The 60,948-nt window shown below is 34.2% G+C and overlaps 1 protein-coding gene across 1 annotated transcript; it reads right to left on the reverse strand.

Moving 5' to 3' along the window:
- Window positions 1-24,408: 24,408 nt before the first annotated feature.
- SULT1B1 (sulfotransferase family 1B member 1) lies at window positions 24,409-49,326 on the reverse strand. Its single transcript, XM_081058886.1, has 7 exons — window positions 49,033-49,326; window positions 48,627-48,755; window positions 43,568-43,665; window positions 41,644-41,770; window positions 40,354-40,448; window positions 34,851-35,031; window positions 24,409-28,947 (listed from the first exon to the last, which is right to left on the reverse strand). Exons 1-7 carry the CDS (start codon window positions 49,178-49,180, stop codon window positions 28,835-28,837), a joined length of 891 nt encoding a protein of 296 aa, XP_080915012.1. The 5' UTR covers window positions 49,181-49,326; the 3' UTR covers window positions 24,409-28,834.
- Between the last annotated feature and the right edge of the window lie 11,622 nt (window positions 49,327-60,948).

Below are 60,948 nucleotides of genomic sequence, written 5' to 3' on the forward strand. Positions count from 1 at the left end.
TTAACTTTTAATATACTTACATTATTATTTTAATTTATACTCAGCAGTGGCTATAACCAGAAAAGCCATTTCTTGCTAGATATCAAGGTGACTAGCTATTGGAAAATAGCCATGAAATTCCCTATTAAGTATGTTGTGTGTGTTCATGTTGGTTTCATGTATCTATGTGTACATGTAAAAAGGCATAATTTGCTTTATATTAGATATACCCACATATTTACATTACATATTTATACAAATACAACAAAATATTTAATGTACACAGTACATCTAGGTGAAACTTTACTTTTACTCCATCAACTAATTTATGAAAATCCTAACAATTTGGACTCATGATAGTACCTGGTTTGCATTATCTGCTACTATCCACGTGGGGGCAGCACAGCCTAAAGCCACATAAACTATTACACTTGAAGGAAAAGACTCATCAGTGAGATCTATCGTGTTTCCCCAAAAATAAGACCGGGATTTATGTTAATTTTTACTCCAAAAGACGCAGCAGGGCCTATGTTCAGGGGATGTCATCCTGAAAAATCATGCTAGGGCTTATTTTCCGGTTAGGTCTTATTTTCGGGGAAACACGGTATATTTAACCTAAGGCCTAATATGCAACAGCTGTCAAATGATACAAATTTGAATGTTATAGTTTTGAAAGTGCATTTATAAACAATTTCTTATTGAATACTCACCAATTTCTTATAGCTTTATTTTGATGAAAAAATCAAGGTCGGAGAAATTGAGAATGACAGTTGGAAGCTTTGGAATTATATCTCAGTAGCATGAATTATGTATTTCTCATTCCACTATATTTTGGCTGCAAAATGATAGTGACAAAATCATGGGCAGAAAATTCTTTAGATTTTTTTTCTCCTTCATTGTCATTAATGAGAGATGCCACCTATATAGAAAGCAGTTTCCAGGGAAAAATTAAATTTAGAAACTACTATTTAAAAAAAAAAATCCTTGTCACAGAAATCCCAAGGTGTCATTAACTTTTGATTTCTGTTTTTGGTTTTTTCCCCCAAGTCTGCCTTTCAGAAAGCAGTTTGTTTGTTTGTTTGTTTTAAATTTATTTATTGGAGTGACAATGGTTAGTATAATTACATAGGTTTCAAGTGTATATTTCTATAATGCATCATATGTGTGCTCACCACGCAGAGTCAGTTCTCCTTCTGTCATTAGATGTTTGACCCCCTTTACTCTTTTCTACCATCCTCCCGCCCCTGTTGCCCTCTGGTAACCACTAAACTGTTGTTTGTGTCTATGAGTTCTTGTTTCTTTGTTTGTCTTGTTCCGTTGTTGCTTTCAGTTTTATATTTCATACGAGTGAAGTTTATACGCTTCTCAACTTTTTCTGATTTTTTTTGCTTGGCGTATGAGATCTGACAATTAAGTTCGCGAACTTGTTACAACGATGTTGCTAACTTTTTTTTGCTATCAGAGGGATTATTCATTATGAATTTGTACCAACTGGACAAACAGTTATCCAAGTTTACTATTTGGAAGTGCTGAAAAGGCTACATGAAAAGGTTAGATGACCTGAACTTTTCACCAGCAATTCATGGCTCTTGCATCACAACAATGCACCAGCTCACACGGCACTGTCTGTGAGGGAGTTTTTAGCCAGTAAACAAATAACTGTTTTGGAACACCCTCCCTACTCACCTGATCTGGCCCCCTGTGACTTCTTTCTTTTCCCGAAGATAAAGGAAATATTGAAAGGAAGACATTTTGTTGACATTCAGGACATCAAGGATAATACGACCACAGCTCCGATGGCCATTCCAGAAAAAGAGTTCCAAAAATGCTTTGAAGGCGCTGGCATCAGTGCGCAGCTTCCCAAGGGGAGTCCTTCGAAGGTGACCCTAGTGATATTCAGCAATGAGGTATGTAGCACTTTTTCTAGGATGAGTTCGTGAACTTAATTGTCCAACTTCATAATAATCTCAGATCCACCCAGGTTGTCTCAAATGGAAGCATTTCATCTTTTTTTTACTGCAGAGTAACATTCCGTTGTGTATATATACCACATCTTTTTTATCCAATCATCTATCGAAGGACACTTTTGTTGTTTCCATGTTTTGGCCACCGTAAATAATGCTGCAATAAACATCAGAGTACATATAGCTTTACGGGTGTTTTCAGATTTGGGGGGTATATACCCAGGAGAGGGATTGCCAGATCATATGGTTATTCTATTCTTAATTTTTTAAGGAACCTCAATACGGTTGATTTCTGTTTTAACTGGCATCCACAATTTCAGCTTAATGGAGGAACTTGTAGTTTGCATTTTCCATTCCTTATATAAACTGTTTCATGTCCCAGTTAGAAAATAAAAAGATACGTTTCCTGACTTCATTTCTGTCCTAAATTTATTCACATGGAAGCACCAATGGTTTTTCAAGAAATGTTAAACTGGAAGTACCAAACTCTCAAATCCCTTCTGCTCCTGAGATTTTTTTACCATCTTTTGGCTAAAATATCACAGGTAAAATAGTCTAACTATCCAGACCTTAATTTGTAGATGCATTACGTATGTTGAGGTCAGAACGAAGATGATTATTGCCATCACTTCTAATTAAAAGAAGCCTTAAATGTTCTAATTAATTGTTCTATGTAGGAGTCATCTGTATAGGAATAGTTTCCTTAGGGAACTCAGGGTTTGGAAAGCAATCTATAGATCATTTAAGAGAAAATAAGAAACTTCTTTTCAGTATTAATATACATACTAGATGTTATTTCCTATGAAATAATCTTATTTTATTTTTCCTATGCATATCATCATAGCTATAATACTTACCAACTCATGAACCCATTTCCTTATGTGATCCAGAAAATACTCCATCTGAGCATGAAATTGGGCAATATTTGTGAAAAAAAATAACATTCTAAAGTTAGCACTTTGAGATTGGCATATCTTAATAATAGATTTTGAGAGAATAATTTCTTTGCTAAATTTCAAGGTGAGAGTGATTTTTGTTTTCACTTTTAATAATAAATTTCTAGTATTGCACTTGACCAGAAAAAATATAGTCCACACCCATTCTTAATTTGGAATATGTTTACTTTTTATTGTATTTTGGGGTTATTGGATGATCAATTTGGTAAATGCTTTATGAATGAAAGAACTGTGCATTCTCTGTAAGAAAGTTTTATGTCAATCATGTCATGCATATTAATGATAATATTAAGATCCTCAATATGTTTCATTTAAATCTTTGTTTATTTCACACTACAATTTTTAGATTCAAAGTTTCCAGTTCATTATTTCTTCTATATGATGTCAGACATGTCATTCTGTCTTCTGTCATTAAAAATGCTAATTTTGTCTGTTTTTCATAGTCTTTTCCTTCCTTTTTCTCTTTCTCTTCTCTGCTGTTTTCATTCTTTCTGCCTGGTATATATATATATATATATACATATATATATATATATAGAGAGAGAGAGAGAGAGACGCATAGATGCAAATCTATATGTATATTTTTTAAGATTGCTCAAGATTTTTAACATTTTATCTTATTTTATTTTAATTACTACGTATTGATTTAATTCATTTTATTTCCTCATGTCATTTGCAAATTCTAATAATTTTTCTATTTCTACTTATATATTTCTATAAAGCAAATGTTTTTCAAATTTATCAAAGATATATAATTCTACACATCAAATAAAATATTATGTTCTACAAGTGGAAATCTTTAGTGGAATTTTGCCTCTTCATTAATAGCTTTCTCTTTCACATAGCGTGTACAGTGAAAATATTAATATTTTTTTTCCTTTCCATTCTCTCCCTCTCACAATTTCTGGGTTTTATTGGAAAACTTGGGAATTCCCAGTACTAAATTATAATTAAATTGTTCCTGAGGCCTTAAAATTGTTCTGTTTTGGTCTTCAAATTTTATTAGCTTTCCCAATTCCGATTTACAGCTATTATACATGCACAATCATGGCAACCAGCAAAGGCGTTCTAAGTTGTTTAATAAAAATTTTGATAATTTTTCTTTCTCCTGTCAAGCATTTCTTACTTCCCCTGTCTCCCTGGCTAATGTTAACATTCGTTGTGTGTTATTCCCACCTAGTTCCACACTCCTACACATATATACCCACATACACTCTAATATGTATGGTCTTTTGGGGAACTTGGCAAAAACAGTCTGATGAGATGGTGGAGATAAAAACCTCACAGGAGTTGATTCAAGGAGGAGAGAATCTGGAGATTGTGAATATAGTCAATACTTTCTAAGAGTTTGTTGAAAAGAAGCAGAGTAATGAAGTGATTGCTTGAACCCTATAAAGGGCAAAGAGATTTTTGTATTTTGTTTTTAACATGGAAGAAAACATTCATGAGATGAGAGAATGATTGTGCAAGAAAGAAGCAAATATTGGTGGAGTCAAGAGAGAAGTGGGAATGGGAGATAGTACATCTACAGAAAAAAAGTGGGAAGAGCATAAAGGATCAGATGTGAATAGGCTGGTGGAGAGGAGTTTGTGGTAATTCTCTACTTATTGCCTTTGCCATGAAATGAGAGGAGGTTTTGGAAGATTGAGAACAGCAGAGAAAGTAGGAAATAGCTTTCTAGAAGAGTGGAAAAGTGAATGAAACCGGAATGCTGTGGGGGTGTTGAACTATATAATCATGATTATGAATATAATGGTACTATTCAGCACGATTATGTGGATTTTTCCAGCCACCTTTAACTGCCACAATTGGGGTTTTGCCAGACTGATATGAGGATGGGGTAGAGGAGATAATGATGTATGATTGATACAATGATTAATATGCCATAAATTCTCTGCTGTGTGAAGAAGTGAATAAGAATGTGAGAGGAAATTAGGGACAGTGACAAGTGGAAAAATCAATGGATTGTTTGTTCCAGTATATTGAAAGATTGCTAGAACTGTAATACTAGAAAGAGTGAGTTTCATGAATATTTGGATATCTCCTTGTAAAACATTGTCTACTCATCATTTTCACACATTTTTAAAAAGATCATTGTTTTGTCAACTTTTACTTTTTGAGTAATAGTATCTTATCACTTATAAGTGTTACAAATATTTTTATTAATGCATTATATTTACCTGTGCTATTTAAACATTCCTTTTCAAGCAGTTTCCAAGCACATTAGTATTGTGTATTTTTAACTACTCATTTTATTAGTTTCTGCTTATTACTGTTTGAGATTTATTTCATCTTATTTTGAGATCTTTATACTGGTTATTTTTGGCATAAATATTTCCAATAATTTTCTCAAAATGTAAATGGAGGGAATACTGTTTGAACCATTAAATGCTCTCAAAATATTTTACTTTGGTCTTACTACATGAGTAATATTTTGACAGGTGATTCTTAGGGCACATTTATTTTTCTAAAAAGCTGTAGACATTATATTTTACAGTATTGCAGATGAGGAATCCAATAGTGGTCTGATTTTTCTCCCTTTGAAATAAAACACACCAATTTATCCTCACAGAACATAAGCTTTTTTCTCTTTAAATTCTGAGATCTTTCTAGTGTGAGCCTTTTATTCTTAAATCCTGCCTTGAATCTGTTGGGTACATTTTATCTGAAAATTTAATTAATTCTTCATAAAATTAAAACAATTTTTAAAATCGTTTTTTGATTATTGATTTTGTTTTCCAATTTTTCTGTCTTTCTGAATCCCCTATTGTTTTTTACAGAATGCTGTTGGTTGTTCCACCATTTCTCTAATACCTAATCTTGTCACTTATACTTTTTTTATTTTGGATTTTTATTTATAGGATAGTTTTTTTTTATTTAACTTTTAAGAAAACTGTTCTCATGAATATCTATTTCTGTTCCACTATTGAACTTTTTAATTTGGAAAGCATGATTTTTTAAAATGTTCTTTGTCACATTTCTAAATCTGTTTTTTTCATTAAGTCTTGTTTAAATAGGATCTTCCTGTTTTGTGGGTCCTTTCAGTATTACTTAAATAAGGTCTTCCTTTTGGTGTATTTTTATGTAGCCTTCCTGCTTGAAGAGATTCAAATCTCCAAAAATGTTCTTTCATGGCAATTTACTTATGTTGGTCAGGCTGTCTATTTTCTTCTACCTCTCTCAATAATCACTGGTTAACCGGTTCAAAAAATATTTTGCTCTGTTTTAGTTTTGTGCTCTAAGTACTGCCGTATTTCCTATTTTCTATAGAAAGATCTATCTTTCCAACCCCAAACTATTGTACTTATTTATTTAAAAATTTTACACAGTCTTGATTTCATCCTAGTTTTAATTTTTATAGGTTTTTATGAACATGTTATACTTAATAGCTAAGTAAGTGAGCTATCTGATTTAGAATAGTTAATTGCTCTGGATCTCCATTTATAAAATGGAATGAATAAGGGAATTTTTAAGATTAAATCAAATGATAATGAAATGAGCTATCTAAAAGGGAATCTTTAAGATTAAATGAAATGATACAAGGTCAGCCCAGTGCTTGACTCATAGAAAGTAACACATGCTCGCTATTATTGTTACATTTATGGTTTTTAATAATGATATCTTAGAGACTTTATTCAATAAACATTTCATGGTAACTCATTCTAATCATCCCTTTCTACTCATTGGACTTTGTTGCCTCTGTCAGTCCTCATCTTACCTGTTTTGAAAAATCCCAACCTTGAAAAGCAAGCATTCCACTTATTTTGTGCCCAAACAAAGCTAGAGATAAACACTACTATAGTAACTGGTCTCACTTTAAATTCAATAACATGACCATGCCCCCAGTTGTCTTTTTATATTTCCCTGTCACTTTCCTACTCTTCTAGAAAACCCTCTCATCTCTTCTTTGTGGTTTTCCTTTGCTCTATTTTCCATTTTATATTTTTGGCCCCCACTCCTCATCTTTGTTTTTGTTAAAAATGTTTTAACCGATGCTATTCTGAGTATGTGGGGGAGGTGTACTAAATGATATATTTAATCAGCTCAGACAGTGGCAAATATATATATATATATGGCTTTTATGGCAAGCCTACCCGGGTTCAATTTTTGAAGGCTTCATGGTAAAGTAAAATGACTGTACACATTGAAGCTGTTTGTCAGAAACTTGAGTAAGACTTCTCATCCATCAAGAGACAAAGGAAAAACAACAACCTTTTAACACACCAGACATGTACGTTATGACTAAGGTACTCACTCCTCATGGTAGCAACTAAAGATGTCCAATTTTATCCAGCATTCTCAGTGGACTATTGAAGGTAACTTCTTATTGCAGCCCTCAGATATTAACACCCATTTCCTTGAATAATCTCCAGCAGAGGTAATTAGTTAAAAAATCATTATAAGAGTGTTGTTATGCTTTATAACAACAGAGGAGGTGTATACTTCTCATTGTTTTTAACATGTATAAAAAGAAAGGACTTTCTTTTTCAAGTGAACATTGTCCTAAAAAGTAAATATCTCAACAGGTCAACAAACTTCCAAAATAAAAATATGCCATCCTTCTTTCTTCATCTTTTTATTGAGGGGGTACTGTATTTTATCAATAAATTTTATTTCTCAAACTTAGCTCTAGCATTTTCCAGCAAGTATATGATTTAGAATGACACAAAGATAAGACTTGCAACAATTTCAGAAAAACAAGAAATAAGCAGTGACAAGCCTCACAAGCTCCTCTTTCATCTCCATGCAAATCATCTGCTTAAACATCTGCGGTATCTCCTTCGTCTGGAGACATTTTGGCTTTTTCTCCTATAAGTACACTTACTTATAGGAGAATCATATCTGGTAATTTTTAATACTCATGTCACTGAGAGAGGTGATTTGGTGATCGTGAAAAGTTACACTCACACAAGTGATTATTCCTATTGGAAGGAAGAAGAAACCAGGCACAGGAAAGTACAGTGAGTTTTCAATGATCACATAACTCTTTAGGCAGAATTAGAAATTAGCTTCCAGTTGTGAATGCCTCTGCTCAATTCATGCTGCTCATTCTTGTCATTAGATTTTCTAACTTGACTGTGCTCTCAGGAATATTGTTTTTCAATTCTACAAAACAGAAATCAATAGTAATGTTTTATCTCAAGCTATTACATTCTTGTTCAATTCCAAAAGTTAGTTCAAGAAAAGGCATTTAAAAAAAATTGAATGAACATTTTTTAAGGATGGAAACTGATTATCCAACTTATTGCTTGTAAGATTTTCATGCACTTATTCTAAATTCAAAATGATCTGGAAATGTGGTCAAGTTATTGGGATTATTTTTAACATGTGTAGTGAAATTGAAGGGATAAGCGTACATTAATGTGGTGGGAAAAAGGAAATTTGAGAGGGAAAGAAGAAGAAACTTTTTTTTCATTTTAGAATTTTTACAAAAATCCCTTATTGAGCTGTATGATGGACAAATTATTTTGCATGGTCTGAATATCAAGACAAAATGCGAAAATATGTATGAATTCACTTTGAAAATCATTCATACCTCTTTAGTGACATTGTATTTAGCAAGGTTATTTTACTTTAGAAAAAGAATAACCGACTTCTCTTATTTGACCTTCAGGATCCAAGAGGTCTCTAATAAACAAGCCATGAAACATAAAATTAGACTTTTGTTTATTTCTTTGGGTTGTACTTAAAGCTTTACAGGATCCACATAGGAGTGTTAAAACTGGCTTGTGTAGCATTGTTTTTGGGCAAGTGCATTATGTAGTATGTAATTATTACTCTTGTCAGAATGTTCTCACTATCTGGGAAATTTCACTGGATAAATGCTTTGGACTAAACATACCTGTGATAGCTGAATGGGGCAAGATCAACATAGCTACAAAACAAGGTTTTGCCTAGGGCAGCTCATAATTGCCTCCCAGTTCTAGGCATGCCTGTGTTTTCTTTCTTTCTTTCTTTCCTTCTTCCTTCCTTTCTTTCTTCCTTCCTCCCTCCCTCCCTCCCTCCCTCCCTCCCTCCCTCCCTCCCTCCCTCCCTTCCTTCCTTTCTTTCTTAATTTCTTAATTTCTTTCTTAATTTCTTTCTTTTCTCTCTCTCTCTCTCTCTCTCTCTCTCTCTCTCTCTCTCTCTCTCTCTCTCTCCTTCTTTCTTTTTTTTGAGTGTGTTTTTAAGTGTACCTTTATATAAGATTAACCTTATTAAATTTCACATTCCATGGTATACAATGACAGATGGATTTGATAGAAAAATTTTGAGGCAATATTTCTCTGTATGTTTTTCCCATTAATATTCATTTTTTCTTAACTTCCTTTTTCAAAATGAACATAGTTTTCCATTAATGATTTTGGAATTCTCACTTATATGTTTAATGAAAAACTTGGAAATATAATTCTGTCCATTAAAATTCAGTAAGAACTTGTTGATGCAAGATACTATACTAAGACTTCAATAATATATCAGTTTCAAATGTGCTTCCTCCTTCACAGTACAGAGGAGTAGTTTGGAGATTGATATTCCTAGTCTTTTCTCTCCATGAGAGTTTATTTGCTGTGTGTGTGTGTGTGTATGGGTGTGTGTATGTTTCCCCCATTCTACCATGCTTAGTTTTTTTAGACGTGCTTTCTCATGTTTGCTTTTAGACAAAATTATGTTGTTTCCAGTTAAATGTGTTTTCACAAGGCCAATGTCTAGAGGTAACAGCATATTCATTCTCTGGAATGAAATTTCTTCTGAGAATGAATTTAATAAGAAGAGAATCTAACATTTATTGAGACTTACTATGTGTGAATAACAGTTCTAAGAGCTTGATATATGCTTAAATATTACCCTCATTGCAATCTTATGGTCAAGAACTATAGTACAGTTATGCTCAATTTTACAGAGGAGGAAATTGAGGCAGAGAGATTAAGTTACCTGACCAATATCACCTGGACAGTAAGTAGCATAGCCATGATTTGAACACAAGCACTCTAACTCCAAATATTACAATCTTATCTCTAATACACTACTTCATTGACTAATTTTAATACTACTGATATTAGCAATTACTGTTTCTTACATTCTTTTACTGTAAAAAAATGTACGTGAGATTTTATGTACCATTTATGAGATTTGGCATGTGTTATATTTTTTAACATTTTATTTTATTCTCATAATAATGCTATGAAATACTTGTTAGTAATGGCTAAACAGAATCAGATATGCTAGCTAACTGGCCAAAGCCATAGAGCTAGTAACTGGGAGCATCTAGATACTAAAGGGAGTTTTTTTGTATCTAACGACTAAACTCATTTTACTTTTGTAAACTCATTTTATCTTGCTGTTTTGAAATTTGTTATTCATTTTGTTTTATGTATATGTGCGCACACACATGCTCACGTGTGTGTGTGATGATAATAGGGAAGACTCTCTAGACAATTTAATCAAATAATAGATTTCAACTTCAAATAACACATTACATCTAATACCAAAAAGGGCAAACAGAAAATATTGTTGTGAGTGAAACTATGTATCTTAGGGAAGAACTAGATGAGATCTTCCCAGACAAGCAAAAAAAAACAAAATGTTTTTTGGAGTCAGGCAAGTCACATAAATTCGTACATCAACAAGAGGCAATAGTGGGGCTTATGTTCAGCTGCAGACTATATGTGCTATCTAAAGATTATTCAAATTCTTAAAAAAGTAAAGATAAAACAAACAAAAAGCACAACACCAATAACAGCACTAAAAATTCTGCTGGCCAAACAAAATAGTTCAAAGGTCAAATCCATCCATGAAATTCATTTGCCACTTTATTGCAGACAAATATCAACATCTCGTTTTCAACAGTGAATTATTGTATCAGGGATTACAAAACAAGTAGATATATGACTTTATACATTTTCTGCATAAAGTCCTCAGTGGAGGGAGAGGAACATCAATTTATTTAAAATAACTTTGTATTTCCTATGAACTAGGGAAGGTCTGTCTCTTTTCATGGCATTCAAAACTGGTAGCCTTTTTTATTCAAATGAAAAGCAACACAATGAAATTTATAGATTATGTCCAGTAAACCACAATAACAGAGTCACACGCACATCATGAAAACGCTATTTTTCCTGTTTTCACTTCACCTGCTCTGCAGGAACATCAGTTGCCATTAAATTCCTCCAGATTTTTTTCTGAAAATCATCAGGGGATGTCATGTCCCAGGACGTGTCTAGTCCCAGGATGTTTCAGGTCTAGTCTCTGATTTTCTGTCTGCAACCCCAGCTCACAGATGCATATTCTGTCTGCAACCCCACCTCACGGACAGAGTTCCTTTCAAGGAAAAGAAACACAAGGCAGGTGGAAGAAACATTTCCCACTAAAACTCTTTCAGTATGTGTTCTCTTTATTCTTTGGGCTTAAACTAGTCCTCTGCTGCCAGTGTCCACATAGTAATCATATGATATATCCATCTAGAAGTTATGACTCCTTAAATTATCATTACTTGCCAGTCTCCGTGTTCAATATGCTGATGGGTGAAAACAAGGAGTTTTCTCAGTTTTATCTGCCCTTATGTGTGAAACTCTGAGTGATATGGATAGAGAGAAATCTGAATGACAGTTCCTACGGAGCACTTAAGACTGCTACTTTTCTTTATATTTCCTTCTATCAATCCATAAATGTGTGTGTATGTGCAAAATATGTTTCATAAAAAAGATAGGTTGTTAAATCAGTGGGGTAAAGATGATCTGATTAATAATAAGACGGTATTGAGAGAACCAGTTACCTAGCTTCATTGCTCTGATACAAATTTTGTACGTTAGAAATGTGGTCATAAATTCTATGCAGGGAAAGAAGGCAATAGAGGATGGGGGGTTGTAGTTTAATAGTACCTTGCGCAATTTGGAAATAAAATATACTTATGGAAACCATCATATACTTATTAAGTTCTTTGAATAGCCCTCAATAAAGATATCCCACTTTTCTACCCCTATTCTGAAAAAGGACATAAAAGGTAAAAATATAATAAAAGTTAAAATAACTTTATTATTAATTGAAACCAAGTCAGCGGGTTTAATTTTATGTTTGTTAGCCAGATAGGCTTGTTAATACTGACCTCAAAATTAGTCGGACTTAGATGCAATCAATTCTGAACATGTGCCCATGTAGACCACATGGGTGAACCACCCTTGGAAGAGCACAGCAAAATATTTTAGTGGCCAGAATAGCTATCAAGGGGTAGAAAAGTTATAGCTGAACAGAGTTTACTCTGTTATTTTCCCAAAATTTACCAATCAGAGACATGACTTAACCTCACCCGAATTAGAGTACGAAAAGTAGAGGAAAGAGGCCTGGAGTAACTGACAGAGTTCCATTCAAGGAAAAGAAACACAAAGCAGGTAGAAGAAACATTCCCCACTTAAACTCTTTCAGTATGTGTTCTCTTTATTCTTTGGGCTTAACCATTAAACTAAGTTTAACCAGGGTTATTCCCCTTAATGAGGAATGAGATTAGCAGTTTAAATCAGAACTCTCATGGTACCACTTTGCAAGTTCTCTCCTCTCATACCAACCTATCCTTCTGGGACTGCTGCCAGGTAGTTACATTCTGCCCAGAGAAACCTAAGAAATTACTCAAAATAGCACATTAATTAAGTCAACTTAAGGTCATTCTATAATTTACTCCCTATTCATTTCTCAATCAAATTATGTCCAGCCCTGCTGATCAAAACAGATTACCAGAGATTCTGCAATGAAATTAAATGATATAGTTGAGATGAAATTTTAAAAAATCCAATCATTAAATACTAACAGAATAAAGATATCCCAAATTTAACTTCCTTTATCGAATTCCTAAGGGAAGTTAAAAATTAAACATGAAATCTTATTGCAACTCCAAGTCCAAAGAAACCAAAAAACAAAATAAATTTTTCATGCCTTTGTGAAATACAAGTTCATAAACCAGAGTATCTTTCTCAATTTCTAATTCTCACTAGTCACAGCCAAATGGCTTTTTAGTAATTTAGTAGTCAGGGGTTCTTTTAGCAGTTCCAGCATAAATTTTTAGTCATTAGAAAAGACCTAGTTCCTTCAGGGTCTCAGAAAATCTAAGGAAAGTTACTGACGTGGATTACATTAAAAATTTCAAAGATTAGTAAAACATACAAAAAATTGACAACCCTGCTACCACCTCCACTACATTTAGAAAATAAAAATCTATTCCCTAAAGCAATTGTTTCAGGCAAGCCTGCTGCTTCTGAAACCGAGTACTCCCAGCAATCCTTCTCCTGGAATATCCACCCAAAAAATCTGAAAACATTTATGCATAAAGACATATGTGTTCCAATGTTCATTGCAGATTTATTTATGGTGGCCAAGACATGGAAACAATCGAAATGTTCTTCGATAGATGAATGGATAAAGAAGTTGTGGTATATATACACAATGGAATACTGTTCGGCGGTAAGAAAAGGTGAAATAGGACCATTTGTGACAACATGGATGGATCTGGAGATTATAATGCTAAGCAAAATAAGTCTGACAGAAAAAGTAGACAACAATATGATTTCACCGATATGTGGTGTATAAACCAAAAACAACAAAAGAACAAGACAAACAAATGAGAAACAAAAACTCATAGACATAGATAATAGTTTAGTGGTTACCAGAGTTTAAGGAGGGCGGGGGGTGGTAGATGAGGGTAAAAGGGATCAAGTATACGGTGATGGAAGGAGAACTGACTCTGGGTGGTGAACACACAATGGGATTTTACATGATGTAATACAGAATTGTACACCTGAAATCTATGTAACTTTACTAACAATTATCACCCCAATAAACTTTAATAAAAAAATAAAATAAACCCAGTACTTAGTATTCATTAAGACTATAGCAGAAATCAATGGTATTTTTTTCTCAAAGTGATAATCCCCCTCCCCCAATCCATTGCCCCTCTGACATTGTATATAGCTATTACAATTCCATTGACTCTGTTCCCTATGCTATACTCCATATCCTGTGACCATATATATTAAATTATAGTTGACATACAATATTATTCAACTTCAGTTTCAGGTGTACAGTGCAGTGGTCAAACATCTACACCATCCATGAAGTGGTCTCCCTAATAAGACATGTTCCCATTTGACACCCTATAAAATTATTACAACATTATTGATTATATTCCCCAAACTGTTTTTCTTTTATATCTCTGTGGCAATATTGTGGTTACCAATTTATGTTGTCTAATCCCTTCCCCCTCTTCCTCATCCCCACCCTCTTCCATCTAATAACAATCAATTTTTCCTCTATATTTCTGAAACTATTTCTGTTTACTTTGCTCATTTATGTCATTTGAGGAAAGGAAAACATTCTTAGATTTAACTTTTCTAGGGTGCCTATTAGTTTATACTAATAGTCCAGATACCACATGAATCCTTCGGGATTCTCCAGAGAAAAAAAACTAACAGGACGTGTGTGTGTTTGTGTACAGTACTCACTTAATATCATCAATAGGTTCTGTGATTTTAAGCTAAAAGATGTATACCAAAATGAACAGACAATTTTACCATAGGCTAATTGATATAAACAAGAGTTAAGTTCCTATGGCATCTTATCAACACTATTAAGTAAAAACATTGAACAAAGCAAAGTTCTTCAAGACCTGCTCTGTGTGTATGTGTATGTAATATATATTTCATACGTGTATATATGTAATATATATTTTACATGTATATGTATGATTTATATAAATACATATATTTGTACACACATACACACATATATGTGGAAAGGTGTACAGGTGAGTTCATGTGTATGGGTGTATTTAAACAGATTTATTTAAACAAATTTACTCACATGATTTTGGCGGCTGGCAAGCCCAAAATCCAGAAGGCAGGCTGGCAGACTGGATATCAGGCAAGAGCTGATGTTGCAGTCCTGAGTTTGAAATCTGTATGGAGGCAGGCTGGAAATTCAGGCAAGGTTTCTATTACAGTCTCTATACAGAATTTCTTTTCAAGGAAACCTATTTTTGTTGTTGTTGTTGCTTTTCTTAGTGCTTTTAACTGACTGGATAAGGCCCATCCACATTATGAAGGTAATCTCCGTTAGTAAAAGTGAACTAATTAGAAATGTTAATCACATTTACACAATACATTCACAGCACAATCTAGACTAGTCTTTGATCTAAGAACTGGCACCATAGTCTGATTATGTTGACACATAAAATTAACCATCGCATCATGATCTGTAACCTTAATTTAGCTGTGAAGAAATTACTAGAAAGATGTTAGTTTTGACTCAAGACTTGCTGTATTGGAGAGAGGTGAGCATATGGAGGAATCCATCTAAGCTTCCTCTGATTAAATAAATTCAGTGCTCCCAGTCATGGGAGGAGGTTATTTCTTGAGTTTGTGTTCAGCACCAGTTGAGTCCGAAGTTAGCCTTTCATAGCTCATTCCATGGCCCTGAGAATAGAATAAGATTTGGATTAATGATTCTACGGCTGTCTAGATCCTGCTAAAACCTGGTATCTGTAATATACAGGGAACTCAAGTGCTTTGCAGTTTAGAAGCAGTCAATACTGTTGTGCCTACCAATGATTAAAAAGCATTAAGGACTTTTTTCCCCATATGGAAATTTTGCCTTAGTTACTCCAGTTGAGAAAAAAGCAGGTCTTGCTTAAGGACTTCAAGGCCATACTTTTCTGAGGCCCTATCTTTGGTGGTTTCATGTATTTACACCTATAGTCAAATCTTCGACTCTACTAAGGCAAAACAGAAAATTCTATTGGTCAAATAGTAACAAGTGTTGGAGAGGCTGTGGAGAAAAAGGAACCTTCATACACTCTTGGTGGGAATGCAGATTGGTGCAGACGCTATGGAAGGCAGTGTGGAGGTTCCTCAAAAAATTACGAATAGAATTACCATATGACCTAGCAATCCCTGTCCTGGGTATCTATCTATCTAAAAAATCTGAAAATATTTATCCATAAAGACATATGTGCTGGAGCCGGCCCGGTGGCTCAGGAGGTTAGAGCTCCGTGCTCCTAACTCCTAAGGCTGCCGGTTCAATTCCCACATGGACCAGTGAGCTCTCAACCACAAGGTTGCCAGTTCAACTCCTCCAGTCCCTCAAGGGATGGTGGGCTCCACCCCCTGCAACTAGCAATGGCAACTGGACCTGGAGCTGAGCTGCGCCCTCCACAACTAAGACTGAAAGGACAACAACTTGAAGCTGAACGGCACCTTCCACAACTAAGATTGAAAGGACAACAACTTGACTTGGAAAAAAGTCCTGGAAGTACACACTGCTCCCCAATCAAGTCCCGTTCCCCTTCCCCAGTAAAAATCTTAAAAAAAAAAAAAAAAAAAAGACATTATGTGGTCCAATGTTCATCGCAGATTCATTTATGGTGGCCAAGACATGGAAACAACCAAAATGTTCTTCGATAGATGAATGGATAAAGAAGTTGTGGTATATATACATAATAGAATACTATTCTGCCATAAGAAAAGATAAAATAGTACCATTTGTGACATGTGATGATTTGATTATAATGCTAAGGGAAATAAGTCAGACAGTGAAAGTAGAGAACCATAAAATTTCACTGATATGTGGTATATAAAACTGAAAACAACAAAAGAACAAGACAAACAAATGAAAAAACAAAAACTCATAGACATAGTTTAGTGGTTACCAGAGGGTAAGGGGGTAGGGTGGTTGTAGTAGAGGTTAAAGGGGGTCAAATATATGGTGATGGAAGGAAAACTGACTCTGGGTGGTGAACACACAATGTGAGATATAGATGATCTATTACAGAATTGTGTACCTGAAATCTATGTAACTACTAATAATTATCACCCCAATAAACTTTAATTTAAAAAAAAAAGAAAAGAAAATTCTGTTGGTATCTGCAAACCCTGTCTTGCAGAACCCCTGCATTCCCTGAGGCCATTCATTTATTTGCCTTTTGTTTGGGTCCTCTCCTGGCTCTTACCAAAGCCGTTCTTTTGGACTGCATAACCTTTGCCATGACCCTATTTAAAAAGAATTACTTGCATAAGGTTAAATCATACATAAGCTGTAGTACCTCCAAGGCCATTACACCATATGATTGAGATAAAGCCTTTCATCACGGCTGCAAGGGTCAAGATTGGCCCAACATAGTCCTTATTAAAGCACCAAGGTCAAGCATCTCTCCCTGTATACTAAAGTTTAAGGAACAGAACCAAACAGCTTTCGATGCCAATAGCCTCTCCTCAGGTATGTTTTAAACATGTTATCTAAAAATGTTTATTTATTTCAATTTTCTTTTTTTATGTTTTTTTTTTTTTTAATCTTTAAAAAAAATTATTGGGGTGACAATGGTTAGCAAAGTTACATAGATTTCAGGTGTACAATTCTGTAATACATCATCTATATCTCACATTGTGGGTTCACCACCCAGAGTCAGTTCTCCTTCCATCATCATATATTTGACCACCTTTACCCTTTTCTACCACCCCCCTCTCCGATTTTTAATATTCTCACCATGACCACAAATGGGTTCTTTAGTGACTCACTGACATTACTCTTCTTGGCCTAGCTTGTCTATAGTATTAAGAAACAAATGGTTAAAGATGGAGCCAAATTATTACCATTGTTATTGACAGAGGCTAAGCTGGAAAAGATGACTACAAGTCTCAGCCAAATAGAGTTACTAAAACCCAGAGTTAGGCAGAATTTATCCCTTAAGAAAGAGCATTGACTCACTCCCAGGAGAAGAAAGAGAATAGTGATGGGCAGAACATGTCAGCCATTCTCTTAGACTTACTAGTTTTCTAAGACACTTCATCTCTCCAGGGACAGACTGGGTAAAGGAGAAAATAGTAATTCAGAATTAAAATAACCAAGCTACCTTTACTTAGAGGAAATCCCAGGAGAAGCATCTCCACTACCACTGGGCAATGTTCATCTGTTTACTTCCCCTACACCCCTCAAAAATCAATTTTTATCATTTGAGATTTGGCAAGAGATGGCAAAGCCCATCCTGAGATGTTTTCTCATGCTTAGCTGGTATTGCTCTTTTTCTATTGCATTGGGAATCATGCAATGGGGAGAAATTCTGCAGATATAGCTTTTATTATGGGTCTAATTCAGTTTTCCTTTAATTGTATCACATAGCTAGTTCTTAGTCTTGGGAACTTATCCTTACTCTAAGGAAATTAATTTTTCACATTCTATGTATTGTTTTCTGTTGGGTTTCTTAAGGTCGTGCCATAGTGAGATTTACTTCTTTCAAAGGTTGAATGCCCATGAAAAATTCTATTAATATAAATTAATATAAAAATTCTATTAATATAAGTTAATATAAATAAATTAATATAAATTAATAAAATAATATAAATTAATATAAATTAATATAAATTTCAAAAAAGTTAAACCTAATCTTTGGTATTAGAAATCAGAATTGTGGATTTCATTATGGGAACTATTGACTGGAAGGGAATACCTGGGAGGGGAAGACTGTTATGCTGGTATTGCTCTTTTTCTTGAGATATTGACCTGGTTACCTAGATACATTTACTTGGAAAGATTTATCTGGATACTTGATGTATGTATACTTGTCTGTGTATATGTTATACTTCAAAACAAGGAAAACTGCACTGATGATGGAAAACTCAAGTATTGGGATAGAAGTTTTATATGATTCAAATACTATGCCTTCACTATTAGGCAACTTTGGAAAGATTTTACTTTATATATAATTAGTTTTTATTATATATTCTTGCCTTTTTCTGGCTTATTCTCTTTGTGTTTTGGCTTTGTGGCAGAGGCCCAGCATGCTTCAAAACCAAAATATGTCAATAAGAACAAATTCAGTTTTCTCACATACTAATCCAGTTAGAAATTTAGCTTTTATCCAGTGGAAGGTATAATTACCCAGGAAATAAGCAAAAACATTCTCAATGAAGCTGAATCTCCACCAATTTTTTTAAGCTAACAAATAATTCCCACACTGAACAAACTGTAGTGGAATACCTACCCATTTCTTTTATTTTAAAACACAGTGTATATTTGGCTAAAAGGCTTAGGGTTGAGCTGTATAATTCATTGGATTTTCTAGATTTCCTCTTTCTTTTTAAATTATAAGTTTATGTTTTATTTGCTTAATTTTTTTCAATTTCCAAATATGAATTAAATCAGTACAAAAGGCATGTCTTTGTAGCTGTTATTACATATCTTTATTATCTATCTATCATCTATATCTATCTATCTATCTATCATCTATCTATCTATCTATCACCTATCTATCTATATCTATCATCTATTACTTGGAAAACAAGAATAATCTTTATCACTTAGAAATAGCAATAGATAATACAGCTATTGAATCACCTTTGGTGTTTATATAAAATTCATAATCTGCACACTCCCCTTCCAAGCTATAGTATCAGAATCTCCAAGGAGAACTACAAGAATCTTCTTTTCTTTACAAATGCTTCCAATAAGTTCAGGAATTTTGGTACTGCTGCTAACAGGACTAGAGGGAGGGAGGAGATAGAGAAGATACAAGCCGTGAAGAAATATTTTGTTCCTTCTCCTCCTTTTGCTGCCCTATTCAAAGCTGCATGTGAAGTTTCTCCATAAAATTTATGACAGCTTGTTCTTTTCCTCCCTGAATAAGAGAGAACAGGACAGAGTACAGTCAGTCCTCATCTTATGAATAGGCTGCATTACCCAAACTATCTTATTAGTCATTTATTTGGACTCTCTGAGTTTTAACAGAGACCTTTCTTTTTAGTTTTCAAATCAACACTTGAAACTAACCTTAATCTAGATGAGCTTGGACTATGGTATTGTCATCTTTGTTTAAATGAAAACAAGAGTCAATTAGGACATAGCTCTGATAAAAAAGCATTCACAGACCTAATTTTCATAGGTTTGTAGGTAGTGTCTCTGCAACAATAAGGCGCTGAGAGTGGAGAGAGCTTGGAAACTTTACATTGTCGGTTTGGGCACCATCACTTAGTTCTGTTTATGGTAAAGTTTTGAGAGGTAACCTAATATCTAATATCTGAAGCATATTATTTATGTATAATTCTGTAAAGTGTCATAGAGTGGTTTAAAAAGACATTTTAGAGTCAAACAGGCTTAGATTTAAATCCTAGTGCAAAATTTGATTTTCATCAGTTTAAAAGAGGTATATTAATACTTCTAAAAGATTGCCTCACAGCTAATAAATAATCAATGCAAATATTAACAAGTTATAAAATATAATAATAATTATTATTATTATTTAATTTTACATTATTCCACATATCTCATGTTATTTAATTTTGCTTTATACATTATACCTATATGTTAATGAAGTCAGAAACCTTTTTGACTCTCAGTAATTTGCAAAATATATGTACATTTTGAAGCCAGCTAACAATGTGGAACAGGAAATTAAAGAGCTCCCAATGGACAACACTGGAAATTTTGAGCAAGAAAATTAAGTGTTACTGACTTATAACCAAAAGTATAAAATAAATGTCCATAAGTCCTTATTGACATAAGTAAATGATTAAATAAATAAATGAATGGTAGAGAATTTAAAATACCTCCCAAACAGAATAATTCTAAATAATTTCTGTACATACTCCACCTTTCAGGAGGTAAACCATTACTCCCCACTTCTTAAAGGTAACTGTAGATTGTTTTTCTTCTATAGAAAGGAAGAAAAAAACAAAGAGTAACTTTGTAGTGGAGAAACTTGGTAAACACTACTTCAACTGAGTAATCAAGGTCAACATTAATGATGATAAGTCATACAGTTAGTATATACCCTTGATGGGATGTGATAAGAATGGTACTTTATGCCATTTTTCCTTAAAACACAATACCTCAGTATAACCACAAGAAAAATGTCACATAAATCTCAACTGAGAAATGTTCTTCAAAACAGCTAACCAGTACTCCTCAAAAATATCAAGGACAAGGAAAGTCTGAGAAACTTTCACACCTAAAAGGAACATAAGAAGATATGATGATTAAATATAATGTGGTGCCCTGAGTGGGATCCTGGAACAGAAAATGTCAGTATAGAATAATGGAGAAAACCTAATGTCTGGACTTTAGTTAGTAGTAATGTATCAATATTTGTTCATTAATTGTGACAAATGTACCATATTAATGTAAGCTATTGAAAATAGGGGAGACTGGGTGTGGGTACCCAGAAACCATCGAAACTGTCTTTAGAATAATTCTATAAATCTAAAACTTTTCTAAATGAGAAGTTTATAATCCAATTAAAAATTGGCCAAGGACCTGAACAGACGCTTCTCCCTGGAAGACATACAAATGGCTAACAAATATTGAAAAGATGCTCAACTTCACTAGCTATTAGGGAAATGTAAATCAAAACCACAATGAGATATTACCTCACACCTGTCAGAATAGCTGTCATCAACACGATAAGTAATAACAAGTGTTGGAGAGGTTGTGGAGAAAAATGAACGTTGCTGTTGGGAATGTATTATAAAGTGGTACAGCTACTATGGAAAACAGAATGGAAGTTCCTTAAAAAAATTAAGATTAAATGTACCATATGACTCAGCAATCCCTCTTCTGGGCATCTACCCAAAAAGTCTGAAAACATTTATTTGTAAAGATGTATATACCTTTATGTTCATTGCAGCATTATTCATGGTGGCCAAGGCATGGAAACAACCAAAATGTCCTTTGATAGATGATTGGATAAAGAAGATGTGGTACATATACACAATGGAATAGTACACAGCCTTTAGAAAAAAATGTTGCCATTTGCAACAACATGAATGAATCTTGAAATTGTCATGCTAAGTGAAATAAGTCAGACAGAAAAAGTCAAGAACCATACGATTTCAGTCATATGTGGGATATAAAACTGAAAATAACAAACAAACATGACAAACAAATAGACAAAAACTCATAGACACAGATAACAGTTTAGTGGTTACCAGAGGGTAAGGGAGAGCAGGGGTGGTAGAAGAGGATAAATAGGATCAAATATATGAGATGGAGAACTGACTCTGGGTGCTGAACACATGATGCAATATATAGATGATGTGTTATAGAATTGTACACTTGAAACCTATGTAATATTAATAACCAGTGTCACCCCAATAAATTTAATTTAAAAAAAAGCAAAAATGCACAACTGCTGTACTTGAAACCAGAGAGAGGAGGCCAAATGCCCATCACCCCTATTGCTATGTTCCCAGTCCCTTGACAGCCTTTGGAGAAACTTTTACAGACCCCAGGAATTTCTTGCAGTATGATTTATAAACCTCTGGACTTAACTGTCAATAAGACTGGAAGATGGAAATAGAAGTGTAACTGAGGCCTAGTAAATGAAAAGCCCATTTCTCTTTTGCTTCAAGGCCTGTCCCTTGAAGCAAAAGGGACCCTATTATGTAACATATAAAATTGATTTGGTATAATCTTTTTTTCTTTATAGGGTCAAATTTACTGCTGACCAATATATTGCAAAGCATTTTGATACTTTCTTCAATGTATCTAAAATGTGTTATAATAGGTGATTGATTTATAATTATGCAAGTTCTGGAAAGGAGAAGCTATGATTTTGAGGATGGATTGTGAATATTGTAGAATCCTACCTCTTATCTGAATTTACTAGAATGTTCTTTATTGTCATTGAAATAATAAAATGCTAACAAAAATAAATGTGATCCAACTCATGTAATAATATGGGCTGACACGACCAATAAGTATAAATGGCAGATTGAATATCCTATTCTAAATGCTAAAATTATGAAGAAAATTTATCAAAGCACATAATAAAAAATATTTTATCAGAAGTATTGAATTGAAAATGGTATATATTAATAAATAATACTTTAATTTTCCCAACTTTTGAAATGTTCATCAGGTTAAATAATTTGCCTTTAAGTTAAAATGTAGCATCAGTAATTAAAGGTTATATGATAAGTCTTAGTAAAGTCATTTTGCCATTTTTTCTCCAAACTGAGACAAAGCATGATTCTAATTACTGAGTAGAAAATCCTTTTGAACATCAGGTGGCTTTCAATTTTTTGCATTCAACAAATAACAAGAAATAATGGAATAGAGTTGCCATCCAATAGATCATTATAATTTTTGGTGATTCTGATGATTTTTGATATGTGATTTTTTTGTCAGAAGTAATTTACGTAATTGAGTGACATTGTAAAACAAACTTTCTATCTTATTTAAAGAAATACATTTTTAACATAATGTTCTCTAGATCCATCCATGTTGTTGCAAATGATAAGATTTCTTTCTTCTTTATGGCTGCGTAATACTCCATTGTATATATGTGCCACAGCTTCTTAATCCAGTCATCTACCGATGGGCATTTCGGTTGTTTCCATGTCTTGGCTATTGTGTATAGGTCTGCAATAAACATAGGAGTGCATACAGATTTTTGAATTCGAGTTTTGGATTTCTCCGGATAGATACCTAGGAGTGGAATTGCTGGATCATAAGGTAGTTCCATTTTCAGATTATTGAGATACCTCCATACTGTTTTCCATAGTGGCTGCACCAATTTGCAATCCCACCAACAGTGCACAAGCATTCCCTTTTCTCCACATCCGAGCCAGCACTTGTTTGTTGATTTATTGATGATAGCCATTTTGACTGGGGTGAGGTGGTATCTCATTGTGGTTTTTATTTGCATTGATGGTTAGTGAGGTTGAGCATTTCTTCATATGTCTTCTTGCATTCTGTATGTCCTTTTTAGAAAAATGTCTCCTCAAGTCCTCTGCCCATTTTTTAATTGGGTTGTTTGTTTTTTTGGAGTTGAGTTGAGTAAGTTTTTTATAGATTTGTGATATTAATCCCTTATCAGATATATCATTGGCAAATATCTTTTCCCATTCAGTAGGATCCCTTTTTGTTTTATTGATGATTTCCTTTGCTGTGAAAAAACTTTTTAGTTTGAAAGAGAAAGACAAGTACCATATGATCTCACTTATATGTGGAATCTAAAGACAAGAATAAGTGAATGAACTAATCAGAAACAGTTTTGGGGACAAAAAGAAAAAAACGAGACTTGTTAGAAGGGCTGGGTGGGGGGGATAAGGGGAAAGCTGAAGGGATTAGGAAGCAGCTGGTAACCACAAGATGGCCTCAGGGTTTTTGAAAATTAATTTGGGGAACGTATTTAATAATGTTGTAAAGATTTTGTTGGGTATCCGATGGACATGCGTCCTATTTGGGAGACCACCTCGGGGATATTGTGGATGCCTGATCATGGCACTGTACACCAGAAGCTAAACAATAATGAATGCCAACTATAATTTTATATATATAATGTGATGGCTCGGTGTGAGGTCGGAGGGATAGTGGATGGGGGGAGGGGGCTTCACAGGGTGAGGGATATAAATGATGAACGTCTAAGTATTACCTTGTCTTGTACACCTGAAACTAATAAATTAAAATAAAATGAAATAAAATAAAAGCGGGTTTGACAATCACAGGGAGAGAGTCATGCAGTAGCGCATGTAGTAGACAATGATTAAATACTTCCATTCACAGTTCCTTTTCCATTTATTAAAGTCAAAGGTATCGAGATAAAATTTACATTTGGAACATACAGTCTGTAGAGCTTTGACAACTGTATACAACTGTGTAACCACCAGCACAATAAAAATATAGAAAATGTTCATGATTTGAAAGTGTTCCCTTGTGCCACTTGCCGTCAGGCTCCTCTCTCTGCTCCCCTTCCCTGACAACCACTGATATACATCTGTGCCTATAGCTGTGCGTTTTCCAGAATGCCATTGACAGGAAATCACATCCTTCTTGTATTCTGTGTGTGGCTTTAATTTAGCATACTGGAGACGCATCCATGCAGTTCTGTGCTTCTGTAGTTTGCTTTTATTCCTGTGTAGTATTCCTTCGTTTGAGTATACCTGTTTGTTTTTCTTTGATCCATGTACCAGTTGTTGTAAATTTGGACTGTTTCTACTTTTGGCTCTTGCGAATAAAGGTGCCATGAAAAAAAAAAAAGAAATACATTTTTGACACTTATAGCAATAAAAAATTAAATGGGTAGAAAAGATGCTGAATTCTACATTATTGTATCAAAATGTAGTCATTATCTGGACTGAAGAACTAATTGAAAAAGAATATTCATCTATCTTATTAAATGAGACATTTCCTATAAAAGTTTACCTTAAAGACTTATCATTTACTTAAAGACTTATGATCACAAGACATTTTAAAATTAAAATTTAAATATATATTCATGATTTTATTGCAGAGAAATATAATAGGGTTATAAATAAAACAGCTTCAGTATAAAATATGAAAGCAGTTTTGTGATAAAATTCTGTAGAAAAATGATATTGAAATTTTATTTAAAATAGAAAAGTAATCATTGTTTTCCAAATCACTTTGTAAAGTGACATTTTCCTGCATTTTATATGAAAAATAGTGAATATCAAATCACTAAAGTATTTGAGTTTCATTGGAAACATTTTTGAAAGTGTTACAAAAGTTTTATTTTAAAACGTCAACATTTTCTGGACAGTGTAAATTATCTTTAGCTACTATTTAAGCTCATAATTGGGAAAAAGTTAGGTGTCAACTTGGCTGTCTATGTTACCCAGCTATTCAATCAAACATGAATTTAAAATGTGTGAGATGGTACATCATTTTTTTCAAGATTATTTTGGAGACACTACAAGCTAAACCTTTAAGATCACTAGACAATTAGAATAATGCCCTAGGATTACGATTCTGAACTGGTCAACTAATTACCACTACTAAGAACAATTTTCCATTTCACTCAGTTTTCACTGAGGAGCATCTTTCATGAAAGGTATTATGGAGTTCCTGATAGGGCAGAGAACAAGGATATATAGCTACATTTTTGCCTCCTTGCTAATAGCTGTTGGCATATGAGGTAGAATGCTTTGTGATACTGTTTCACACTACCTGTTGGAAGAGTTATGAGGGAGGAATCATAAAGCTTTAAATACTTCTAACCTATTGGAAACTCACAACACATGCAATAACTGAATAATCAAAAGACTTGGTCCAAAAGCTTTCATGAAAGCACAAAATAGCAAAAAAGTTCAGCATATGTACTATATTCATCAAAGAAACATAACCAGTGGGATATGTACACATATGTACATGTATACATATACATGTATATATTTGCATACATATTTGCATATATATTTGCATACATATCTGTGTATATGCTTGCACATGTAGAAACAGTTTAAATACAGTTTTTAGGAAAGAGGAAGCAAATAGAGCCACAGAATTTTGGAATGTGGAAGAAACACAAACCAATTGCCTAATTTTACAGATGCGAAACTAAAATCTTATTTACAGGTTTTCTAAAGTTTAAGCATCTCACTAATGGACAAGCTAAGATACAGTTCCCTTGGGAATCTTTTGGCTCTTTCTCTTTGACCAATAATAACAAAGTTTCACAGTAGGTACCTATTCTAAACAAGTGCTAGTACTTGCTTTGAATGCAATAATGAAAATATTTTTTAAGCCACACTTTGACTTTTTGGAAAACACTCATTGATTGATTAGTGAGGTGACATGGCTGAGGGAGTAATCATGTCATTGCCACATATTTGTTCACTGTCCTTACATCACGTGCTTTGGTTAGAGAAAAATGGAATGAGACTATTCTAAGTGGCTTTGTTTGATAATTATACTAATGATTGTTGGAGAAATAATGATAAACTCACTGTTTTAGGAAAATTAATTTGGTGGCAGTTTTCTGAATGATTTCACAGGATATCAAGTACTTTTGAAGCTGGAATTCTAGCAGAAGTACTATTATGTTGTGTGATGTGAGCGTGAGCTGATGAGACAGTGAACCAGGGTGTTGACATTTGAATCAGAGAATAATACTAAATGTCAACTATAATTAAATATGTATATGTATATAGTCACAGGATGTAAAGTACAGCATAGGGAATATAGTCAATGGTATTGTAACAGCTATATGTAATGTCAGAGCGGTAGTAGATTGGGGGAAGGGGTTATCACTTTGTGAGAGGTGTAAACATCTATTGTGTTGCTTTGTACACCTGAAACTAATTTAAAAAAAAAATGGATAAGAGGCAACAACCTGTAAGGAATGTAAAGGAAAATCTAAATTCTATTTTTTTTCCACTCTATCTCCAGTGCCCCCCAAATGCCTAGGACATAATTAAAGCTCACTCAAATTTTTTTAATAAAGTCCAGTTACAGAGACTTATTTCCACACAGGAAAACTAAGAAAAGTAGAATTATTTTATCTTGGTAGTGAAGGCAGTTAGTGCAGCAAATCTACTAGACAGATTAAAGACTAGTTCAGAGACATTTAATTGTTTTCGAAAATAGATTGTAGTATCAGAAATCATACCACATTAACTTATTAATAGAGATAATAAAACAAATGGATACATGATTGGCTTTACTTCCTTGTTGGCAAGAGTATTCTAGAAAGCTGGAGCTAGTTTACAATACCCCTAAGCATTCAAGGTTAACTACTAAACATGTTTCTGAGGAATGTACACATAAGTTTCATTTCCTGAAATAATTTATAACACGTGTGATAATAAATGTATCCGAACAACTATCTCCAGAATCATAGATATAGCACTCTTAGGAGGTTTGCATTTGGCATTAGATCAATCCCCTAGGATTGGGAAAGAAAGAAGTTATAAACTTGAGGAGCTATTCCAGCTGCAGAGGCTGACAGCGGAGATGTACCTGTGAAGGCCAACTATTGCAACCCACGTTGTCACCTTAACTCAGTTATGGCTCAGAAGGCCTTTAATGTGACAGAACTCCTCTCCAGAATGAATAAGGGCCCAGGGCATTCAAACCGAGCTTGAGTTTGGGAACCTGGGCTTGGCATTGAATTTGGCACGTTCAGCTATGACTTGCTGGCAAAAGATCTTGCTGTACAAGGTGATAGAAATAACTGTTTCTAAGGCAAAGCTGGAATTGAACAACAAATGTTCTAAGGAGACATGTATCAAAGAATCCACGTTGAGGTGCATAGTGTAAGATAGTGGGAAGAAGGGACTTGGGTCAGGAGGGCATAGTGGCAATTTAGCCTAGAGAATCTCCCTGAGGGACCGGATTGGGAAATTTTAGCAGCAGCTATGATCTTAATCTGGGGGTACTGATGGTGCTATTAAGGTATCCAAACCTATGCAGACACCAGGTGAAATAACTGAAATTCCCAAATGGGGACCAAGCATGGCAATAGGTGATTCTCAGAAGTTCAAAAGAGGCCATAAAAGTCTGGAAAGGACTCTACACAGGAAGCACGTTCGAGCTCTCAGTCCAGGCTCTCAGAGTAGAGTTCTAGTTCCCAACAAAGAGCTCAAGGGAGACTAATGTAGATCTTTCACTTCTGAAAACTCAGAAATTAGATACTCAGCAATCAGAAATTTGGAAAATCAGATTAGGAATAGAAACATTTCCAAAATCCGAATCACATGATTTGGCACATGAACTCTGTTATCAAAATAAAGACACTGCACTAAGATGAGCTATGACTCAGGGAACAACTTGAAACCCAGAAGGCAGCAGTGGAACACAGTGTCCTGGGTCAAGTTTTCAGCAAAGGGAAATTAGGGCAGAGCTAGGAAATGTGGTGTCAGTGTGCATACAACATTTCTTGGGTTATGTGAGTAAGTGGGGGAACTTAATTCTAAGCCAACATATATGGATATTAGGTCAGATAAATACTTTCTTGTCAGTACTAGTGTAGGAAGAGGCAGGAACAGCCTATGAAAAGATAGCCATTGGCCTTAACTTTAGGGAATTTGGAAGCTCAGAGTCAGGAGCAAAACTGGAAACCGATTAATGACACTGAAAAATCAAATGTTTAAAAACACATTTTCTCCTTTGTAAATCCAAGTCAAGTCAGAACTTCCCGTTTCAACAAATCACAGGTCACTTCTTTCAGATTTGCTGCTTAGGCTCTTATATCTCTGTGCGGAACTGAAGTTCACTTCCAGACATTTCCTTGTTATATATGGCATCAAATTTCTCATTTTGGGCCACTGTGAAGTAATTCTTCCAGTCGCCTGTAATTCCTAAAAATAACAAATATGAAAATTTATGAAGGAATAAAATATTTCCATTATGAAAAAAAAGCTAACGTATATCAAAAGAAAAACTTAGAAAAATTAAAGACTTTCCTTGTATTTGAATATTTTAAAATGTCAGTTCTCTTTTACTGGTAATCCCATCTATAAAGGTGGCTTATGACTAATCAGAGGCTGATATTTAAAGACATGTTTTGATAAGGGTTAATTTCCTTGCCTAAATTTATGGGCTATAGAATAGTTTCCTGAAAAAGATTCTTTTACTGTTTCTAATTATCCTGGGTCATGGGGTTACTACTGAACATTGGAAATGGTCGGGGCATACTTTATTTCATGAGTAACTTTTGGAAACTCTACAAAGGACTGGTCATCAGCACAATCAAACCTCGGAATAAAAAGCTGATAAGTATCACTTCTCAGAATGTGTAAATAAGGATGGTATAATACCTGTAGGATACTTGTTATTTCTGAGTTCACTAGACTTATACTGTATTTGCATTTTAGATGTGAAGAATAGCGGTAAACATATAACATCCCTGAACCCTTTCTTCAAAAGTAAAACATACGTGATATAAATTTATTTAATCTATTATACTTAGATGTTTATAAATATTTATTAAAAAACAAATACATTTTCAATGCACTGCCAATGTGCTTGGGGGAAAACATTTACTTTTGCTATAATGTGTTATTAAATATATTATACCATGTTTCCCCGAAAATAAGACCTAGCCAATCAGCTCTAATGCATCTTTTGGAGCAAAAATTAATATAAGACTCAGTTTTAATTTACTAAAAGACTGGAGTTTATATAACATAACATAAGACTTGGTCTTATTTTGCTATACTATAAGACCAGGTCTTACAAAATATAATCAGTATAACATCCGGTCTTATATGAACTTTTGCTCCAAAAGACGCATTAGAGCTGATTGTCTAGGTCTTATTTTGGGGGAAACACGGTATTGAATTGCAAGCTATATTAACCCTGATGGTTTGATGAAGATTTCAAATCTTTTTAATGAAAAACATCCCTTTAGACAAGGTTGTTTCCCTGGTTGTTATACTTTGTTCTATGTTTACCAGATGGAAAGAGCTCTTTAGGATGTAAGTGAGGGAAGTGTATTTTCAGGACAGTACATCTGTAAAGATGTCATTAAAAACAGAGAGCACAGATTTAAACAATAGTCATATATAAAGTATTCCAATAATCTGAGTATAAATTTTATAACACACAAACACATTTGCTTCACAAGAGTAAGGAATGTATAAAAAATTTTATTTTGATAAAATAAATTCTGGTCAAAGCCCAGATTTTCCTGTTTTATTGCAATTTGGGACATAGATATAAACACTGACATCACCTATCCTCTCCCTACTATCTTTACTATTGTGTGACTAAATTATGACATTGATTTATCCAGCAAGGCATCCTTCAAGACTATGTGTGCCTGGTCTTTCGGTCATATTGAGCTCTTTTCACCATCTATTTACATGCATGGCTCTTGCATTACATTATGAATGTCTTGAGGCAGATGCACTTGTCATTCAACCATGTGTGTCCTAAAGAATACATGCTGCAGATAGGTGTTCATGGAGAGTTTTTCCTATGTGTAAATAAATGGATGAATGATTGAATGCATGAATGAGTAAAGGAGAGATGAATTTTAAACTATTTGAGCTAGTAAGACTTGCTATTTTTGTATGTATTATTTATGATCAGAAAAATATTCTAAATGCTTACATATTATTTACCATCGTCCTCCCAAAAAACCTGAGCCATAGATGTTAGTACTTTCTCCATATTGTCAGTGATGTAAGCAGAGTTTTGGCAGACTAATTAATGTATTCAAAGTCATAGATTCAGGGAGTGGCAGATCCCAGATTGATCTGACCACAAAGGACATATTATTTACTACTTCTGGAAGGCATGTAAAGACATCTCTCTTATTAGACCAGTATGCATTCTTTTAGGTTGAAATTGGAGAAATCATAGAATTCACATACTGAGCTTATCTCTTCTACCTCTATATCTTGAGATATCATGAGGGTGGCATCAATTTTCATATGAGTAGGGATAAAATTCTCCTGGAAGTTATATTCAGTGACCTGGCATAATGAAAATTTGCCCTGTTTAAGAAATATATTTTTTTCTGAGTCTTACACTAAAAAAGCGTGTATGTGTGTGTGTGTGTGTATGTGGGTCTTCTTTGTTCAAACTTATAATGCACCATTTACAATGAAAAATTTGCTTTGCCCTCCTAGACTAGAGATTACTTTTGAAAAGTTAAATATAATTTCATACAAATCTGATGATATTTTGTTCTATTTCTTTTAAAAAAATGCCATTTGAATGAGATTGCATTAAGTCTGTATATTACTTTGGTTGATATGACCATTTAACTATGTTGATTCTTCCTATCCATGAAGAACAACTTTTTATTTCTTTGTATCTTCTTCAATTTCTTTTAATACTGTCTTATAATTTTCAGTGTATGGGTCTTTCACAAAATATCTTTTGTTAAGTATATTCCTAGGTATTTTATTCTTTTTGTTGCAATTGCAAAAAGAATTTTTTTTCATTTCTTTTTCTGATATTTCATTGCTGGTATATAGTAATGCAATAGATTTTTATACGTTGATTTTGTAGCCAGCAACTTTACCCTTTTTTTTTTTTAATATTGTTTCTAATAGCTTTTCAGTGGTGTCTTTGGGGTTTTCTATATAAAGAATCAGGTCATCTGCAAAAAGTGACAATTTGACTTCCTTATTCCCAATTTGGATGCCTTTTATTTCTCTCTCTTGCCTAATCTCTCTGGCTAGGACTTCTAATACTATGTTGAATAACAGTGGTGAGAGGAGGCATCCCTGCTTTGTTCCTAATCATAGAGGAAAAGCTTTCAGATTTTCACCATTGAGTATGATATTAGCTGACGTAGATGCCTTTATTATGTTGAGGCACTTTCCTTCTATACAAATTTTATTAAGTGTTTTAATCATAAATGGATGTTGTGTCTTGTCAAATGCTTTTTCTACAGCTATTGATATGATCATATGATTTTAATCTTCTATTTTTTTATGTGGTTTATCACATTGATCTATTTGTATATGCAGAACCACCCTTGCACTCCTGGAATGAACCTCTCTTTATCATGTTGTATTATCTTTTTAATGTGTTGTATTTGATTTTCTTGTATTTTGTTTAGGATTTTTTTAAAAAGAATTTTCATAAAAGTTTATTTGACTCAAACTGATGACATATGCTTGGGAGCAAGATATCAAATGCTCCCTTGTTTAAGATTTTTGAATCTATTAATCAGCAATATTGGTGTGTAGTGTTTTTTTTATTTTCTCTTTTGTTATCCTTACCAGGTTTTGGTATCAGAGTAGTGTTGTAAGGATCACAAAAGACCCTGAATAGCCAAAGCATTCCTAAGAAAAGAACACGGCTGGAGATGTCATACTCTAATTATACTACAAAGCGACAATAATCAAAACAGCATGGTATTAGCAGGAAAAACAGAAACAGAGACCATCAGAATAGAAATGAGAACCCAAAAATAAGCTAACATATATATGGGCAGATAATTTTTGACAAAGGAGCCAAAAGCATATAATGGAGATAAGAAAGCTTCTTCAATAAATGGTGCTGGGAAAATTGGAAAGCTACTTTTAAAGCAATGAAACTAGACTGCTGTCACCATGTACTAAAATTAACTTAAAATGGAATAAAAGGCCTAAATATAAGACCTGAAACAATAGATTGCAAAGAAGAAAAAATAGATACTAAATTGATAGACCTTGGGTTCAGAAAGGATTTGATGAATTTGACCTCAAAGGCAAGAGAAGTAAAAGTAAAAATTAATGAATGTGACTATATCAAACTAAAAAATGTTATGCACAGCAAAAGAAACCATCAACAAAACAAAAAGGTAACCAACAAAATGGGAGAAGATATTTGCAAACAACACCTCTGAAAGGGGGCTAATATCCAAAATATATAAAGAACTCATACAACTCAACAATAACAACAACAATAAAAACAAACAATCAAATTAAAAAATGGGCAGAGTACTTGAACAGATACTTCTCCGAAGAAGACAAACAGCCAACAAGTATATAAAAAGATGCTCAACTTCACTAACTATTAGGGAATTGTAAATCAAAACCACAATGAGATACCACCTCACACCTCTTAGAATGGCTATCATCAACAAGACAAGTAATAACAAGTGTTGGAGAGGTTGTGGAGAAAAAGGAACCCTCATATACTGCTGGTTGGAATGTAAATTGGTACAGCCTCTATAGACAATAGTATGAAGTTTCCTCAAAAAATTAGAAATAGAATTATCATATGGAATAGCATTATCATACCAGATATCCCACTCCTGGGTACCTACTCAAAAATCTGAAAACATTTACTTGAAAGATATATGCACCCGTATGTTCATTGCAGCACTATTCATGGTGGCCAAAATAGGAAAACAATTGAAGTGTCCTTCAATAAATGGTTGGATAAAGAAGATGTGGTACATATATACAATAGAATATTACTTGGCCATTTGTCGAGTAATGAAGAAAAGATGAAGTACTGCCATTTGCAACAGAATGGATGCATCTTGAGACTATCATCCTAAGTGAAATAAGTCAAATTGAGAAAGTCGAGAACCATATGATTTCACTCATATATGGCATATAAAACTGAAAGCAACAAACAAACAAGACAAACAAATAAGCAAAAAGTCATAGACACAGACAAGAGTTTAGTGACTACCATAGGGTAAAGGTGGAGGGGAGAGATAGAAGAGGATAAAGGGGGTCAAATACATGGTAATGGAAGGAGAATTAACTTTGGGTGGTGAACACATACTGCAATATACAAAGGATGTATTATAGACTATGTAGATGTATTGTACACTTGAAACCTATATAATATTATTAACCAATATCACCCCAATAAATTTAATAACTTTGTTTAAAAGCATATACACAAAGGTAAATCTGGAGAAAAAGAAAATTTAAGTGTAGTGTTTTTGAAAATTAAAAAAAATTAAAACACTGGGACTATTTGCCATTTTAATAAATTATGGAGAAAAATGTTTTAGACAAAAAATTAACCATATAACTCCTTCAAAATTAAGGGTTTTCATCCACATATTCTTATGCACAATACATTCCTAGGGTTATTTTTATTTCCCAGTTCACCAAGTGAAATTCTCCTTTCTGTCCAATTCAATAAAGAATATTGAAAACAGAGGGTAGCATTATTAGATGGATAAGTTCTCAAATTTGTTTAAATTAATAATTTGTTAAATGCATTATTTTTATCATTATTAAAACATTTGGCACAAGTCATACACAACAAGCCACAATATATGTAGGACTTGCTTCAATAGAAGTAAAGATGTATTTCCACAATGAATGCAATATTTCTCTATTGTCATCTACCTAGGTTATATTTAGATTCCATGTATCCTATAATTCAGTCAGTATTTGGGGGGAGCAAAAACTTCCCATAAGGTGTAAATAAATAAATAAATAAAACCCTTTCTCTTGGTGAATCCTTTTTAATAATGTGACCAGACCACTGTTTTCTAAATGATATGGGGTCTTTAAAGAAAATGGTACTGTACTGAGTTTTTCAATGAGAAGGAGAAAAAGGCCTATGCCAATTCAGACAAAGATTGAAGATTTAAAAATAAATCTGGAATGACATCAGATTTGACAAGACCACTCCCACTTAGCAGATTATTAAATAAGAAGAGAAATATATATCAAATGCTCAAGGCTACATAATTTGGTAGTGATCACAAAGTTAATCCTCATTTCAGAATAATTCAAAAGAAAGTGAAAAGGGAAATTAAATACAGAAAGAGGGATATTAAACTCACCTTTGCGCATAAAAGAGGATTTGCTGTGATCCATCACTGTCTTTGGTAGATGTGTATAATTCACTAGAGGGTTGTCCTTCATCATGCCAAATGAGGTGTGATGGATTATTTTATCCAAGATCTCATCATTCAGGTTCTTCTCTAGAAATCTAGTAATTTTCTTGATTTCCCGTTTTGGATTCTATTAGTGGGTAAAGAAACATATCCAAGAAAATAGTAAACAAATCATTAACAATGTAAAAATTATAATTTTTATAATCTTTTTTCTTAAATGTTGATTCTGAATATTTAATTCATATTTGGTTAGGTCTAGTAATAATTTTTAAAAATTAATCATAAAAATGAAAAAAACAATAATTTGTGGTTAGCAAAAATAAGTAGAAATATTTTGTTTGTACTAAGCCTTATATTTTTAGTTCAAAGTACAATAAGAAAAAAACTTGGGCTAAATATTAACAGTATTTAGAAAAAACAATTTTAAAAGTTATTTTAAGCTCAATTTGTAATCAGATTTGAACTGTGCATGTTTTAGGGACCCCATATCTTTTTTATTCTTCTTACCTCTTTTTTTCTATTTTTAATCAAAATTTCTTTGTTGTTTTTAATAACAATATTTATGAACAAAAATAATAAATTTATGGACAACTTCAAGTATGTTTGCCTTAAAGTGCATATATTGATTAGACCTTGCTTGGACATAATTTATAAAAAATAAATTCTAATGAAGGGGCAAAGCTACCAAGACCCAAATTATTCATTAGCCATTGAGAATAAAAAGAACAAAATCTAAGAAATGGATCATTTTCCAGATGCTAATGACATAAATTTAATATTTGTAACTTTTTAGGAAGCTAAACTAAAAGCTGCATGGATTAGGTCTAGAAACATTTTGAGGAGGTGACATCTAAGTTGAGAAAGAGATGAATCAGAATTGAGCAAGATGCATGTTTTTTTGAGATGTTAGAGGGTGAATTTCCAATAGAGAAAATAATTAAAACTCTTGGAGGTGTTAGTGTCTCATTGTGTTAAAGGGAGAAAAAAAGCAAAATGGTTGGAGTTAGGTTTGAGTTGTGCTCAGGAGTGAGAGATGCTATAAAACTGGAAAGATAAGTTAGAATAAAATTGAGAACATCCTTGGATATCCTACTGAAAGATTTGGACTGTATCTATAATGCCATAAGGAAGCAATAGCATTTAATAGTGTGTCTTATTAACTCTGTGTGTGTGTGTACATGTGTACACATGTGTATGTTTTGGCAGGGAGTTCCCCAGAAGGAAAGTTATGGCAATATTTTATGTATCAGGCCTTGAAGAGAGAAGAATGAGATGAGTAATTTAAGGGGTGTTAGTGCTTAGAATGAGTAAAAGGTCAGAAATTATCATAGTGGAGAAAAGGCCAAAAAAAAAGTTCGTAGTGGTACTAGGAAATAGATGGACAGGCAAATAGAGAGCAATTTCTGTTAGGGATTCAAAGTATTTGGAGAATAATCTGTCCACTGCCAAAGTATCACTGATGGTGTTAGTTTATAAACCAGTAGAAGTTAAAGTACAGAGTGCTGGCTTCTATTGAATCTTCCTCTGCTGTGTTTCTATTTCACCTCATTCATTGAGAATTTATGCAGACATTCATAAACCTGATGTAAATTATTAGATTTCCCTCTGAATTTTATTCTTGATATGTACTTACAATTTTATTATATTATTGTTATATTAAACCTCTTATATAATTTTGTCTAAAAATGATGCATGACAGAAGAGAAACATTGTCTTTTAAGTATGCTGTATGTAGAAAATTTGAATGGGATTCAAAATATCTGGATATGCTTATAAAGCTGATTAGGCCAGACTGTAAATCAATATAATAAGTTGATTTGAATAAGGCATTTTAGCTGAATAAGACAAATGGTTAACATGAGAGTGTCGTGTGGGGGACAGTATTATATATGACTCAGAATTTGGATACCAGCCCAACATAGCAAATGTATTTCTCTATTCTGTGGAGAAAAGGGAATATATTCAGAAGCTAATATTGCTCTTTCATAAAGCTAATAAATGCTGCTCGTGAGTCCAGAAAGTAGAGAGAGATACTTGGTACAGAAGGACAATTTTCTCTCTTGTAAAGAATTTGTAACTTAACTTTGATTAATCAAAATCATATTTGTTTTGCATCTGTGTATATATACTGGCAAATTTACACTAATTGCCTCAAAAACTAGTAAGGTTTAGAATACAGATTCTCTGTGTGCTGCAAACAAGTGTGATGGAGGGTAGAGCCTGTGCAGAACAGAAAAACTCAGAGGACTCTTTTTGATAAGGTGTGAGAAATAATCTGGGGTTTCCCAGAAATACTTGGGAGCAAAGGAGATTTTTACCTGGGGCATGATTTCTGTTATGCAAAGTAGGGTTGATGTCACTAAAATGTTTATTATTACTAATTTATTCATTCATTCATTCATTCAAGCGATCAATTATTTATACAAGTGACAACCCTATGTATGTGGTAGGTGTTATATGAGGTACTGCAGATGTAGTAGGAAGAATGATAGATATGGTACCTTCTATCATGAATCTGAAATTCTAAAGAGTGTCTTCATTTGTATGCCCAGGCTTTAAAACTAAAGAAATACATCACATAAAAGAGATAAAGGACAAAAATCATATGATCAATCAATAGATGAAGAAAAAGCATTTGACAAGATACATCCATTTATGATTAAAAAACTTAATAAAATCAGTATACAAGAAAAAACCTTAACATAATAAAGGCCATATATGACATACTTAATGGTGAAAAACTGAAAGATATTCCTCTACAATCAGGAACAAGATAGGGGTGCCGCTTTCACCACTGTTATTCAGCATAGTATTGGAAGTCCTAGCCAGAGCAATCAAGCAAGAGAGAGAAATAAAAGGCATCCAAATTGGGAATGAAGAAGTCAAATTGTCACTTTCTTCAGATGACATGATTATTTATGTAGAAAACCCTAAAGACTCCACCAAAAAAAAACTATTAAAAACAATAAACAAATACAGTAAAGTTGCAGAATACAAAATCAGTGTATAAAAACCCATTGCATTCCTATATATTTATAATGAAATTTCAGAAAAAGAAATGAAAAATAATTCCTTTTACAATTGCAACAAAAAGAATAAAACAAATAGAAATAAATGTAACAAATTATGTGAAGGACCTATACATTATAAACTACAATACTTTATTAAAAGAATTTGAGTCAGACAGAAAAAGCAGAAAACCCTATGATTTCACTGATATGTGGTATATAAACCAATAACAACAAAAGAACAAGACAAACAAATGAGAAACAAAAACTCATAGACACAGACAATAGTTTAGTGGTTACCAGAGGGTAAGAGGGGAGGGAGGTGGTAGATGAGGGTAAAGGGGATAAAGTATATGGTGATGGAAGGAGAACTGACTCTGGGTGGTGAACACACAATGGGATTTGTAGATGATGTATTACAGAATTGTACACCTGAAATCTATGTAACTTTACTAACAATTGTCACCCCAATAAACTTTAACTAAAAAAAAAGAAATTGAAGAAGACACAAAGAAATGGAAAACTATTCTGTGTTCATGGATTGGAAGAATCAACATAGTTAAAATGGCCATATCATCCAAAGTAATATAAAGATTTAATGCAATCCCCATCAAAATCTCAATGACATTTTTTAAAGAAATAGAACAAAAAATCATCAAATTTGCATGGAATTACAAAAGACTCCAAATAGCCAAAGCAATCCTGAAAAAAAAAAAAAAAGAACAAGGCCAGAGGTATAAAAACTCCCAGACTTAAAATTATACTACAAAGTGGCAATAATCAAAAAAGCATTGTATTGGAAGAAAAACACATACACAGACCAAAGGAATAAAATTGAGAACCCATAAATAAACCCACATATATATGGGCATATAATTTTTGACAAAGGAGCCAAAAACATACAATGGAGTAAAGAAAACTTCTTCAATAAGTTGTGCTGGGAAAATTGGAAAGCCACATGCAAAAGAATGAAATTAGACTGCTATCTGTTACCATGTACTAAAATTAACTCAGAATGGGTCAAAGACTGAAATATAAGACCTGAAACAGTAAATTGCAAAGAAGAAATAATAGATACTAAACTGATAGACCTTGGGTTCAGAGAGGATTTTATGAATTTGACCTCAAAGAAAAGAGAAGTAAAAGTAAAAATTAATGAATGTGACTATACCAAACTAAAAATCTTCTACACAGCAAAAGAAACTGTCAACAAAACAAAGAGGCAACCAATTGAACGGGAGAAGATAATTTCAAACAATTTGCAAACACCTCCAATAAAGGGCTAATATCCAAAATATATAAAGAACTTGTACCACTCAGCAACAAAGAAACAAACAATCCAATTAGAAAATGGGCAGAGGACCTAAACAGACACTTCTCCCAAGAAGTCGTACAAATAGCCAACAGATATATGAAAAGATGTTCAACTTCACTACCTATTAGGGAAATGCAAATCAAATTAGATACCACCTCACACTTGTTAGAATGGCTGTCATCAACAAGACAAGTAATAACAAGTGTTGGAGAGACTGTGGAAAAAAAAGGAATCCTCATACTCTTGGTGGGGATGAAAACTGGTACAGCCACTATGGAAAATAGTATGGAGCTTCCTCAAAATACTGAAAATAAAATTACCATATGACCATGCAATCCCATTTCTGGGACTCTACCCACAAAATCTGAAAACATTTATTTGTAAAAATATATGTACTCCATGTTCATTGTAGCACTATTCACGGTGGTCAAGACATGGAAACAACAGAAGTGCCCATCAATAGATGACTGGATAAAGAAGAGGTGGTACATATATACAATGAAATACTCCTCGGCTATTTAAAAAGATGAAATACTGCTATTTGCGACAACATGGATGCATATTGATTATCATGCTAAGTGAAATTAGTCAGACAGAAAAAATGACTTCAGTCCTATGTGGAATATAAAACTGAAAGCAACAAACAGGTAAAAACTTATAGACACAGAAGATAGGTTGGTGGTTACCAGAGGATAAGGGTGGGGGGGGTGATAGAAGAGGGTAAAGGGGATCAGACACATGGTGACGTAAGGTGAATTTTACTTTGCGTGGTGATCACACAATGCAATGAATATATAGATGATGTATTATAGAATTTTCTACTGGAAACCTATATAATTTCACTAACCAATGTCACTCCAATAAATTTAATTGAAAAATCATGTAAAAAGAAAGGTGCTCAGTAAAACACAATGGTTAAAAAGTATAAGAGGAATAAAACCATAACTGATTTTATAATTAGAAAGTCATTAATGATCTTAGCAAGATTTGAGTAAGCAGGCATGGTGAATAGGCAAAGCAATCATATCATTTTGACTCTATAGATTATGTTGAAAACTATATATTTATCCTTTTACCCCATGATTTAGTGGGGGAATTACCCAGGATGAATTTCTACTATTTTTACCTCTTTCATATCTTCATAGTACAAAAAGAGTATTGGGTGTTCTTCTTTTTTCTTCCACCAGCTTTTAACGTGATCAAACCAGGAACCGTAGGCAACTAAAACCAGAGAAACAGTCGGTTTCCATAAGCTTTCACGAAATTAAAGCTTTGTTTCTGAACAATAAGTCAGATTGTCTAAGCGTTCTGTGGAATTTTGTAATCAAGGGAACTGAGAAATAAAGCTAATTTAAAAATATATATAATCAGCCAAATATGAATTTACAAACAAGATAAAAAAAAAAAGGAAAGTACAAAGGAAGCATTTCAACTGAAAATACATTGACCTCCACTAGGTTATACTTAGCTTCACATGGAAAGAACTATTCTTTTATGAAGTACTCATATCAACTGTTTATCTAAGGACTATATTTATATGTATGATAGGTTTTACTAATGGTTCCGGCAAGGTAAGCAATTTCTATTGTGAACAGGAACTGAGCCTGGATTTCTAGCAACTGAAAAGAGATTAAAGAATATTTTCATTAAGCCAGTGTTTAATACCAGGTTTATATATTTCATATCACAGTAAAATATTAGAAATACAAGATCAGACAATTACATTAGTGAACTTGTTGCAATGATTTGCTAACATTGTTTGATATCAGAGGGATTACTCATTATGAATTTGTACCAACTGGACAGTTAATGAAGTTTAGTATTTGGAAGTGCTAAAAAGACTGCATGAAAAAGTTAGACTATCTGAAATTTTTGCCAACAGTTCATGGCTCTTGCATCACAACAACGCACCAGCTCACACAGCACTGCCTGTGAGGGAGTTTTCAGCCAGTAAATAAATAACTGTATTGGAACACCCTCCCTATTCACCTGATCTGGCCCCCAATGACTTCTTTCTGTACCCGAAGATAAAGGAAATATTGAAAGGAAGACATTTTGATGACATTCAGAACATAAAGGGTAATACAACAACGGCTCTGATGGCCATTCCAAAAAAAGAGTTCCAAAATTGCTTTGATGGGTGGACTAGGCACTGGCAACGATGCATAGCTTCCCGAGGGGAGGACTTCAAAGGTGATCACAGTAATATTCAGCAATGACGTATGTAGCACTTTTTCTCAGATGAGTTTGCAAACTTAATTGTCTGATCTCGTATTTCATTTAGTTTTTAAATAATATTTGAGTGTACTTGTTACTGACTTGGAAAAAATAAGTGTTTTGAAAGGAAAAGTTATACTAGCAATAGCTAATAATATTTAAAAAAAAACTTATTAATATTAGGCTAAGTCCTACCTACCATTTCCAGCCATGAATCTTTCCAGATATTCTTCCCATGTGCCAGGAAAGGGTTCCAGATTATTCATTAAGTCAAAATGGTAATATGAGACTGCAACATCCTTGGCATTTCGAGCCAGATAAATCATCTACAGGATGAGGAGAAAGAAAATTAATTGAATGGTATTTTATTTTAAAACAAAAAAATTAATGTACAGTCAAGGAAAGCAATAGATTTGAAATCCATGAAATTAAAAACAGGAAAACATTAGCGAATTAATCAAACATAAAGTTGGCTCTTTAAGAAAAATCAATAAAATTGAAAAACAGCTAATGAGACTGACAAAATCAGAGAAGACACAAATAAGGGTATGAAAAGATGCTCCCCATCGTATGTCATGAAGTACATGCCAATTAAAACAACAATGAGATACCACTCTACAATTCTAAGAATGACCCAAATCCAAAACACTGACAATATTAAATGCTGCTGTGGATGTGGAGCAATAGGAACTCTCATTGCTAGTGGGAATGCAAACTGGTACTGCTGGTTTGGAAGATATTTTGGCAATTTCTTGTAAAATTAAAAATAGTCATACCATATGATTTAGCAATCACACTACTTGGTATTTCCCCAAAGAAGCTGGCAAACAAGGTCTACACAAAAACCTGCACATGGATATTTATAGCAGTTTATTCATAATTGCTGAAACTCGCAGGCAACCAAGATGTCCTTCCAGTAGGTAAATGAATAAATAAATTTTAGTACATCCAGACAATGCAATATAATTTGGCACTAAAAAGAAATGAGCTATCAAGCCATGAAAAGGCACAGAGGGAACTTAAATGCTTATTACTAAGTGAAAAAAGAATCCAATCTGTAATGGCTACATACTATATGATTCCAACTATCTGATATTCTGGAAAAGAGAAAACTATGGAGACAGATCAGTGGTTGCCAAGATTGGGGGGATGAGGGATGAACAGGTGGAGTACATAAGATTTTAGGGCAGTGAAACTACTCTGTATGGTACTACAATGGTGAATATACAGAGGGTGCCAAAAAATTTACACACATTTTAAGAAAGAAAAAAACTGTATTAAAACTGTAATACTCAACATATACTGATAAAAAAGATGAACATAAGTCATGTGTATACATTTTTTGGCACCCGCAGTATATGTTATCATACATTTGTCCAAACCCATTGGATGTGCAACACCGAGTGAACCCTAATATAAATTATAGACTTTGGCTGATTTTGATGTGTCAGTGTAGGCTCATCAACTTAACAAATGCACCACTCTGGTGGGGATGTTGATAATGGGGAGTCCAACCACGTGTGGAGGCCCGGGTGTACACGTGTGGGAAATCTCTGTTTTTCTCACAATTTTGCTGCGAACCTAAAATTGCTCTAAAATAAATAAAACTGTTAGAAACCTAAAGTCTGTTAACAGAAAGACTAAGAAGAGAATATTAAGAATAACGTCTCTTTACAAAATTTAACAACTTAGAATTCCTCATACATCACAAACTAGCAAAAGTCAGCCAAGTTGAAATAGATAATCTGAGTAGACCCACAATTATTGAAAAAAACTGTGTTTCAAATTTAAAAGTTCCCCAAAAGCAAATATCCAGGCACAGATCTTTCACTGGAGAATTTTACCAAACAACCAAATAAAAACCGACATCCTTATGTTGGGTTTTCAGAGAAGGCCAGAACATCTGAGACAGCAGGAGATATTGTGCTGAGATGCGAATCCTGTTACTATATAACTTTGGAAAACTTGAGTATGTAGATTCAGACTGAAATAATTGAAACACTACCTTATGTAGCTCAGTTCTCAAGGTAACAAGTAAATGAAACATTTGAGCAATTATTTACTATGTGAGTAAGTAAAGGGTAGGGTCACATTAAGAAAATCACTTGCAGTATATAGTGTACCTTGCAGTTGTTCTTCCAGAAAGACTTAGGAAGGAGATCAATTGGTAGGTGTGTCTTCACAAGCCTAGGTGATGGATTCTTCTCTAATTGCTCTGCACCTTGGAAAATTTAGTTTGGCATATAGAGATATTAGAGTCTCCAAGAAGCCCGCATTTCTGGGTTTCCTCAACCAACCTTTTAAAATATTTCTGAGCGGTGTATAATGCTGCTAAATTTTGAACCAATCAGAGGCATTATTTACCTAACAGGCAATACTGTACAATGGTTAAAAGCATAGCTTCTGAGGTTATCCTCCTTCAATTCAAATCCTCTCTATCACTTTCTCACTGTGGGACATTTGAAAGTATCCCAGCCTGTATGCTTCACTTTCTCCTCTCCAAAATGAGGAGTAATAATATACCAACCTTAGCATTTTGGAGTTTTATCATTCCTGTGTGTATTATAAATAATTATAAAATTATTTTCTGTATGTCAAAGAGACATTGATAATTAGTAATTCTCACATCAGTTATTGTTTTGCATCAGCTATTTTAGTATAGATATCATTTTCATTATTTCCTTTATGTGTCATATATATTTAAAATGAAAATGTTGTGTAATTTTTAGGTATTAGCTGAACTCTCCAAAGTGATACAACTAATATGTGGTACTATTTGGTTTCATATTAAGTCTTTGGTAAGGGGTATATGAACTTCTTTGAGACAGAAAGTATCCATTTATTTCTATATTTAGAGATTCCAGGGGCCTGGATCTCACTACATAGTGATTTGGCCAGTCTGAAGGCACTTTGGGGGTAACAACATACTCAGAGAATTTCTGGCAGAGACTGACAAGATCTGGCTAATCATTTTCACTTACTATTCTTTTAGTGGACTGAGTGGCCTTTGTTATACCCCATGTATATCTATTAAAGATGCTATCTCCTCTAGAGTCGCCAGACCCTAAGATCTCAATTATTGTTGTCTCTTCCTTCAGGTTTCCCATCCAATAATTCTTAAAATCCTTTGCACATTTTTCACATTATTACTTATATCCAGTCTAACCTCTAGATTACCTGTTAATCCTATATTATCTCCTCACCTTTTGGACATGAAGGCGCACCTACCCATAATTGTATGACTCATTGTTTCAAAGCAAATTTTATGCTTCAATTGCTTACACAAATTTATTACATATGCTAAAAAGCCACCCAGTGTGTCTCTATTAAAATATCCTTTTAAATGTTATACATAGCACTTATTTTTGTTTCATAATTTATTTACTTATTTATTTGTTTATTGTCAGTTCCCATGCATGTTCCCTATCTCCACCCCCAAAAACAGACACTAGAATGGAGAGTCCATGAGATCAGGGATGTTGCTTGTTTTGTTCACCAACAAATGTTCTGTAGAGAATAGTACATAACCCATGGTTGTATTCAGAAGAACCTCTTAATACCAATGCAAATAGGTTTGGCACACTTGGGAAATAAAGATGCAAAAATCCCAGTTAAATTTGAATTTTGGATTAACAACAGATACCTTTATGTATAAGCATCTCCCATTGTAATATTTGGGATATACTATTACTAAATAAAATAGCTATCTGAATTTCAAATTTAATTGGGTAACCTGAATTTCATCTGGAAAAATTAATTATACACCTATAAAATTCCACCAGGTATTTCATTATGACCTGGCAGTTACACTTTGCTCAGCATACAGGAATGAGAAATCATAATCTTCCACAGCTCATTATTCCTCAGTGCCATGATGTGAACTTTTATGTCTGTTTCTTTTATGAAGTTTTCCCATATTGTTGTTCCTCTTCTCTCCCTCAACTTTATTGAAAGATTTATCAGCCTCTTCTGTCTTGTAATTGTTTTGCCATGTGAGGTCCTTTAAATGAACCCTTTACATGCACAACTATGAATGTTGGGAATATGTAATGACATCACAAGTATTCACGTTCAGGCTCCAGAGTAAACCTGAGTGCCAGTTTATCTTTCTTTGCCTGGTGAAACTCACCGATTCACTCTCTAGCAGTGCTACAAGCCTCACTCCCCACCCTCAACCCCCATCTCCCACCAACAATCCCTGACTTCCTGATCGCTGGTTACTTTGATTCCATCACTTTTTCATTTTATACTTTCTATGGCTCTGGAGTCTTAAGTCACGCTGCACTCATTTTGGTTGCTTATCCCTGAATAATCCTTCAGTTCCAAGCTTCAGCATTTGCTCTCTGACTTCAGGCAGCCATACAGAAGGAGTGACACCCTCACAGTTGGTCCTTCTCTGACTAGCTCCAGCAAGGGAGAGAATTTGGATTCTGTTCTTTCTATTGATATACATTTTCACCACTGTACTTCTTCTTATCCCAGGTTTTCAACAGCATTGGAGAGCCAGGCCTCACTTCTTAAACCCTTCTCACTTGCCTACCAGGACATCATATGTTTCTGATTCTCTCTTAGCTCACTGAATATATCTTTTTTTTTAAATTTATTTATTGGGGTGACAATTGTTAATGAAATTACACAATTTCAGGTGTACAATTCTGCATCACATCAACTATAAATCCCATTGTGTGTTCACCACCCAGAGTCAGTTCTCCTTCCATCACCATATATTAGATCCCCCTTACCCTCATCTCCCTCCCCCCACCCCCCTTACCCTCTGGTAACCACTAAACTATTGTCTGTGTCTATGAGTTTTTGTTTCTCATTTGTTTGTCTTGTTTTTGGTTTATATACCACATATCAGTGAAATCATAGGGTTCTCTGCTTTTTCTCTCTGACTTATTTCGCTTAGCATTATACTCTCAAGATCCATCCATGTTGTCACAAAGGTTCCTATATCATCTTTCCTTAACGCCGAATAGTATTCCATTGTGTATATATACCACAACTTCTTTATCCATTCATCTATCGAAGGACATTTTGGTTGTTTCCATGTCTTGGCCACCGTAAACAAAGCTGCAGTGAACATTGGCGTACACGTGTCTCTATAGAGAAATGCTTTCAAATTTTTTGGGTAGATACCCAGGAGAGCGATTGCTGGGTCATATGGTAATTCTATTCGTAATTTCTTGAGGAACCTCCACACTGCCTTCCATAGCGGTTGCACCAGTCTGCATTCCCACCAACAGTGTATGAGGGTTCCTTTTTCTCCACAGCCTCTCCAACACTTGTTGCTATTTGTCTTGTTGATGATAGCCATTCTGACTGGGGTGAGGTGATATCTCATTGTGGTTTTTATTTGCATTTCTCTGATGATTAGTGATGTTGCGCATTTTTTCATATGTCTATTTGCCATTTGTATATCCTCTTTGGAGAAATGTCTCTTCAGGTCCTCTGCCCATTTTTCAATTGGGTTGTTTGTTTTTTTGTTGTTGAGTTTCATGAGTTCCTTGTATATTTTGGATATTAGACCCTTATCGGAGGAACTGTTTGCAAAAATCTTCTCCCATTCGGTCGGTTGCCTCTTTATTTTGTCAATGGTTTCTTTTGCTGTGCAGAAACTTTTAAGTTTCATATAGTCCCATTTGTTTATTTTAGCTTTTACTTCCATTGCCTTTGGAGTCAAATTCATAAAATGCTCTTTGAACCCAAGGTCCGTAAGTTTAGTACCTATGTTTTCTTCTATGCAGTTTATTGTGTCAGGTCTTATGCTTAAATCTTTGATCCATTTTGAATTAATTTTGGTACATGGTGACAGATAACAGTCCAGTTTCATTCTTTTGCACATGGCTATCCAATTCTCCCAGCACCATTTATTGAAGAGGCTGTCTTTCCTCCATTGTATGTTTTTAGCTTCTTTGTCAAAAATTGTCTGTCCATATTTATGTGGTTTTATTTCTGGGTTCTCAATTCTATTCCATTGATCTATGTGTCTGTTTTTTCTGCCAATACCATGCTGTTTTGATTATTGTAGCCCTGTAGTACAAGCTAAAGTCAGGCAGTGTGATACCTCCAGCATTGTTCTTTTTTCTTAAGATTGCTTTGGCTATTCGGGGTCTTTTGTGGTTCCAAACAAATCTGATGATTTTTTGTTCTATTTCTTTAAAAAATGCCATTGGGATTTTGATGGGGATTGCATTAAATCTGTATATTGGTTTGGGTAATATGGCCATTTTAACTATGTTGATTCTTCCAATCCATGAGCACGGAATGTCTTTCCATTTCTTTGTGTCTTCTTCAATTTCTTAGCTCACTGAATGTATCTTAAGAACCACAAGCCTTACATGATCTGTTCCTGCCTAGTCGTTGTCAATTGTTTTGCATCTCACTTTCCCTTCTTTCATTATTGTTATTATTGGTTGTTGTAGTTGTTACTGCTTTTTAGTTCCAGAACTATACCTGTGTGTTTCCTGCTTCTAGGCCTTTAAAACAAATAATTTATCTTCCTAAAATATGCTTTCTCTATGTGCATGGCTTTAGATCTCAATTCAGAGTGGTTATCCCTAATTATCCAATCTGAAGTAATCTCTCCTATTGTTCTCTTTCATTGAGCCCTAGTCTTTGGATATGTAAGATTCACATATTGTTATTTCATTTACTTATTTAATGTTACAATATTACTGTAAGCTCCTTGGGGATAAAACATCTAATTTACTAATCATTTTGTATCTAGCCCATAGCACACTACATCATTCTTTAGAAGCACTCAATAAATATTTGTGGAACGAAAAAATGAATTGGATTAATAATAACTTTTATGTTTTAAGAGGCATTGGTACTTCTTTACTTATTTATTTAACTACAGCAATGTCCTAAATTAGGAATTTATTGCTTTAGTCTGCCAAATTCTATACAACAAAAGTCAATAAAAAATAAGGAACATTTTTAATCTCATTGACCAATTTTTTTGTTGTTTTCTACAACAAAATTCTTTCATTTTTTATTATCACACCTGGATATATAATGGACTAAAACTAGTTTCTCTATATGCCTTAGTTATTGTACTACTTTCTAACTTGCACTTTATATTACCAAATCTACTCAATTTCCTTTGAGTGGAAATTACAAATACATGCTATGTAAATAACATTACAAAATTATAATTCCCAGATCATTTAAAATTACCTGAAATTCTTAGTCCAGGGAGAGCCATTTCCAACATTGGAACTTTAGCAGTTATAAAATCTCGCTTACATTTTTCAGTATCTCCATCATTTAGAATCATGTCCACAATTTCACTTACCCAAGTGGTACCTGTGGTAAAAGGTAACATTTTTTATAACCATCACCTGAATCTGAGGGAAAAATACCTGTTGGAAGCCTGCCATCTTAATACATTTTATTGGAAACTTAATGCTGCAGTTTCCCTTTATACGCCCTCAAACCCATTTTAATATATTTGAAGTAGATGGCTACACTGACTGATAGGAATATTAATTTTATTTAAGATGATAGTAATTTTAAAGAGAAGTTGATTTTCAGGAAACAAAGGTTGAAGTCAGACCTGCATTTGTCAGGCCATAACACTCACCTGATTTGGGATAAGTGGCTATCACAATGTCATCTCGCCTGCTGTGGAACTGTTCAACCTTTTCCCAGTTGTCCGCAAAAACACAGATCATGGGGTAACCATGGACCATCTTCAAATTTTTTCTCAGGACGTCTTTTGGAGAAATCATTTTTTGTACTAGATCGTGCAAATATTTAATAGAATATTCACTGACAATCAAATCTTGGAGACATAAAGAGGGTAAAAATCGAAACTGAGTAATAAATCTTATTCTTAAGATCCTACAACTTGTCACAAAGTAAAATTGGCCTTTAACACACCGAGAAAACAGAGATCTAAATACAAAGGGCATTTCTGTGGGTATAAAGCTGTAGATTGCAAGAGCAGCAACTGGCTCAGTGACAAGAAGAACAAAGGTCTTTCAGTGGAAACGTTGGAAAGAAATGGAACTGCATAGCTTACTTTGAGTTAAAAATTACATTTCATAGAAATATGCTAAAAAGTATCTGGACTTCAGGCAAAATAAATCTGTCACTCATCATTACACTTCAGTTTACCTCACTTTTTTTCTTATAGGAAATCTGTTGTCTTTCTTCTATTGTCCTTGTATACTTAATGCACCTTTTTTCTCTGTGTGCTTATAAGATTATTTTTTCTTTATCATTGATTTTGGGCAATTGAATTATGATGTGCCTTGGTGTCATTACTTTCGTGTGCGCGCGCGCGCGTGCTTGTGTGTGACTGTGCTCGCGCATGCTTCAGGTTTATCAAGCTTCTTAGAAATGTGGGTTTAAGGTCATTATTTCTTCAAATTCTTTTTCTGTCTCTCCCTCTTCTTTCTGAGACTCCAGGCCCCATGTGGTTGTCCACAGCTCACTGATACCCTATTCATTTTTAAAAAATTTTTTTCTGTTTCATTTTGATAGCATCTATTACTATGCCTTCATGTTCACTAAACTTTTATTCTACAATGTGTAATCTGATGTTAATCCCAACCAATGCATTTTTATCAGATTTTATAGTTTTCATTTCTAGAAGATCGTTTTGGGAATGGTTATATTTTTCCTGTCTCAACTTTTCCAATATAGTGAATAGTTATAATGATTGTCTGCAAGTCGGCTTAAAAACACAAAACAAGTGAGTGGCAATCCAGAAATAGACTTTAGTTTTCCCAGGTCTGCTCACTTGCTCATAATGCAAATTTAGCATGTGTGGGCTTGACCAGAGTCAAAAACTGTCCCTAATTTATCTTAGTCAAATGAGGGTGTTCACACTTTGTAAGGAAATCTTTCTTTGACAAAACAAATTTCCTTCTGACGAAAAGCTCAAGCTCTCCACACTGCAGAAATGTAACCATTGTCACCCCAATAAACTTTAATTAAAAAAATGTTAGAAAAGAATGGATATAAGTAACAAGATGAAAACAAGGCAGCTGATTCTGAATACATACTAGTCACCTCTGAGAAGTGGGTGTAACCAATTCAGGAACCTAGGAGGATTAGTCCTGAATTAGCATTGCTTCATTGTGACCAGTGGATGATGACGGGTTCAAAATTATATGGGGAGATGCGTGCAGGAGGAAGGTGCAGAAGACATAAGATAACTAATTTCATTGAACCAGAAACCTTGGAAGATGGTTTATGAATATTTATTTTCAATTATAAAATTAGTTCATAAAAATTTTTTAAATCCTACCAGAAAGTAACAATTTTATGTGGTTATATATTATAGCTTACATGACACAGCAAGTCTTTCTATTTAAGTTAAGCTATAAGCTATAAATTAAAATGTCTAAAATTTGGTTTTAAAGAAGATTAATGGAAAAAGAGAGAATAATGAAAAACAATGCACCTCAGGAGAAACTGAGTTATCGGACATTAAAATTGAATGGTTCTTTTAATGAGAAAGCAACAATTCTTCCATTTGTCCCACTCTATACAATGTACAGCTCTATTTTGTCCACATTGAACCTCAGCTGCTGAAATATATAATGAACAATATATTCTATATTTTGGAAAGTGCCTTAAAGTAGTATTTGTGTGTGTGTGTGTGTGTGTGTGTGTGTGTGTAGAGGTGCAGGGAATATGGGAGCAAAGAAGTGAGGACTTGAAGTGGATTCCTGTTTCCCTTATGAGGCTTAATGTTTCATGAGAAGACAATTCTGGCATGTTCAGAAAAATAAAAGTGATCATTGAAAGCCTTAAGAGATTCTGCACAGTATAAACAATAACTGAGTTTCCTATGGGAAAACTGAAAGTAAGCAAAAACATTCAAATTACAAATGTGTTCAAACGGAAATCATTCAAAGAGCACAATCCTGTGTGGATGAAGGACAAAAACTTCAAAAGAGATTTAAAAAGCAAATTTTACCTTACAATTCAATCACCTTTCTCAGTTTTAATTTTTAGTCAGTGGTGCTGCTGCTTGCTGAAAGGAACCTGGAAGCTGGCAATAGACCTGGAAGGGCTAGGCTAGGGAGCCAGGGGAGGGGAAAAAATATGTTCAAGGATATGATCTGAATATAGTAGTCAGTGATATAAAATGTTTGAACTAAACACACATACATACAGAGGCTAGCCCTGCTCAGAGCCAGGAAGCCCTAAGGAGGAAATGGAGCAGGGTGGAGGCCACAGTGAATAAAGTCATAGATTGCCTAGATTTGAATGTTCCCTCAAGCCTTTCAAAGGGTCTGAGATAAATGCACAGGGAGAGAAATGCATAGGGAGAGAGTCAGTGGATGTAAGACTGTTGCTTCTCTATGACATATAAGAATGTCTTCTAATAATTTTGTTCATCATGAAAAATTGTGTGTGTGTGTGTGTGTGTGTGTTGCCTGTATGCATATATGTGTATGTGTATTTTCATCTGGAAGAACGTGTTCGCAATGTCATGGAAAGAGCAAACATACTAAAGATGAAATAATAATTTTGGTAGCAGAAAGAGAGAGGATAGAACGACTGCTTTCAGAAATGTACTTGCTTTTTGTCTTTTGTCACTCTAATCATTTCTACAAGCTCTACAGCTTTGTGTGTGTGTGTGTTGTGTGTGTGTGTGTGTGTGTGTGTGTGTGTATCTGAGTCACAGATACACAGAGAGAGTCAACAAAAAGTTTATGTGTGGAGGGTAAGAAATATGCTCCTATCCTCCACCCTCACTACCTCAACCACCCATAAGATTCTTTTATGGTCTAGTTTCTGGTATCAATCCTTTTGTTCAGGGCGTTTGTCTCTAACTTAGATACAGCTGCAACCACGAAGCTCTTGCTCTGCCTTGCTCTGGCGAGTACTCCTATAACCGGGGGAAGTCAAAGAGCACAGAAAGAAACTCACCCATTCTTTTAGATCCTGCATTTCACTTACAGATTTTTAAGGAAATTTTAAAGACATATTTGTGTTTCTAAAAGACCTTGCCATGGTCAACATATTTCTTTTCTTTTCTCTCTTTCTTTTTTCTTTTCCTTTCTTTTTTTTTTTTTTTTTTTCTGCCAGCCAGTGTTGTTTAATGTTTAGTTTGTGTGGAGGGTAGAAGTGTGTGTGAGAGAGAACACAAAGTAAAAGTATTTATGTGGACCTGGTATAGTTTTGTTGCAGTTATGGGGAACCATAATCCTTCTCAGTGCATCTGGTACCCGAATTTGGAGAGCATTGAGACACAACACAGTAATGTCAAACTGGTTTTATTTAAGGATCTGGAACATCTGATGTTTTCTGAGCTATTTTCTAAGTTCATTTTTTGATGTGATTTTGTATGAATTTTGTGACTCTGTAGACTAAAGTAATTTTTTTTTCCTTTTGATGGCGCATAAAGACATTGGCTACCACAAATCACCTCCCTTTCCAGCTAGCCACACAACGAAATGATACATTCCAAAGACACAGGGTCAATACAATTCTATACAGCAAGAAGGCAGGCTCTAGTACCAGACTTCCTGGGCTTTTAATCCCAAATTCAATAATTTATCAGTTTAGCAAATTTTATAAAATAGTTGTCTTTCAAGATCTGGGTTGTGACAGTGGGTTGTGTGGTACAATATGAATGCTACTTCCTGGAATGCTACCTCCTGGTCTACCACCGGCAGCAGTGGACCACCAAAAACAAACAAACAAACAAACAAATAAACACCATTTGGAAAATTGTATAATTATGTCTTTAATTGGGTATATAGATTTGTGAAAATTTAACTTTTTTAGTGTGTTATTTTTTTAAAAAGATTTTTATTAAAAATTGATAGCATACAATATTATATTAGTTTCAGGGGTACACCATAATTATTCAACATTTATATACCTAAAGAAGTGATCACCATAAGTCCAGCAACCATCTTCTGACATTATACTATGCTATCACAATATTATTGACTATATTTCCCATGTTTACATGGGGATGTACATTATATCCCCATGCCTTATTTGTTTTATACCTGGAAATTTAGACCTCTTATTCCCTTTTGCCCTTTCCTCCCTTTTAAAATATATCAATTACAGTTGACATTCAATATTATTTTATATTAATTTCAGGTGAGTCACCAGGAAGGAGCAGCACAACTCACCAGCCCTATCAGATTTAGACTTGGCCAGAGGTGGTAGGTTCAACACAGGAAAGATGGTGCCTGCCTGCCAGCTGCACAGAAGGTGGACACCTCAGCAGGAAAATGCTGACTGTCCTCCGTCCTTCCCCTTGCAGCCACACACCTCAATCTGCTAATCCCCATATGTCTCTGAGGCACCCTGAGTCACTGTCCCTTCGCTGGAGCCCAAGGTAAATGTCTGCGAGCGAGGCAGTCTGTGTGCAGGCCATTTAAGGGGACGTCTGGGTTTCTGGTAGTCTTCCATCCCACCCAAACAGTTGGAATTCCCACTATTTTTCACAGCCACATGTTGGAGTCCTTACCAGTACTCCAGACTAGGAATCTGATGTGGGGGGCTGAGGTCCTTCGCTCTTCTGGGGTGAACTAAGGCTGCCAAGATATTCCTCCTGATTCTTAACCACCACAGGGAGGTTTGGGGCCGGTTCTGTGTCTTCACCCCTCCTACCAGTGTTGGTGTGGCTTATTTATAATTTCAGTTATAGGACTTTCGTTTGGCTAGCCTTCGGATGGTTCTCCAGGTTGATTGTTCTGTAATTTAGTTGTAATTTTAATGTGTTGGTGGAAGGAGCAGGCACAGTATTTATCTACTCTGTCATCTTGAATCTCTCCTCTGAAACTCAGCTTTTTCAGTGTTGGTTAAAAACCAATTGAAATAAGCAAGATAATAATGGACATCTAGACCACCTGAAATTAGGCAGTTTGGAGACTTGTGGAGTTCTACCTCAGATTCTCTTATGTAAATTTATCAGTACAATAGACAATTGTGCCATCCTAGCCATAAGTAGAAAGCTGTGTGAAATAGCAGCAGGCACTCTGAAAGCAGTGGGAGGGGCCTAGTAAGCAAGAAGGTGGGTTCTAGAACGAGACTTCTTGGGTTTTTAATCCCAAACTCAACAATTTATCAGTTTAGCAAATTTTATAAAGTAGTTGTCTTTCAAGGTCTGGGTTGTGACACTGGGTTGTATGGTACAATATGAATGCTACCTCCTGCAATTGTAGCATGTACAACATGCACAGTTGTACTTGCTGGTGCTATAGACTAGCAATACTCCTGACCCTTAGACTGTGCTTGGTAAATGTTCTGACGAATGAAAGTCTTTACATTTATGTTAATAACCATAGAGTTAGAAGATATATTAAGAAGAAGCTTTAGTCTTAAATATAGGAAATAGATTAATTTTATTTAGTCAATTGTGCTTGGTGAATATTAGGGTGCACTTAATCTGATATTGTTTTATCTCCAATTATTAATTTAACCCCAAGTCCAAGTAATCAGCTTTCAATAGAACGTAGTGAAGTGATGATATTATGAATTCTGTACCTGGAAGATAAATTTGAGTTCAAACGTAAGTTCTCCCACTTGTTCCTTATTGGGTAAACGGCTATCGAGATCAAAATGAGCACAAATGTAATACAACTTTCACTAACCAAATATAGTCCCTTTTTCCTCAAGAAAGGAAGGTTGTTTGGTTAGGCAGAACTATGAGTATGTCTATGTATTCTTTTTTCTTTTTTACTTGTTAATAAAAGTGAGTTTACAGAACAATAGTCAGCGACTGTCTCCGCACCAAATTTGTAACCTTGGGTGCAATAGGAGTGCTTATTTTCATAGCTGTCAAAGACCAAAGCCCTGTTTGACAGCTGTGGTTTTGTATATACAGGTGTCCTCATTTTTTGAAAGTTTACTTTAGTTTACTTTACTTTGCTTTTACAAAATACCTGCATTTGTACCTGCTTCTGGTAAGCTAACCAAAAGAAATCTGAAGAGGGTTTCTGCTTTTGTGGAAAAAGGTGAAAAGCGTAAAGAACATTAGCATTTGTTTTGAGCCTTTGCAAAGTCAGCAGGAACACTGAGCAGTGAGAATGGTCCCTTTAGAGGGGCTCCTTCCCTGGAAACTGCACTCAGCATCTCAACGTCAAGCCACTAGAGCTTTGAGATGTGTCTGTAAGCATCTGTGTTTTCATCTCAATTTATTTTGTGCATCCTTCAGCAAATTGCTTCTTTATAAAATTTCAGCATACGAAAAGTTTCATAGAAAGGCTCTACTTTTGGATAGTGGGGGAAATCTGTACTGCTGACCTTATCTTGCCCCTGGAGAAAGAAGTAATAACAAAGTCAGCAACTTGATGTCCAGTCTCCTTACCATTTATACTCACGCCACCCAACCTCTCCCCCAACACACACACACACAGACACACACACACACACACACACGTGCACACACATACATACACACACATTCTAGAAAGAAAAAAGAGCACAAGAGAGTTGCTTTTCTGGGAACCAGACCAACACTCACACTCTGACTCACAAAAATACTGGGAGGGTTACCAACCTCTTGTTCACTGTAGAGTTAAAGGACTGGAGTTTTTGAAGGTGAGGGAAGAAGTAGAAATACAAGTAGGCTCTTTCTTTCCTTTAGTAGCCTTAGGAAAGGTAGCCTAAAGGAAAGGCTACTTTCCTTTAGTAGCCTTAGGAAAGGTGAGAAGCTGCCTTTACTGCCCATACTTCTGCCTGGGGTTTCCATTTCCTGAAAACAAACAAAACCCCACCTCTCTTAAAGAAGGTGTCTGGCCTGAGAACTCACAAACTGCCTCAGCAAAACATAAAGATATTTTCTATTAACATGTAATTTGCACTTAAATATCCCAACCTTTATTCTATTATTCCTCCCTCCTGGACATCTACAGCTTATCAGATACCCATTCCATACCTGAACCTCACCCACTCTGATGAAGTGTATGGTTGCGCAAATGTCCCTGTGGAATACATTGCTTGGTAAAAGTTTTAAAAAGATGAATATTTAGTGGTTTGTATTTCCAACTGAGTAGTATCTCTTTGTGCACACATCAACAACTGAGTCAAAATATTAGATAACCAATTGAAAATATATAATCTTTGAAATTGTGATTTCATAGCTGAATTAGTCCTTAGAAGAGTTTTCTGCTGTCTTTTAACCATCTATCTTCTAGATTTTTACCCAAATTGCCTTTTCAGATAATTGCCATCATGTACTGACTTAGAAGTTATGTTCTTAATGCTTCTAAGAATTTTGATTTTCAGAGCTGAATGGGGTGAACACATATCAAAGAGTAACTAGTGTAAATAGTTGTTTTACGACTATTTGAAATACAAATAATTGTTTTGATTTTACTTACATGAAATAAAATGGATCTTTTTTTCTTTTAAAAGGAATAATAATATTTTCATTTTGGTTTTAGTAAAATTAAGGTGGTATTATACATTACAGCTATTGAACTTTCCAAACTTTATGTTAACTTGAGATCTGTGAGACCCTTTAAGGTTTTGTATGTTTTGTATATTGTAGAGTTTAGGTTTTAATTTCATGTCACTTTGCTGTACCATACTTTAATTGACATAGTTGGGTGAATACACAACATCTAATATATCTCAACATACTAAAAAATAATAAAGACCTTTAACCAGGAAATAAATACAGAATGGTGATTCAGACTTTTATAAATATAGGTAGCTCATAAATTTGCTATTACATTTTTAACTTTTCCTGAAAAACTCTGTTTCTGAGACAGACTGAGTACATTGAAAATCTATAAGGGGTAAAACTATAGAAAGCACAGAATGACATATTAAAACATACCCTTATCCCATACCCAGTATTGCATATTTTTTGCCCAGGATGTAGTTAACTCTGTTTTATTTTGTCATGACTTCATTTTTAAATCCCCTTCACTTTCTGGTCTGCACAATTTTCAGTTGATTATGTTAGAGATTTAGGGTTGAAGGTTAGAACTGAAGATACTTTCTAACCTGGTCTTTGCCACTTTGCTATCAGTACATCTTGGGAAATATTCTTTAATTACTTCAGTGTTAATTTTCTAATTTATAAAGCACTGGCATTGGTCAGAATGAGATAGGATTTTATAGCAAAGCAGAATTACCCAGATTCAAATCCCAGTTTGGTTGGACATTGGGGAACTCGTATACTATAAGGTATGATCACAAAATACGCTGAATGTTTAAATTAATAAAAAAAAAATATTCCAGTAAAAGACACATTGCCATTAATCCCCTTCAAAATACTCGCCCTCACTTCCAACGCACTTTTATCTCGTCGTTCTTGCCACTTTCTGAAGCAGTTCTGTAAGTCCTCTTTCATGAGTGTCTTTAGTTGCACTGTTGTGGTTGCCTTGATGTCCTGAATCATTTTGACTTTGGGGAAGAGCCAGAAGTTGCACAGTGTCAGATCTGGTGAATAAGGTGGATGAGGACATACCATAATGTTTACATTTGACAAAAATTGTCGTACCAGAAGTGATGTGTGACATGGAGTCTTTTCATTATGGTCACAAAATACAGTGAATGCTGCTGCCAAGTGCCATCTCACAGAAAGGAAGGGATCTTCAATAGGGTAAGTGGCACGTCTAATCTTAGTAACAGTGTTTGACAAGTTTCAATTTGTTCAGTACAGTCAGTCGGGTGTGACTTATGGTTGAGAAGGTGTGTTTTAAAGTGTGTCATAAACATCTTCCATCATGACAATGCTCCATGTCACGCATCGTTACTAGTATATGGCAATTTCTGTAAAATTAAAACATCACAGTGTGTCCTCATCCACCTTATTCACCATATCTAGCACCATGTGACTTCTGGCTCTTCACCAAAGTCAAAATGATTCAGGACATTGAGGCCGCCAGGACAGTGTAACTAAAGAAACTCACGAAAGAGGACTTCCAGAACTGCTTCATAACGTGGCAAGAATGATGGGACACGTGTGTTCGAAGCAAGGGTGAGTATTTTGAGGAGGATTAATGGCAATGAATCTTTTACTGTAATGTTCTTTGTATTTAAACACTTACCATATTGTTTGATCACACCTCGTATATCTGTACTTCCATTTTATACTATGTAAAATGGAGATAATACTGTACCAAATTCATAACGATAGTACGCACATTTAAAATGGAGTCTGTGCTCCACTGGTAGTCTAATGCTCCACTGGTAGTCAGCATTATTTAAGTGTCAACTTTTATCATTATTATTCCTTTAATTCACTTTCTAACTTAATAGCAGGATAGGCTACAAAAATGGATATGGCTTATGAGCAGTAACTAGGGAGAAATTAGATGTTTAGCTAAATTCTTAATGAGCCTCATACAGTCATGCTTCCAAAGAGTTTTGTCCACAACAGTAGTGACTTTATCCCCAGGAACTGCCATTGAGATTTGGCTTCCCCCTCAACTATACTAAATCTACTTTTCTTTAGAGGGAATTCCTAGAAATTACATTTGAGTTTTCCTTTCCATTGTCTCAGAAAGCTCATTATCTTGCTGTTCCTGTATACCTCTATGTGCATGTAAAACTTCAATGCATGTCGGCATTCCTCTCCTTCTACAATTGTCATACTACCTTCTTTTCTCATAACACCCTAGCACCTAAAACTCACACATCAGAAGCATCCACAGACTCCACTGCTCACTACACTGTTTACATTTGCTTTTATGAAATTTGTTCTCAGGAATTTGAAAGCCATCCCAGTGCTCTGGTCATAGAAGCTCTTACTACAGACGCAGGTGAAGAAATTGTGACTTCTGTTTTACTGAGAATTTATTTGCTTTCCAAAGAAAAGCAAAGTACCATGGCTTGCTGAGTTAAGCTATGGTTTTGATTTATTAAACCTCATGTGATAATCTTTAGCAGATATCTAACAAAGGGATGTAAGTAGAACACACATGTCATTGAAAATTATTTGACTGTCAGAAACCATATAGGCACAGATGTTATTCTTTCCTGACACAGTCTTTAATGAGAATTGTTGATGATCTGAGAGTGAAGCAGAACATATGGCTTCATAATTATTAGAACTTGATTAATATAAAACTAGTTCTTTTCTTTTCCCAATTTTGTGCTAGCTGAATACTAATTGTGTCTGGTTCCATGGGCACATTTGGAGAGTGTTGCTAGCAATAAAAACCACCATAATCCAACAGTAAGCTCCACAATGCTGAAGTCAGTGCTGTTTCCTTTCATTTCTAAAATTTTGTGTGGTCCCTGCTTTTCAACTTTTTGGTAAAATATGCATAAAATCTTTTATTTTGTGCCATTATGTAGTAACTTCCAGTCACCAGCAGTTCCTAGAAATGAGAAAGAAAAAGTGAAAACATAAAACAGGATTTTTAAGTGTGTCAAGCAAAATGTTTAACACGTCCTTCCATAATAAAATAGAATTTGTTACAATGCATATTGCAGAGCTAATGAAATCAAGGAAACCCCAGAATGAAAGGTGACTCTATCTGATAAAACTCTGAGTTGATAATATTAGTAATGACATTGCATTCATAACCGTTAGCCTGCCACATGTGGGTCTGTGATTAAATTTGTACTATCTACACAGGCCTGCAAATTGGAGACCAAATATTAAAGTTGCAATAAAATTATTCCAGGTCAGTATGGCCACTTATGCCTGAGAGATACAAATACACGTGTTCTCTTTAAAAAGCATTTAAATATGGATCTCTAAAAATTTCAACATATAAAGTTCACAAAATTATTACCTCACAATAAAATTACATAGTACATGAAGCAAAAGTCCCCTATTAAATAGAGATTGTAGAAACAAAAATAATAGATCTAAATCTTCTAATATATCAGGTGTTGTATGTATCAGAGAATTTAAATTATTCATGTATAAAGTGTTTTCAGAAATAAAATATCAATAAAAATTAAACTATCAAAATGACTATGTAGCTGTAAGAAAACACTAAAACGAAATTTAAAAATAAAATCACTGAAATAAAAAATTCAATAAATGGACAAACAGCAAAACAGTAAAAGTGAACAACACTAAGACACTGAACAGTCCTGAAAATGAAAAAGGACTTTAACAAGAGAGAATATAGAAGAAAAGTAAGAGATGTAGAAAATAAGATAAAATGAGAAATTTTAGGATATGTGTAACTGAAATTCTGGAAGGAGAGAATAGAAAGAATAGGGGAGATTAATTATTTAAAGAAATTATGGATGAAAATTTCCCAGAAATGATAAAGTGTCTTCCCAGGCTCAAGCTGTAAAACATGTTACAAACAAACATATATATATATATATATATATATATATATATATATATATACACATATATATATGTATATATATATGGACACATATATATATTTGCAAACAAATATATATATAATTTATATTTATATTTTATATTATATATATGTATATAATTTTTTAAATCCCACATGCAGACACAGAGCTGCGAAGCTGCAAACAACAATGAAGAAAATGTTTTAAAAGTAAGAAAGAGATAACCTGTAAAAAAATAACAATTGTTCTCTCGGCAGATTTCACAGGCAGCAATGAAAGC

This window comes from Rhinolophus hipposideros (assembly GCF_964194185.1).
Source record: "Rhinolophus hipposideros genome assembly, chromosome: 1".
NCBI lineage: Eukaryota > Metazoa > Chordata > Mammalia > Chiroptera > Rhinolophidae > Rhinolophus > Rhinolophus hipposideros.

Bases quoted from the DNA above. Each gene is read 5' to 3' on its own strand.
- SULT1B1 (XM_081058886.1), bottom strand. From the start codon at position 49,180: ATGATTTCTCCAAAAGACGTCCTGAGAAAAAATTTGAAGATGGTCCAT. The intron at 48,756-49,032 runs GTGAGTGTTATG...CTTTTACCACAG, and splicing joins AGCCACTTATCCCAAATCAG to GTACCACTTGGGTAAGTGAA. The intron at 41,771-43,567 runs GTACACTATATA...CTCATCCTGTAG, and splicing joins TCTGGAAGAACAACTGCAAG to ATGATTTATCTGGCTCGAAA.